General features: G+C 38.9%; 4 protein-coding genes across 5 annotated transcripts; 2 read left to right on the top strand and 2 right to left on the bottom strand.

Moving 5' to 3' along the window:
* Positions 1–15,618: 15,618 nt before the first annotated feature.
* Positions 15,619–16,092, bottom strand: LOC138875559 (uncharacterized). The gene has a single exon (XM_070154396.1). The coding sequence runs from the start codon at positions 16,090–16,092 to the stop codon at positions 15,619–15,621; it is 474 nt and encodes a 157-aa protein (XP_070010497.1).
* A 578-nt stretch (positions 16,093–16,670) lies between these two features.
* Positions 16,671–20,379, top strand: LOC104221554 (F-box/FBD/LRR-repeat protein At1g13570-like). The gene is made up of 4 exons (XM_009772618.2): positions 16,671–16,844; positions 18,671–19,502; positions 19,612–19,773; positions 19,862–20,379. Exons 2-4 carry the CDS (start codon positions 19,299–19,301, stop codon positions 20,153–20,155), a joined length of 660 nt encoding a protein of 219 aa, XP_009770920.2. The 5' UTR covers positions 16,671–16,844; positions 18,671–19,298; the 3' UTR covers positions 20,156–20,379.
* A 1,579-nt stretch (positions 20,380–21,958) lies between these two features.
* On the bottom strand, positions 21,959–28,132 carry LOC104221556 (ABC transporter E family member 2). 2 transcript variants are annotated; one of them, XM_009772621.2, is made up of 13 exons: positions 27,998–28,132; positions 27,779–27,919; positions 26,168–26,253; positions 25,976–26,073; positions 25,769–25,886; positions 25,596–25,685; positions 24,784–25,088; positions 24,500–24,695; positions 24,245–24,430; positions 23,877–24,146; positions 22,796–23,041; positions 22,427–22,555; positions 21,959–22,352 (listed from the first exon to the last, which is right to left on the bottom strand). In XM_009772621.2, exons 2-12 carry the CDS (start codon positions 27,882–27,884, stop codon positions 22,436–22,438), a joined length of 1,821 nt encoding a protein of 606 aa, XP_009770923.1. In that variant the 5' UTR covers positions 27,885–27,919; positions 27,998–28,132; the 3' UTR covers positions 21,959–22,352; positions 22,427–22,435. The 2 variants fall into 2 exon arrangements, with proteins under 2 accessions (XP_009770923.1, XP_009770922.1); XM_009772620.2 differs by having other exon boundaries at positions 21,959–22,555.
* Positions 28,133–47,356: 19,224 nt separating this feature from the next.
* Positions 47,357–48,004, top strand: LOC138875558 (uncharacterized). The gene has a single exon (XM_070154395.1). The coding sequence runs from the start codon at positions 47,357–47,359 to the stop codon at positions 48,002–48,004; it is 648 nt and encodes a 215-aa protein (XP_070010496.1).
* Positions 48,005–72,089: the final 24,085 nt, after the last annotated feature.

Raw genomic sequence — 72,089 nt, 5'->3', positions numbered from 1 at the left:
TTCTAAACTAACAACAGGCTAAATTCGCAAGTAGAATAAAGTAGGAGAAAGGAACTCAATTGAAATACTTAAAGTAAAACTGGATTTTCAACAATTAGCTCAAGTACGCACTCGTCACCTCACGTACAAGGCATTTCAATTATCATATATATCATATCCAAAGGGGAAGGTCCCCCACACAAGGTTAGACAAGCCACTTACCTTGAACTAGCTCAAAATTAACCCGACACCACGTCTTTGCCATGAGTACTCGACTCCAAATGGCCCAAATCTATTCAATTCAACTGCATAATGTAAATAACACTTCAAGTAACTGATTCTACAATTAAATTCTAAGCTAATACACGAAATTATATAAAATGACCAAAACGCCCCTCGGGCCCACGTCTCGGAATCGGGTAAAATTTATATTTTCAGAAACCTCGCACTCTCACGAGTTCAGTCATATCAAAAGTACCACAATCGGACCTCAATTTGTCCCTTAAATTAACGCTCAAAGGTCTCCAACTACACAAGCCCTAAACCCCCAATTACCACTGATATTTCTTAATTTTTCATGCCTAAATTGATAAAAATCACTCCAATAATGATTTTAGGGACCAAAGATCTTACCCCAATGAACTCCTCTAAAAATCCCTCTTGAAAAGTGCTCCCCAAGCTTCTTCCCATTTTGAAAAATATGAAAAAGGGCTAAAATTCGCGAAGGAAAGAATTTATATGTTCTGCCCAGCGATTTCCGCATTTATGACCCTGGGACCGCATCTGCAGTCCGACTTCTGCGGAGACTTCATCACATCTGTGACTTCCACTTAAATTTTAGCTTCTGCATCTGCGACACCCCGTACTTAGATGTGGTACCGCTTCTGCGGTATGATTACCGCTTTTGCGGTTTCCTGAAGAATTCCCAAATTCCGGTTTTGCGGTCTCTACGCCGCTTCTGCGACTCCGTACCTGCGGAACACAAACCGCAGGTGCAGTTATGACAGAAGACCAGCTGATGCAGCAAACTTCAAACTCCAAATCCTTCTGTCAACCATCCGAATTCATCCCGAGGCCCCCAGGACCTCAACCAAATGCATCAACATATCCTAAAACCTTATTCAAACTTGTACCAATCTTCAAAACACTTCAAACAACATCAAAACAACCAAACAAATCGGATTCAAGCCTAAGTTTCTAAAATCTTCCGAATTCTACTTTTGATCAAAAACCCAATCAAACCACGTCTGAATGTCCTAAAATTTTGCACACACATCCCAAATGACACTACGGAACTATTGTAACTCTCGGAATTCCATTCCGACCCTCGGATCAAAATCTCACTATCGGACCGGAAACTTCAAAAATTTAACTTTCGGCATTTTAACCCTAAATTAGCTACGGACCTCCAAAACACAATCCGAACACGCTCCTAACCCCGAAGTCACCCAATGGAGCTAATGGAACCATCGGATTTCCATTCTGGGGCCGTCTTCACGCTGTTCTAACTATGGTCAACTTTCCAATACTTAAGCTCTCATTTAGGGACTAAGTGTCCCAAAACTCTCCGAAACTCAAAACCAAACATCCTGGCAAATCAAAATTACAGAAATAAACTCGAGGAAAGTAGTTAGTAGGGGATCGGGGCATTAATTATTAAGACGACCGACCGGTTTGTCACATCCTCCTACACTTAAACATTTGTTCGTCCTCGAACAAGCATAGAGACATACCTGAAGTAGTGAAAAGATGAGGGTAATGGCTGCGCATATCCTGCTCGGTCTCCTAGGTCACATCCTCGACCGGCTGACCCCACCACTGAACCTTTACGGATGCAATGTTCTTTGACCTCAGCTTCCTAACCTGCCTGTCCAATATCGCCACTGGCTCCTCAACATAGGATAGATCCTTGTCCAACTAGACTAAACTGAAATCCAACACGTGTGATGGATCACTGTGATACCTCCGGAGCATCGAAACATGAAATACCAGATGAACTCCTACCAAGCTGGGAGGTAAGGCAAGCTCATAAGAAACCTCCCCAACACGCCTCAATATCTCAAAAGGAACAATAAACCTCGGACTCAACTTTCCTTTCTTCCCAAATCCCATGACGCCCTTCATAGGCGAAACCCGAAGCAGAACCCGCTCTCCAACCATATAGGAAACATCACAAACCTTCCAGTCCGCGTAACTCTTCTGTATGGATTGGGCTGTACGGAGTCTATCTTGAATCACCTTAACCTTCTCTGAAGTATCCTGAACTAAGTCTGTGCCCAATAACCTAGCCTCACCAGGCTCAAACCAACCCACCAGAGATCTACACCGCCTACCATATAAAGCCTCATACGGTGCCATCTGAATGCTGGACTGATAGTTGTTGTTGTAAGCAAACTCCGCCAATGGCAAGAACTGATCCCAAGACCTTCCAAACTCAATCACGCGCGCACGGAGCATATCCTCAAGTATCTGAATAGTGCGCTCGGACTGTTCGTCCGTCTGAGGGTGAAATGTTGTACTCAACTCTACCCGAGTGCCTAACTCATGCTGAACGGCCCTCCAAAACCGTGATGTGAACTGAGTACCTCTATCTGAAATAATGGAAACTGGGATACAATGCAAACGAACAATCTCCCGGATATAAATCTCTGCCAACCGCTCCGAAGAATAAGTAGTACACATAGGAATGAAATTAGCGGACTTGGTCAGCCGATCCACAATCACCCAAATAGCATCAAACTTCTTCAAAGTCCGTGGGAGTCCAACTACAAAGTCCATGGTGATCCGCTCCCACTTCCACTCTGGAATCTCTATCTGTTGAAGCAAACCACCCGGTCTCTGGTGCTCATACTTTACCTGCTGACAGTTGAGACACCGAGCTACAAATCCAACTATATCTTTCTTTATCCGCCTCCACCAATAGTGCTTCCTCAAATCCTGATACATCTTTACGGCACCTGGATGGATGGAATACCGCGAACTATGGGCCTCCTCTAGAATTGACTCTCGCAGCCCATCAACATTGGGTACACAAATCCGACCCTGCATCCTCAATACCCCATCATTACTAATAGTCACATCTCTGGCATCACCGTGCTGAACCTTGTCCTTGAGGACAAGAGAATGAGGGTCATCATACTGTCGCTCCCTGATACGATCAAATAAGGAAGACCGAGAAACCACACAAGCTAGAACCCGATTGGGGTCCGACAGATCCAATCTCACAAACTGGCTGGCTAAGGTCTGAACATCCATCGCCATAGGCCTCTCCGATGCTGGTAAATAAGCCAAACTTCCCAAACTCTCCACCTGGTGACTCAAGGCATCAGCCACTACATTAGCCTTGCCCAAGTGATACAAAATAATGATATCATAGTCCTTCAGAAACTCTAACCACCTCCTCTGGCGCAAATTTAGATCCTTTTGCTTGAACAAGTACTGCAAGCTCCGATAGTTAGTATAAATCTCACAGGGAACCCCATATAAATAATGGTGCCAAATCTTTAGGGCGTGAACAATGGCAGCTAACTCAAGGTCGTGAACAGGGTAGTTCATCTCATGAATCTTCAACTGTCTGGACGTGTAGGCAATCACCCTACCGTCCTGCATCAACACCGCTTCGAGGCCAATCCTCGAGGCATCACAATAGACCGTATAAGACCCCGAACCTATAGGCAGTATATAAATTGGGGATGTGGTCAAAGCTGTCCTGAGCTTCTGAAAGCTCGCCTCACACTCCTTCGTCCACTGAAATGGAGCACCCTTCTAGGTCAACCTGGTCATAGGGACTGCAATCGATGAAAACCCCTCCACAAAACGACGGTAGTAACCCACCAAACCAAGGAAATTGCGGATCTCTATAGCTGAGGATGGTCTGGGCCAACTCTGCACGACCTTTATCTTCTTCGGATCCACCTGAATACCCTCACTCGATACCACGTGTCCTAAGAATGCCACTGAATCCAACCTAAACTAACATTTCGAGAACTTAGCATATAACTTCTTCTCTCTCAAAGTCTAAAGCACAGTCCTCAGGTGTTGCTCATGACCTTCCCAACTCCGGGAATACACCAGAATATCATCAATAAAGACAATGACGAACGAGTTAAGATACGGTCGGAACACACTATGCATCAAATGCATAAAGGCTGCTGGGGCATTGGTTAGCCCAAGACATAACAAGGAACTCATAATGACCATATCGAGTCCTGGAAGTAGTCTTCGGGATATCTGGCTCCCGAATCTTCAACTTATGGTAACCTGAGCGCAAATAAATCTTAGAAAACACTCGTGCACCCTGAAGTTGGTCAAACAGATCATTAATACGAGGCAGAGGATAATGGTTCTTTACTGTAACCTTGTTCAACTGGCGATAATCAATACACATACGCATAGAACCATCCTTTTTCTTCACAAACAAGATAGGAGCACCCCAAGGTGAAACACTAGGCCGGATAAAACACTTATCAAGCAATTCCTGTAACTGATCCTTCAACTCCTTCAACTTAGGAGGAGCCATACGATACGGAGGGATAGAAATGGACTGAGTGCCCGACAACAGATCAATGCCAAAATCAATATCTCTATTAGGTGGCATGCCCGGAAGATCAGTTGGGAACACATCGGGATAATCCCGTACTACTGGGACTGAATCAACTGACGGGGTATCAATACTGACATCTCTCACATAAGCTAAATACGCATCACACCCCTTCTCAACCATATGCTGAGCCTTAAGGAAATAAATAACTCTACTGGGAGTGTGATCTAAAGTACCCCTCCACTCAACACGCGGTACACCTGGCATAGCCAGCGTCACGGTTTTGGCATGACAGTCAAGAATAGCATAATGGGGCAATAACCAGTCCATGCCCAAGATAATATCAAAATCAACCATGCTGAGTAACAATAGATCAGCTCTGGTCTCAAAACCACTAAGAGCAACCAAACATGACCGATAAACATGGTCCACAACAAGAGAATCTCCCACAGGAGTAGAAACATAAACAGGGGAACTCAAAGAATCCCGAGGTACACCCAAATGCGGAGCAAAATAAGAAGACACATAAGAGTAAGTAGAGCCTGGATCGAATAGAACCGATGCATCTCTGTGGCAAACCAATATAATACCTGTGATGACAGAATCGGAGGAAACAACCTCGGTATGGGCAGGAAGGGCATAGTATCTGGCATGGCCTCCCCCTCTAAGGCAACCTCTACCTCCCCAACCTCTGCCTCTAGCTGGCTAAGCAGATGGGGTAGCAACTGGAGCTGTAATCATAGCTTGAGAACTCTACGGGGCACGTTGTGGCTGAGAAGTCTGTGAAGGTGCACTCCTCCCAAGTCTAGGGAAATCCCTCACTATATGGTGTGTGTCACCACACTCAAAACAAGCTCTGGGAGGACGTGGTGGTTGTGACTGGCTAGGGCCAGGTCTGCTGGACTGACCTCTAAAAGCACCCCGTGTAGGAGGCGCGCTAGAAATCGGAGGTGCATAATAAGGCTCCTGAGGCCTAGGAGGAGCTGGAGCACTACTGGCTGCTAGAAGAGCTGAATGAACAGGGCGACTCATATAACCCCTACCATGAAAACCTGCAACTGGGGCACGGGCACCAGAGAAATGGCCCGAAGCCTCCCTCTCTTAGCATGCATACCCTCAATCCTCCTAGCAATGCTCATCACCTGCTGATAAGAAATATCCATCTCCAACTTACGAGCCATGATAAATCTGATGCTGGGAATAAGGCCCTCAATAAACCGGCGAACCCTCTCGCGGACAGTAGAAACCAACGCTGGGGCATGTCTAGCTAAGCTAGTGTAACGGACAGCATACTCTGAAACAGTCATAGTACCCTGGTGCAAATGCTCAAACTCTGCACGCCATGCGTCTCTGAGTCTATGAGGGACAAACTCTCTCAAGAATAGATCTGAAAACTAGGTCCAAGTTAGTGAAGCAGCCTCGTCCGGACTGTCTAACTCATAGGTGCGCCACCACTCATAGGCAGCTCCTCGAAGCTGAAAAGTAGTGAAGGAAACCCTGCTCGATCCTGATATACCCATGGTGCGGAGAATACGGTAGCACTCCTCCAGAAATCCCAAGGCATCATCCGATGCTAATCCACTGAATACTAGAGGATCATACTTCTTGAACCTCTCAAGTCTCCGCTGCTCATCCTCTAAAGCAGCTGCCCTATCCTCGGTCTGAACTGGCACTACATGCGGTACAAGAATAATCTCTAGGACCTGGTCAACATGCACTCGTTGCTCGGGAGTGCGGGTGGCGGGAGTCTGTGCTCCTCACCCGGCCTGGGATGTGGCTGCAGCAAGGGGAAGCAACCCTGACTGAGCCAAAGTGGTGTACATGCTCATGAACTGTGCCAAAGTCTCTTGAAGTGCTGGAGTAGTAGTAGCCGTAGGCGTATCAAGCGCCTGGACTCCAGCTGGAACTGCTGGTGGTACCTCAGCGGCAGCTCGCACAGGTGATCTGGCTGTACCACGTGCACGCCCTCGGCCTCTACCCCATCATCAGCCTCTGATGGCTGTAGTAGGGGGCGCGGGTGCCTGATCATCTCGAGTAGCATGTGTCCTTACCATCTGTGAGAGAATAGAAAATAGAAATTTAGAATTTTGATGTCAAAATATCGCACGACAAGGAAATCAAATGAAGTGAAAATTTTCCTAACAGCTACGTAGCATCTCATAGATAAGTACAGACATCTCCGTACCGATCAGCGAGACTCTAATAAACCGTCTTGTGATCCATGACTCTTATAAACCTAGAGCTCTGATACCAACTTGTCACGACCCCGGTTCGCCCTCCGTGAACCATCGTGATGGCACCTAGTCTCTACGACTAGGTAAGCCTAAATTGCAGAAGAAAACCAAAACTTGCGAAAGTAAAACAATTTAAAAACAGAAATAAGGCAATAACAGTGTTAAATCTGCCGCTCGGCATACACCATATATATATATAAATCTCAAAATCAATATCTAAATCCAAGACCACGAAACCCACGAATTACAAGCTAAGATAAATACTACATAGCTCTAACTCCAGAATGTCTAATAAGAACAGAAAAATAGAGAAGGGCTAAATACTAAAGGCAGGAATGGAAAGGGACTCCTTGGTCTGTGAACGCGGTAGATGTGTACCTCGAAATCTCTAAAGCAGTCGCCTCACTCAAGGATGGTAGGCCTGAGCAGCGGTACCTGGATCTACATGCGTAGAAGGGGCATGAGTATACCACAACGGTACTCAGTAAGTCCCAAGCCTAACCTCGGTCGGGTACTGATGAGGAAGGTTAGCGCCCTACTGAGGTTAAATAAATAATATAATGACAGGATGAGATAAGCAGTAAAATTGAGAATCTATATTAAGAATCTATACAGTATAATAAGAGTACGATAACGAAAACAGAGATAAAGGAAAACCACATGGAAATACCATTCATAGCCGGGATGATAACCGGGGATCTCTTGGTATCTCGAGGATCTCTTGGTATCCTCAATACACATGCCAGGGATCACTTGATATCCCGCACCTCAGTTCAAATCATAAATACGTACAGGAAATCTCCCGGGATGTCGTCCTATAGTCCCAAATTAAAACACACAGAAGCAACACAAGAATACTCGATTAAATGCTAATTTCGTACCAAGTAAATAGTTAATTCTAGCCTAACATGCTTCACATAATGCAATTAAGGTAGTTTAAGCAAATAGGTAAATTAAGTCAACTAAACATGCTTTTTTAAACTAACAACAGGCTAAATTCGCAATTAGACAAGAGGGGTTGCTCTGATGGTAAGCAACCCCCACTTCCAACCGAGAGGTTGTGAGTTCGAGTCTCCCCAAGAGCAAGGTGGGAAGTTCTTGGAGGGAAGGATGGCGGGGGTCTATTTTGAAACAGTCTCTCTACCCTAGGGTAGGGGTAAGGTCTGCGTACACACTACCCTCCCCAGACCCCACTAAGTGGGATTATACTGGGTTGTTGTTATTTTTGTTGTAATAAAGTAGGAGAAAGGAACTCAAATTAAATACTTAAAGTAAAATCGCATTTTCAATAATTAGCTCAAGTACACACTCGTCACCTCATGTACAAGGCATTTCAATTATCATAAATATTATATTCTAAGGGAAAGGTCCCCAAAACAAGGTTAGACAAGTCACTTACCTTGAAACAACTCAAAATCAACCCGACACAACGTCTTTGCCACGAGTACTCGACTTCAAATGGCCCAAATCTATTCAATTCAATTGCATAATGTAAATAACATTTCAAGTAACTGATTCTACAATTAAATTCTAAGCTAATACGCGAAATTATGTAAAATGACCAAAACATCCCTCGGACCCACATCTCAGAATCGGGAAAAATTTATATTTCCAGAAACCTCACGCTCTCACGAGTTCAGCCATATCAAAAGTGCCAAAATTGGACCTCAATTTGTTCCTCAAATCAACACTCAAAGGTCTCCAACTACACAAGCCCTAAACCCCCAATTACCACTGATTTTCCTTAATTTTTCATGCTTAAATTGATAAAAATTACTCCAATAACGAGTTTAGGGACCAAAGATCTTACCCCCAATGAACTCCTCTGAAAATCCCTCTTGAAAAGTGCTCCCCAAGCTTCTTCCCGTTTTGAAAAATATGAAAAAGGGCTAAAATTCGCGAAGGCAAGAATTCATATGTTCTGCCCAACGATTTCCGCATTTGCGACCCTAGGACCGCATCTGCAGTCACGCTTCTACGGAGACTTCGTCGCATCTGCGACTTCCACTTAAATGCCAGCTTCCGCATCTATGACACCCCATCCGCAGATGTGGTACCACTTTTGCGGTATGATCACCGCTTCTGCGGTTTCCTGTAGAATTCCCAAATTCCGCTTCTACGGTCTCTACGCCGCTTCTGCGGCTTCGCCCCTGCAGAACCCAAATCGCAGGTGCGGTTATGACAGAAAATCAGCTGCTGCAGCAAACTTGAAACTCCAAATCCTTCTGTCAACTATCCGAATTCATCCCGAGGCCCCCAGGACCTCAACCAAAGGCATAAACATATCCTAAAACCTTATTCAAACTTGTACCAATCTTCAAAACACTTCAAACAACATCAAAATAACCAAACACATCAAATTCAAGCCTAAGTTTCTAAAATCTTCTAAATTCCACTTTTTATCAAAAACCCAACCAAACCACGTCCGAATGTCCTAAAATTTTGCACACACATCCCAAATGACACTACAGAACTACTGTAACTCTCGAAATTCCATTCCGAACCTCGGATCAAAATCTCACTATCGGACCGGAAATTCAAAAATTCAACTTTCGGCATTTCAACCCTAAATTAGCTATGGACCTCCAAAACACAATCCGAACACGCTCCTAACCCCGAAATCACCCAACTGAGCTAACGGAATTATCGTATTTCCATTCCGAGTCCGTCTTCACATTGTTCTGACCACGGTCAACTTTTCAACACTTAAGCTCTCATTTAGGGACTAAGTGTCCCAAAACTCTCCGAAACTCAAAATCGAACATTCCGGCAAATCAAAATTATAGAAATAAACTCGGAAAAAGTAGTTAATAGGGGATCGGGGCATTAATTCTTAAGATGACCGGCCGGGTCGTCACATAATTGGGTTTTGAATAGTTCTCAATGGTTTTTACCAAGGTTCGAAGGGTATATCTTCTACTGGCGTGAGGAGCATGTGGTGTATGGTTAATTTCTCTCGTATGTAATCAAATGGAAGGTCCGTGGCTAATTGAGTACGTAGTAGCTTGTGACTCTGAGTGGACTATAAAGTTCTCATTTTTTTCATATGATGGCATGGTATATGCGGTGTGTTGTGTTGGATTGAGATTTACGTGAGCAGGACCATAGTTCAGTTTTGAAGGGAAGGTCATGAAATCGTAGGCAGTATGGACAGTTTCAGATGACTAGGTAAATAATATCACTATTGGTATGGCTTGATGAGAGTATACATTTCAGAAGGGCAATGTGTTTTATTTATGGATATTTCATTGGTACTGCGTCACTCTCCTGGTTGATCGACTGTTGATATTCGAATATTTCTATGTGGCACGAAAGAATTCTAGAAGTATTCCTCGTGGGATGATCGTGTATGAGAGATATGTTAGACATTCTAGTGGTGGAGTTGGATCAGATATGGTGATTTGTTTGTTCTATGGATTTGGAGACTGAGAGTTCTGAGGAGCAGATTGTTTCATGGTTGTGGACTGTGAAGTCATGGCCGAAGCTAGCCAGATGATAGTTGTGTTATGATTCAGTCATTGTGAGATTTCAGAGGTTTATTTATCTATTTGTCGGTGTCCGGAATTTATTTGGGGGTTCATTGGTAGGCCCAATTAATATCTGTATTCTACACCGAGTCGAATTTGTTGGCTCCATAATGCTATTGTTGAGGGATGTACTATTCGGTTGTTGCTGAGCTTATTCAAGTTCTGGAATTTTCTGTGAGTTGCTCTTCTTTGATACGAGGAATTGTGATTCATTGATTTTAGGCACACATGGTGCAAATCTATTGTGGTCTTATAGCAAAATTTGAGCGAGATGAGTAGTTGGGCATTGCATGATTGAGGGCGTATCAGTTATATTCTTCAGATTTTGCATGGCATTGTATCGTCTAATTCTTTGTGGTTATGGTAATGCACTTTGGGTACGTGTTGTCAAATTTCGCGTGATTATTGATTTTGAGCAGGGCGGCTCGAGCTATATGATATGGACCAGCGTTTGGATAGAGTTGCGCATTGCAGCGGAGTTATGTTGAGATATGAACCTTTGTTTTAGAGTCGGATTGTTACACCCTATAAGTTTAACAACCTTGATACCGTTATATATATATATATATATATATATATATATATATATATATATATATATTTGATATGGCATTTTGATGCTGAATTTGCATGTGGCTTCAAAGGCAATGAACAAAAATCTTTAGATAAATGCAAGTGAAGTCTATCATAAGTCTTTTTTTTTTCATAAATAGCCACAACAATCTTCTTTTTCTAACACAGCATTCTTTTATGGTCAATTTGTTCAAACAAGCTGAAACAGCTAAACCAACAGGACCAGCTCCTACAATAACCACTTCCACTTCTTCCTTTGTAAAACTAACCATTAAAATTTTTCAGAGAAAGAGAGAATTTTTTTGAGAAATTATACAAAGGTGTATATACGTATGGACTGCACAAAGTAGAAACTTGAGAATTTTTTTTTTGCTGGTTTTATGTCACAAAACAACTGTTACATGCAAGAAGATAGCAGATTAGAAGTAAGACTTGGAATTTTGTCTTTAACTGTATGAAAACTTTGTATGGTCTCATCTAGTTTGTTTTACATGGAGACAACTAGCTTGGTTTCTTCCTCTTTGTTCCTCATCTCTAATTTAATTACTCCATCCGTTTCTTCCATACTCTTTATATATTTATTTAAAGAGATTTTAAGAAAGTTTATGTTTTAAATTATACACATAATATAAGAAAGTTTATGAGATTTTTTTATTGTAAAGATAAAATTTATTTTTGCACAAGAAAAGAAGGTTATCTTTTGTGTATGTATTTATTTTATATGGTATCACATGACTATGATAGTAGGGTGTATAAAGTGTATCAAAAATAAGTAGAATTTTAAGTAATTTGAGACAATTCTTAATTACGCGGATAATTGATTATTACCGGACAACGAGATATTACCTAATTAATTAATATATTTGGATAAGAACTTCAACGTGGCATCTTTTGACATAGAGAAAGTATGACTCATACATTATTAATATATGTGGCTTGATTTAATATGGAGTATGACTGGATGAGTAGGATCAAACTTCTTCTGCTAAAGGAATTTTTGCTTACATGTCATGGTTAATCGATAATTGTATGATGTATTAACTGTGTGTTTTCATTTCTGTATCTCTTCTCTATGTATATCCCCATATGCTCTTTATCAAAAACTATAACTGCATATGCTCTTCATTAAGTAACTTGGACCACATGATCGTAGCTTTGGTTAAATAATTCTTTTCTACGTTCTTTGATACTATTAAAAAGCAAGAAGAATTTGTGTCCTAAAATGTCCAAAATCACATTGACTTGAAAAAGTTACTAGACATCCTCGGTATATCCGCTTCCCAAACCTCAAAGATGAGTAAATGAAATTGTAGGAACTTTTGTTCCAGGGGTCCTTGGCTTCTATTCCCTGTTAAGCTCAGTTGTTATCAGAGCATGGTAATACAATCATGTAGACTGTTTAGCCCAATTACTTCTAGAGAACGCATGGAAGTGGCTTGTCATGTAAGGTTCACTGGATTGAGTTGTTACTGTAGTTGATTAAAGGGATTGTGAAGAGAATAGGCTCAGGTATGTTAAGGCTATTTCTTCTTTCTTTTTGGCATGATCTATACGATACGAACGAAACTAGCAAATGCACAACTTCCATAAATGACTCTATTCATAGAAATACTAGAGATGCTTATGTTCTTGGTTCCCCATGTGTCATATTATTCTATCATGTGTTCATGGGTCTCAAAAATACGTAAGTTGGTAAAGTTTAGTTCATGCTATTAATCAAAGGCATAATTGTCTTATGACGTACCGAGAGATTTTATTAACGTATTTCATATGCATTTCATGCATTTATACATGCACATTGACCCATGACCAGATGACGTTATATATGCGTATATATATGTATATATATGTATATCGGATATGGGAAAGGTTATGGCGTTATATACGCACCACCACCTGATCAGTTGGTATACCTTGATGATTTGCCCACAGTGGCCAAGATGATATGGTGGGATGCCCTCAGAGCCTTGATGATGTTATGTGCGTACAGACCTATGCATCACATGACATTTATATGCATATGCATGATATTATAAATATTTCATGATTTACAGAGCTATCCAAACTTTCAGGTTGAGTCTTTTACTCCGTGTTTCTTCCTTGTCCATAATTAGATTTTGACTTACTGTTATGTTCAGTTCCACCTTACATACTGGGTGCATTACTCATACTGATGTCCTTTTGTTGGGGACGGTACATTCATGCCTGCAGGTATAGACAATTAGTTTGACGAACCCTCATAGTAGACGAGGTTAGCATTCATCAAAGGATCGGTAAAACTCCACCTCATTCAGAGTGCATCCGTTTCTATAAGTCATCATGTCAGATTTTTGCTATAAACTTATGGGTAGGCCGATACCCTATCCCGTTTTATGTCAAATAATCTTATAGGCTTTGTAGACACAGGTTTATTATGTACAGTATGTCAGAGACCTTGATGGCCCATATGTATTCATGTTTTATGAACGAAGGTTCATTGATATAACATTTGCCCACTTACAATTTTACATTATGAGTTGTGGCCATGTTGGCCCATGATAGTTACAAAAGGAATGAATTAGTTACAGAGTGGTTCGCTTGGGCCAGTGCAGCACCAGGTGCCAGCCACGCCTCCCAAGGTTGGGGTATGACAAAGTGGTATCAGGGCGAGTCGTGTCCTAGGGAATTTACAAAGTCGTGCCTAGTAGAGTCTCACTTATGGGTGTGTTTGTGCGCCACACTTATAATTGAGAGGCTATAGGGCATTTAGGAAATGTTACCCTTCTTTTGTTTCCAAATCGTGCCATAGAGCTGAGTCGTACTAAGTCAGTATGAAGCATTCGCTAGATTATGTATGCATCAGAGATACACGTATCACAATAGAGCTTTAAACCGTAAGGTGGAAGGGAGGTTATGAAAGAAACAGAAGATACGATGCGAGATTGTAAAGTAAGGTAAATGTGAATAAGATACAAGATACTCAAGTACAAAAGGTTGTGAATAGTCAAGACATCCGATATAACTTTGGTTTTAGTTTAGTTAGAGAGGAGACCCTAGTGAAAATTTTGAAAATCTCTAAGAGTTAATATTCAAGAACGAATGTTCTAAAGCGGGGAAGGGTGTTACACCCCGTAAGTTTAACAACCTTGATACTCATATATATATATATATGGCATTTCAATGCTGAATTTGCATGTGACTTCAAAGGCAATGAACAAAAATCTTTAGATAAATGCAAGTGAAGTCTATCATAAGTCTTTTTTTTTCATAAATAGCCACAACAATCTTCTTTTTCTAACACAACCTTTTTTTATAGCCAATTTGTTCAAACAAGCTGAAACAGCTAAACCAGCAGGACCAGCTCCTACTATAACCACTTCCACTTCTTCCTTTGTAAAACTAGCCATTAAAATTTTTCAAAGAAATAGAGAATTTTTTTGAGAAACTTATACAATGGTGTATATATGTATGGACCGCACAAAGTAGAAACTTGAGAATTTTTGTTTCCTGGTTTTATGTCACAAAAAAATCGTTACATGCAAGAAGATAGTCGATTAGAAGTAAGACTTGGAATTTTGTCTTTAATTGTATGAAAACTTTGCATGGTTTCATCTAGTTTGTTTTACATGGAGACAACTAGCTTGGTTTCTTCCTCTTTGTTCCTTATCTCTAATTTAATTACTCCATCTGTTTCTTCCATACTTTTTATATATTTATTTAAAGAGCTTTTAAGAAAGTTTATGTTTAAATTCTACACATAATATAAGAAAATTTATGAGATTTTCTTTATTTTTGCACAAGAAAAGAAGGTTATCTTTTTTACTATTTTAAGAATTAAGCGTACGAGAGTTTTAACTCTTTATATGAGATTAGGAAAATTATAAGCTGAGAAAATATATGTATTTTTACATGGATGTTTTAATAAAATAATAGTGTATGTATTTATTTTATACGGTATCACATGACTATGATAGTAGGGTGTATAAAGTGTATTAAAAATAAGTAAAATTTTAAGTAATTTGAAACAATTCTTAATTATGCGGGTAATTGGTTATTACCGGATAGCGAGATATTACCTAATTAATTAATATATTTGGATAAGAACTTCAACGTGACAGCTTTTGGCATAGAGAAAGTATGACTCATACATTATTAATATATGTGGCATGATTTAATATGGAGTATGACTGGATGAGCAGGATCAAACTTCTTCTGCTAAAGGAATTTTTGCTTACATGTCATGGTTAATCGATAATTGTATGATGTATTAACTGTTTGTTTTCATTTCTGTATCTCTTCTCTATGTATATTCCATATAGTTTCATGGTATGATTCAGTAATTTAATACTTATATAGTTGTTACAATTCTGGATATCACCTTTGTTCTTATATAATGGAACTACCGTACTCCACCTCCACTCCTACGATATTCTCTTCGCCTTAAAAATAACATTGAATAACCCAGTCAACCACTCCAAACCTGTTCTCCCCACACTCTTCTAAAATTTCACCGGAATCTCGTCTGACCCGGTCGCTCTACCCCTACTCATCTTACGCATAGCTCTTACGATCTCCTCAACTTTGAAATACCCGCAGTACCCAAAGTCACAGTGACTCTCGAAATGTTCCAATTCGCCTAGCACAATATTCTGATCCCCTTCTTCATTCAGAAGTTTATGAAAGTAAGTCTTTCATCTTCTCTTAATCTGCGCATTTTCCATTAATACTCTACCATCTTCATCCTTGATGCATCTCACTTGGTCCAAATCCCGAGCCTTCTTCTCTCTCAACTTGGCCAGCCGGAATAACTTTTTCTCCCCGCGTTTTTCCCCAATTCCTCGTACATACGACCATAAGCCGCAGTCTTAGCCTCCGTGACCGGCAGCTTTGCTTCCTTCCTAGCTACCTTATTCCTCTCCACGCACGCTCGCTCCTCCTCCTCACCTATGCTCCCCACTAACTTCAGGTACGCCGTCTTCTTCGCTTCCACTTTACCTTGGACCACTTCATTCCACCACCAGTCTCCTTTGTGCCCACCAGAGACGCCCGTCGAGACCCCTAACACCTCTCTCGCAGCCTCCCTTATACATCCGGATGTCACTGACCACATAGTGCTCACGTCACCTCTCCTCCAAGCTCCCATAGCCGACAACCGCCCCTCCAACTCTTGGGCTTTATCCTTAGTTAAGGCTCCCCACCTGATTCTCGGTCTTTCTCGAGCAGACTTTTTCCTCCTCTTTAACATAATACCAATGTCCATCGCCAATAGCCTATGATGTGTCACGACTATCTCACCCGTAATCACCTTGCAATCCTTGCACAACCCTCTGTCACACCTCCTGAGGACGAGATAGTCAATCTGAGTCTTCGCCACTGCATTTTAAAAAGTAACCAAATGCGCCTCTCTCTTCGGAAAGCTAGAGTTCGCAATTACCAACCCAAAAGCCTTGAGGAATATAAATGATTTTCACCCTTATAGATATAGAAAAAGAGTAGGAGAAAAAACTTTCTTTCCTTTATTTATTGGATTACTGACATACCTCTGTATAACAGCATCGTTATATAATAGCAATTCACTATAAAAATTAAGTTTTTTATGAAACCAATTTTTATATTATGTTATAATATATATTCTCTATAACAACATCTAGCTATAACAATAAAAAAAAATTGAGAACGAGTGTGTTACAGAGATGTTTGAGTGTACTTGCAAATATCAGCTAATAACATGCTTGAAAGAATAATTGCAATTCATTTCCAGAAATCTCATCCTGTTAATTTTCTTTACAAAAGCAGGAAAATATAAATAAATTTCGACCGGTCTGTCCTACTTTCGATGGTAAGCATTTAACTAGAGTGAAACACAATTTCTTTCAATCCTTTTCTTCTCTCGCCAGCACAGCGTCGTAAAAACTGCTACACACTTGTTCCCTCGAGAGAAAACTGAAGAAAAAGAAAACGAAGAGACTCTGAAAAGGTTGAGGCGGTTTCAATCTCTCGACTCTGCTACAGGTAATTAAGAGTCATTTATGTTTTCTTTGTAATTCCCACTTCCATTCCCGACCCTTGAACCCCTCTACTTTTGGGGGAATTATGTAGCAATGTTAATGAAGTAACTCATGACGTCCGCCTAACCCATTGACAGAGAAATCCTGAAGGCCGGAGGCGCAAAGTTTTCTGGATAATGGTTCGTCCTGCTATGCGTCTCCACCTAAAAACTACGTAGTAGGTTTTTGTCTAGTTTGAACCCATGATGTGCGACCAAAGCCCTAGAGCGCCATACTCCCCAATTCTCTTGGACCCTAATTTCTGCTTACAAATTGATTTTTCTCTTGATGCATATGGAAATTGGGGGTGGATATTGGTAAAAATTCTGCAAGATGTTTAACAAAGTCAATCACAAAACATGAGACATTATTTTTTGTTATTGTTTTCTTTGCCCTATTCAGAAAGCAACCACAGAATCTAGTTTTTCTGCGTTCTTGCTCTAAAATAAGTCTTTCTGCTTGTATTTATGCATTCTTTGCTTATTTTAAATAAATATGACCGATATTTACTTTCTTGATGGTATGTTGGGGAAGCATTAGTTGTTCATTGCTTACCTTGCAGCAGGTCATCATCCACATTCTTCAATCTTTATTGCAATAGAAATATTATTAATGTGGTTCTTCTTTTAATATTTTCCCCTGCTGTGTTTTGTTTGACCTGTTTAGAAAGGAGAATAGATGTTATTTAGATGTTTCTCGCAATTGATTAGCTAAATGCACCTTTTCTGTCCCAGTTTATATTAACTACACTATATACTCCCTCTAGTCCACAATAAGTGACCAATTTGCCTTTTTATTTTGGTCCAAATTAAGTGTCCATTTATATAATCAAGAAAAATTCAAATTTTTTTTTCAGAATTACCCTTATGTATGTATCCCTAAAAAGTCTTTTACTCCTAACGTTAACTATGTTGCAACATTTAATTAAGGGTAATTTAGTCACACTAACTATTTTTGTCTAAAATTTTGTATTTCCTTAATGCGTGTGCCCAAGGCAAATTGGTCACTTATTGTGGACCGGAGGGAGTAACTTTTATATCATCTCAAATAGAGTGAATTATTTCCATAAATCGGCAAGTGCGCAATCTTCAAGAACTTAAAATACGTCAAGAATATTAGATTATGAACTTAATCTTGCGTAACATCTTTCCCGTGGATGCTCTCTCTTTGGCGTGCTCCGATCAACTTTTGTTTCTAATATGTTTCCACTCATTTGCTTGCTCTCCTGAGTCTGACTTTTATCTATTAAAAATACGTGATTAGATAGAGTGGCAGTTATGCGTTAATGACGAAAGCTCATGGTGAACTGTGAGCTTAATTGGAAAGAAAAATAGAGTAACAGCTTTTCTCCTCAAGTACTAAAACTGAGGAACCCTGGCTAATGCGAGGAAGAAAATCCTTATATAAAATTTCAACAGGTTAGACGGGCTGAATATCTGGAAGAATAATGAAACCTTAGTAGGAGACAGTTAATGGGCTTGCTTTGCAGATACTAACAGTGTTCTCTATGTGAAGTTTATGGTCCTCTTATCTTTCAATCTCTGTTTTATCCTGATACTCTCGCATGTATCATTATTTTGTCTCTCCAAGATACTAAAAATGGTAAAATCGTATGCAGTTGAAAATATTGAAGTACTAGTCATATACCGCTATGCATACATTGCTGAAACACGTATTCATAAGAATTTGAATTTCCTTCAAATAGCTGTTGGTTGAATATTGAATACTATGGAAGTTGACAAGTGCATTTCCTTGGTACTATTTGTTAACTTCCCTGATTTTAATTTTCAGAATTGCCTGCAAACTCGTCAGTATTGGACCATGAATAGTGCTGGGAGTTCTGGTGTTGATACAATTAGCAATTTGCAATGTAATGTCCTAGAGGAAATTCTAGGGTGCTTGCCTTTGAAAGATGCAGTGAAGACCAGTGTCTTGTCAAAAGGCTGGAGGTACAAATGGGTCACACGTCAAAAACTTGATTTTAGTGATGAGTTTTTCAGGTCATTTGCACATGATCAAGACGCTAAGACAATCATTTACCAAGTCCTATTACTCCATAAAGGACAAATACTGAAGTTTAAACTCGGAGGCCCTAATTTGAGGAATTGGCCTGATATTGATCACTGGATACTCTTTTTGTCAAAGAAAAATATCCAGGAATTCACCCTTCACATACGGTCAGGCAACATATATGTTTTACCTTCTCACCTTTTTACATTCCGACAACTAAGGCATCTGGAAATTCATAAATGCTTGTTTTCCCCTCCGCCTGGTTTCAAAGGGTTTGAGAAGCTTATTAATCTTGATTTTTATGGACTCACTTTTGTTCCATCAGTATTTTGGAATCTCATCTCTAAATGCCCATTGCTTGAACGATTGAGGTTGCTTTGGTGCGTTGACTTTGACACCCTTGAAATTGATGCCCCTAGTCTCAAATTCTTTGAGTTTAGAGGAAACTCAAAAGTCCATTTGCTTCAAGAACACCCCGATGCTTGAAAAAGTTGCTGTGTATCTCAGATCACGAGTTTTGCCTGATTCATCTCCTGGTTGTTCAAATCTTATGAAGTTCTTTCATTGCATCCCTTCCCTACAGGAACTGGAAATACGTGGTTCGTTATGGGAGGTAATGGAAATGTGTAATAATATTATTATAGTCTCGTGAAACTTGGTACATATCATAACCAAATGATGTACCTGATTCGTTTCTTTAACTAATTTTGACTTGCTTCTAGTACTTGACCGTGGGAGGTCTGCCACATAATCCCCCGACTGCTCTGAATAATGTCAAATCTCTCAAAATGGCGGACATGTCTTTCGGGGATCTTAAGGAGGTTTCGGTTGCTGTTTACTTGATTACAAGCTGCCCTAAATTACAACAGCTTACAATTAAATGTGTAAGCACTCTCCTATTTTCTCTTGAAAGTGACTGAATATGGTCTTTACACTGAACTCGCCTGACCATTTTTCCCGAAAATCCTTTAGGAATCAGTGAACAATGTTGTGGAAGCTGTTGTACAATTCTTACAAGACCAAACATGCTCTGGTGGTGTTGTGAAGCTGCTTCAAAGTGTGGAGATGAGTCATTTTACTGGCACTAAGATGGAAATGCAATTTGTGAGGTTTATACTAGCATCTGCACCATTACTTAAGGAAATTTTCATTTGGAATTTTTCATATATCCTTCAGTCGGGAAGACAAATGATAAATGAGATGAAACAATACCGTCGAGCATCGCCCTATGTTGAATTCAAGTTTGAAGCTGTTGAGGTAGAATAGTAGAAGATCATGTATTGATTGAAACCCAAGAAGCCATGGAAGTACCATGTACACTACTTGTCCTTTGACTTTGCTCGTTATGCAGTGTGTGTAGTAAACAGTGTAAAGGTGCTTGCGTAAGAGAGATTGTTCAACTATCATAGCTTATCATGTAATCTGTCTCTATGAGTTTAACTTGCTATGTTTCAAACGTACGTACCTACAATCAGAGCATGCTTAATTCACTAAGTGCATAACATGTCTTTTTTATATATAAGTTTTATTGCTTAATCATGATTAATGAATATGTATTTTACCTTTATTTATCACTTTCATTAAATTAACGTAAATATATTTTTTTTCCCTGAGGATCACTGTATGGTGTTGCCGTGGATGCCTAAAGTGTGTGAATCAATGTATCCTAATTTATCTTTCAAATAAGAGTTGAAGTAATTAAAACTAATGATTAGACAAACAATTTACCGAACACCTAGATTAAACGTATCCTAATTTATCTTTCAGATAAGAGTTGAAATGATTAAAACTAATGATAATTTATCGTCAGATAAGAGTTGAAATGATTAAAACTAATGATAATTTATCGAACACCTAGAATAAAGGAATGAAACTAAGATTGTACTTGTATGATTGTACACCCAGATTTACTGACTTCTCACTGGAGCTTTGTCGGAAAAACCATGGTCATCAGCCACTTTGTAATAGAAAAGGGATTTTGGGCTAATATTACTAGATCCTTTTCTCTAAAAATTACTAGAAACAATTAACTTCTTTAAAAAGATCACCAAAATCCTGGTCCATTATAAAATCATCAGACGAAACTGAGGAATCATATGAAGGATTTTGACAACTTTATAGCAAACTTCAGTTCTTTAAATGTCCAACTCTTTAGAAGTTGAGGGGTAAAAGATGGATTTTTAGAGATAAGAACCGCTTTATTAGTTATTTACCAGTCAATTACGGTGGAAAATAGTAATAATTTGGTTTTACTATTCTTTCTGATAAAAAGGAGAATTAGGAAGCCATCTATTCTTTTTTCTTTTCAAGTTACTCCTAGTTTTTCTTGTTTTTGTTGCTTTGGGGGGAACGAACAAAAGGGAAAAGACAAGAAAATGTGGAGTTTGACCCTGTGTAGATAAAGTTTCAACTATTAGACCAATTTCATGAAGATGGAAGAGGTCTATGCAAGGAACATTTAGTAAGAGTCATAAATCTATACTTTTTCAAATCTTCTTATGCTTTAATTAACTTAATTTAAGTCAAAATTGTCTACCAATATAAATTTATTGTAAGTGCGGGATGAAGGATAATTAAAATTATGAATGGAATGTGAACATTTTACATTGATGAAGTGAATCGTATAGATGGAATATGGAAATACTGTACCTTCAGAGAACAAACTCGCAACACTGCAGCGAGCTGTGTTGAAGAGGACCAGACATCTCAGAGAAATTTTTTCCGAAAAATGTACTTCTACAAAATATTTTCCGAGAAATGTTTTTCAATGTTTGATTTAAGAGTTAATGAATTTTTTCTATAAAAGCTTTTAGATACAAATATAGTACTAGTAATATTAGCAAACCAAATAGGTTGTCGATAAAAACTGACTTTCAAAGTTGATAATACCATCTAGCTGTCAAGTTAGTTATGGAAAACGGGAATTCTGTGCAAAAGCAGGGAAATACATTTTCCTTGAGAAAAATTTTGGAAACCAATTCTCGTAAAATAAAGACATTTTCCGAAAAATACTCAGTTAGGAAACCTTTTCAATTAGTTAATACACATTACAACCATGGAGTTGAGAGATGAAGAATCAACTATTACTCATATATGTATTACATAAGAGTCCCGTAATCACTTAAAGGCGAGAACATTAATCATCGGTGAAACTATTCAAAGACATCTCACAAAATTTCATCAACACAATCAAATACCTCATTCATATGCCAAAGATCAACATACAAAATAAAAATCCGAGGAGAAAACTACCCACTCTGCAGTCAAAATTGGTGAACAATACCAATAATGAGTACATAATACCAGAAATAATTACTAGATCATCATATAAAACCATCGACGAAACAGTAGGCATTCTGCTCATACCCTATCATCTGTTCACCGAGACATCAACCTCTAATAATCACGTCAGATGTTTATGAGATAAATGACCCAGAGGCTGTTTTTGCGATCATCATTTCACCTAGGAGGAATAGCGGAGCTTCTGTTAAATCAAGGTGCCAATAGAAAGAGGTAAGCAAGGATCATCGATGCAACCTGTTCTGGTTAATCATCCAAATAATAATAGGATCCAGCTGACTTCTGCTCCCTATCCTTGGTTGATTCCAGTTTGTTGATTCTTGGACGGAAATTAGTTGGGTCCCTTCTAAATGTAATGTTCAGGTGCTGCACATAATTTGGATAGCACATCAATAAGAAAAAAAGGAACACAAATCCCATCAACAACCAGAGCACCACAGCCATCTAAACAGCATTCATTTTAAAAGAGAAAACATGAGCTACAAGGAATATTAGTTTTGGCCAAGGACGAATCTCAAGAGTAATAAAAATGTTATACTAAGAAAACTTTCAAGTATGAAGGCAAGCTAAAAAAGATAACAAACAAGATATATGCAAAGATCTTACTGATAAAAATAGGTTCATCCCCGTCAACAACGATTGGGGTGCATTTGCAACACAATCTATGGAAGGCGTCCCCTCGTACACAATGACTCTATCTGCCAGGTAAGTTGCCATTATAAAGTCATGCTCTACAATAAATGCGGTTTTCTTCGCATGAAGAATGAATCTCTTGATGACTTTTGAAGCTACAATACGTTGCTCAGAATCAAGATAGGCACTTGGCTCATCGATCAGATATATATCAGCAGGCTGCATGGAATTAAGAAATAAGTTAGATTATATTTTATAAATACACCCCTAACGTAAAAGAGAAATGAGTGCAATAGTCTTCATATGCTGCCCTTCTAAGAAATTTTCCGCTGCAATCTACAGTTTACTATTAATGGTACCCTCTAAATGGCTTTAGAGTAATGTGATATTCGTATTTGGTGCAACATTAATATAACTGTGCAGTAAGAACAAAGATCACGCCTTCGATAATAATAGCACAAGGCTAGACTTATAAGAAATTAATGCAGAGGAGCAGCAAAATGCAATATGGATATTGACTATCGAATACAACCAAGATGCAGAAAGAAATTTCATTGCTAATTTGTCAATAAAGTTTGCAAAACCCTCATTCAAATACCCTAGAGCAGGGAAGAAAATAAAAATGATAAACCAAGAAAAATTGTTGCAACATTAAGCAAACAGATGGGTAGTCCTTTTGCAAAGTTGGATCAGAGCCTTTACAATGCAACAACACATAAAGTACATCAATCGCCATAAAGAGATTGACGTAACAGAAGATCTAATAATGGTTTGATCAAAATTAATAGTTTGATCATCCATTCTAAAACTTAATCTGTGATGATACTAATGAGATTATGCTCTGATAGCAAATATTAGCAAGACCATTCTGGAAAAGCAGGATACTGTTAAGTAAAATAAGGAGGGAGAAAAAAGATATCAGGAAAAAGTTCGAATATCTGTCTTAGAGATAGCAAAGAATCGACAGGCAGCCTCTGTTATGATTGGACCAAGACATCTACCAGATTGTACAAAACAACCAAAGCAGCATATCTACAGAGTTAGCAAAAATTACCTTTCCAAGGCACAGGGCTAAGGCAACTCTTTGCAACTCTCCACCAGAAAGATTCACAACTTCTTGATCCATCAATTGCTCAATTTGGAGAGGCTTCATCACATCTGAACAGAACTGGGGGTGCATATAAGAATCACGTATCTTTTGATGTAGCAAATGCCTCACGGTTGATTGAAATTTTGGACTGATTTTCTGGGGCTTGTATGAAACATTGAACTCTGGTATATCCGTATCAGATCCTTCCACCACATCAGGCTTTAATAGACCAGCCTGCAGTATTCAGATCCACAAGTGGAAGAGTATTTGTAACACAGAAGACAGGAAACAACAGGCATTTCAGACATGATATATTTGTATGCAAAGTGTACCAGCATGCGAATAAAGGTTGTCTTCCCGGTTCCATTCTCACCAAGCATCACAACAATCTGTGAATCAGTAAATTCACCCTCGGCAACCTTAAGCTTGAAATTACCCTGAGTCTTAGTCATGGTTGGATATCTGTAACGTGCATATGTTTCAATTTCCTCAGCCGCCTCTTGTGGGGTCTCAGCAACCTATGGAAAAATATAAATGTTAAGATAATATTGTCGTGACCTATGGATTACACAAGAATCTGAATGTACCTTAAAAGTAAGAGATTCATCACGGAAACGTAGATTTTCTGTAGGCACAAATCCAGCCAAAAATATATTAATTCCTTCCCTGACTGAGAAGGGTAGGGTGACAACTCCATATGCACCAGGCTTCCCATATAAGCAGCAAATGAAATCCGACAAATAATCAAGCACACTAAGATCATGCTCCACCACAATGACATAGCTGAAACATAGAAGAAAAATTTCAGAGTATGTGGAATGATAAATTGAAATCTTGAATGTTGAAAAGTCAGATGAGCATGAAAAAGAACCTATTTGGTCGAAGCAAGGATCTGATAACTTGGGCAGCTTTAAGCCTCTGCTTCACATCAAGGTAACTCGAGGGCTCATCAAACATGTATATCTCTGCATTTTGTATTGCAACAACAGCAATAGCAAACCTCTGAAGCTCTCCACCAGATAGATCACCTACATTACGATCCAAAACCTGATTCAGCTCTAGATCAACACAAAGTTGTGCCTTCACATCTCTCTCATCTTTTTGGTCAAGCACTTGTCCCACATTTCCTTGAACTGCCTTTGGAATATGGTCGACATACTGAGGCTTGATAATTGCCTGTTTGAAAGAAGGTTCAAATTACAAATGAATAGAATACTATATGATCAAGAGCAAAGGTAATTGGATGCAACAAATAACGAGCTAAGGAAAAAAACATCTTGATATACAAGTGGTGTGATGATTTTTAAAATTACGTTGTTCAACAATTTTTTGAGTGAGACACTTGGTCGTCATTGTAGAACGTCAAGCATTCTTTATCGTTCAAAATCAATGGCCTACTTGGATGTAGCAGATTCGCTAGTAAACATTTGACCAATCACAATTATACAGAGGAAGAACACCTACATTTGAGTTTTGAGAGCTACAATGCCCTCATAGTCAGACATGAGACAACTAAATCCCTCTTGCTTGAAATTTTTACTTATTTTTACAATAGCCGGGTATCCTTGATACAAAAGAGCAAGAGGCATTATGTATATCCAAAGGTGAGTGTCCCTCAGAAAGAAATCAACTAACAAAAAGCTAGGACAATTAGGATCACTGAAACACCGAATCAGAAGTCACCTTCAAGTTATCTTCCAGAATGCGAGTGAAGTAGTTCTGCAGTTCAGATCCTCGAAAGTGGGTCAAGATCTCTTGCCAATCAGGTGGGTTCTGTCACAGAAAATTTAAGAAAAAGGATAAGCAAGCTGTATGGCCATGAATTGACTAGTGAAGAAGATGCCAAAGAATAGTACACTGAAGCGTCCCAAGTTTGGTTTCAATTTTCCAGCCAAAACTTTAAGGGCGGTTGACTTTCCAATACCATTTGTTCCAACCAGACCAAGAACCTGCCCTGGCCTAGGGACGGGTAACCTGCAAATTTTTCAAGAATTCACGTTATAAAAATATCAAATATCTGATCAGCAAGAGACTTATCTAGAAGAGATGCAGCTTCAACACACCTGTGCAATTTAAAAGTGTTAGGACCGTAACGATGGGTTGTATCCTTGTCTAAATCTTTTGGCAGATTGATGATCTGAATTGCTTCAAATGGGCATTTCTGTATTGTCAATAAAATATCAGTAAGCAGGAACAATGACCAATCTGTAGCAAAATGTCTCCCATATTTCATTTTGTTTGTAATATATACAAACCTTAACACATATACCACATCCAATACACAGCTCCTCTGAGATGAAAGCAATCTTCGCAGCTGGAGTGACCTCTATACATAATTTACCTGCATAAACAAAGCTTAATTGATTGAAGAAGATTTATCTAAATGCTGTCAAATAATAAAAATGAGCAAGCACATTTCCCTGCTATATGAAGTACTCCCCCCATCCCATTTTATGTGATGCACTTGAGGCACGGAGCTTAAGAAAGAAAGAGTTTTGAAACTAGTGGGTCTAAAACAAGCCATAGATATTTGTGGACTGTAAATCATCTCATTAATGGTAAAATGGGAAGTTCAAAGTTAAATTGTTTCTAAATACAAAAAAGTATCACTCTTTTTGGACAGAGGAAAGTGCATTATATAAATTGGGATTGAGTGAGTAATGTTACACATATTCCCCACACTGATGATGTATTCTGACAGTGAATCAACTATACCTCAATCCCAATGACAAAAGAAACTTCCCTAACCAAAAGATAAACCCTACATATACTTCTTGAATATATGTTCCCAGTGAGAGAAGAACATCCATTCCTCCAAAGTTTTGGCAGCCGCATTCTACCTTTCTCCAATAACGACTCCGATGCAATTTCAAGGTGACAGAAGAAGCTTCCAAGACGTTTTTTGTTTTATCTTTTCATTTTTTACTTTTCTTTATTGGTATCAGGGACAACTGTAATGCATGTCTATCCACCGAAAACAAAGTAGCTGGACATCTTTTCATTTATCGATTTAATAGTTTTAGGAAAAATTCCAGAACAAATGTAAAAAACAATCCCAACATCCCTCAAAACTCACCTAGTGCATTCACAGAACTGTCCACACCACTAGGCTGAATTCAACTTCCACTACTATAAAACATAAAGTTAAAACCTTTATTCTAGACGACATTATTAACTTAACAAAATTAGAACCACAATAACGTCATCAACTTCCAAGGCAAAAACAATTTTTAACCTAATAACTCATATTATGATGTACTTCACAATAAATTATGCAAGGTGTAGCAAATAAATCCCCCTTTTTCAGTAAGCAACACTGTGTAGTAAATAATCTCATACAAAATCATGCAAAGCTCAATACTTTATTTTAATGATGGTGATGTCCAGTCCAGCTTGGGCAAGCCTCAACCATTCCATCCATCAAGGAGGACAACTCTGCCAACAAAGCTTAGGCGGGTTGGAAGAAATCGCCTAGTTTATTTTTGCGCCGCTTAAATTTGAATCTAAACCCTCATGGTTCTCCTCCCACTCCATTGACCTTTAGGTCAATGTACATCCTTGGGTGTTGCAAAGCTCAAAACTTTGACAGCAAAAATATATACACCTAATCAAAGTAAATGATCGCCTCATTGTTTTACCTAAAAAAAAAAAAGCCCAATCCCCATACATGATACAACTTTACCAATCAATTCATAAAAAACAGTCTTGTTATATATGCATAGCACAAAATACACAAAAAAAAAAACATAAAAACTCTAAGTACTTAAAATTGAAAATTATCACCAACAAAACCTAAGATAAACAATTAAGCAAAATACACAATTACAGCAATAAAATTACGTATAAGAAATCGAATTAGTATATACCAGTTTTAACGACAGGACAGCTTTTCTTGCATTCTTGGCGGCACTTTTTGGGCTTGCACTTGTCGGCGCTAACGATAGCGATACGGGTCAATCTCTGATCCGACATGTCTGTCTCTCTTCACCGATCTGATTCTCTAAACCCTAAGTTTCATACAAAAAAATCAAAATTAAATGAAGAAATTGCAGATTTATTAGAGAGGGAAAGGGGAAGAGCTATACCCTAAGATAGAGAGAGATGAGAGCGTAAGAGGGAGAGGAGTGTGGGTGGCACGGAATGTGGCTATGTTATGTGTTTTTGACACTTCAGCCCTAGTGGAGACGGTCGAGTTTCGTTATGTTACCTTCTGTTTTTCAGTTTCTCCTAATTTGGGAGGTTCAAGAAAACCTTAAAATCAAATTAAATAGACTTCGAATATGTAATTGGTTTAGTAAAATATCTTCCACAACCGGATTGCTTATATATGTGGTATTGTACCACTTCAAGTAAGAATTGGAGCTGAACGATCATATTTGAATTGATTTTTTGAACAAATTTAAGAGATAACTTAAGTATCACTTAAAAGTATATGTGAATATAAATTAGATTAGTGAGAGAAAATAATTATCATGTATTACCAAAATAATTTACTCCATGTAATAATATTTTAACATATCATAAACTTTTTTATTTGTTTAATTCTTGATAAATATACATCAAGTTCACCTTATTTATATAAAATCCAAAGGCAAAAATAAATATCTCATATTCTTAATTTGGTTCTATAGACATTAACATTTTATTGAATTGTACTCATACAAAATTTGGGTCAAATCATAAATTCGAAACCCATTGACCAAAGATAAATATTTTGGGTCAATAAATATTGATTTATTAAAGTAAAAACTAAATTACTTAATTTAAATCCAATTACAATGTGGGCTAGATACTAAAGTTGGGCCTCTACAAGACAAAACCCGATCCATGGTCTTCAAGCCCAAAAGTTTTTTCATGATTTCTTGGATGTTACTCCACCCTAAACTCTAGTTCACACCTATATAAAGGGGCTGCATACTCCCTTTTGAAGGTATCTTGACCGGTGGAGGGAGAGAACAAAATGCGTTCCATATGTTTTTCTAGAAGTCTATAGCAAGAAGGAGAGTTCGCGAGAAGTCTTTCCCTCGAGAATGATCTGAAGTGCTGCTCAAAGTTCCTGGTGATTCAACATATCACTAGAAATCCCTCCTTCATTCAAGAACACACTTACTTAGCTCTCGAATCAAACGATTCAATCGGAATTAAAATCAGGGGATTCAAACAGAATTGTACTCATAAAAAAATCAAGAAAATAATTATTTCTCATATTTATTTTGTTATTGCAGTATTTTGTTTTTTATATAAAATTTGTGATAAAGAAATTTTTGGCACGCCAAGTGGGATCAACTCTGTCCCTCATATCTTTATCTCACAGATCAAATTTGCATACTATGAAGCCGACTATTGTGATGGTCTCGAATAGGAGTTATGGTGCTCCACCAAGAACAAACATTACAACTACAATCTCTGGGGGACACTATGATTGTCCAACGAAGTTACTCAAACAGGCACCAACTTTAGCAGATCTGAGGATTTGGTGAATTCGTTAACTCCAAACATGGTGAACATCATGGTGACCACTGCGGATAATATGGATGAGCAACTTGCTATGATGATGTAGACTGTTCAAGCTTTAAAAAGGAGAAAGATCACCTGATTGCCAAACTCATGAGCAAGTTAGAACTCTACAATCATGGCGAGTCAAGTTATGTTCCAACACCGCAAACAGAGGTTGCTGCCAAATCTCCTGCCAAGTCCATCAATGTCCAAAGTATATGTCTGTTTTAGTTGTAATGTTATATGTCTAACAACTACAAGACATGATAACAAACATTATCAAAGCTAAATATGGCAGACTATCACAGAACTTATTGTACTACTCCAAATCGAATAAAAAGCGGATAGGTTGTCTACATATGCAATTGGCTATATTTTGATAGGAAGGAAAATCAAAGATAACACATTTTCCATTTCATTGAAACTTGTAGTAGTGCTTGTACACAAGGTGACCTCCTTGTCAAGTAGTTTGTTTGTTTATTAAAAGAAAACACATTTGATTAGCACACAAATTTGGAGGTTGGGTCAATTGATTATAAGGAGCAGCTTAAAATGAGTTCCTCAATTATTTCTATAGCAGTCGTCGTATAGTAAGTATGATGAAATTGACCAATACCAGACAAGGTAAAGATGAACGCATAATGGATTACATCAACCACATATGAGCCTTGAGCTTAGACTGCAAATATCGACTCTAAAAAATTTCTATTGTCGAGATTTGTATGCAATGAATGAATTGGGCCTTGCTTACATTATCCATGGGGTTAAGCCACAAATTTTTGAAGAATTGATGATGCTTGCACATGATATGGAGTTAAGAATTGCAAGCCATGGAGAGACTTTGCAAGTCTTCGATCCAAAGAAGATAGAGAAAGAATACAAGCGACTACCAAAACCTCAAACTAAAGAAGACATAACAGTGGAAACAACTTCTGCAAAAGTCTCCATAAAATAAGAGTTGAAACAAAAAGTTGCAAGTCAATGTCCTCAAGAAGAAAAGAATCACCCAACCTTGAAGGAATTGGCAGCAAAGGTTTATCTTTCCCTAACTCTAACATCTATGAACTTCTTGACGAGTTGCTAGCCAAAAAGGTTATTGAGCTTTCTACGTCAAAACACCTTCTAGAAGCTAACAAAGTCGATGATCCCAAGTAAGACAAATTACATCGCATCGTCAGTACCTAACAGAGAACTACTTCACCCTAAAAGAGAAGATCATGACTTTTGGTGAGAGATATGAATAAATCATCATTGATTCCACTGACACGGTCGATGTGAACCATGTTAGCATAAAACTTGACCATAAAAAGAAATCAACATCGAAAACTGTACAAAATTGACCTTTTATTGTGCCTCCAAAGACTAATGAAACCATCATGCAAAGTTTAGGAGCTTCGAGCAAGTTGAAGTTCATGCCTTAAAAGAGACTTCTGGAGGTAGATTTAAGGGAAATGACCATTACAGAGTAGAGGTTGATGACTCTTTGATAGCTTATATGAGTCCTCCAAACTATAGAGTACTTGGTCCTCTGTGAGACTGATACGTAGAATGCAGTAAAGACTAAATGTAAAGAAGGCAAGAGATTTTCTACGTGGAAAAGTCTCACATAAGGAGATCAAAAAATCACGACCTACCCTTGTAGGCTTTTAACTCTACTAACTTGTAATCTACCTATTACAAGCCACTTTGCAAATACCCTATTACAAAGACTTCAAACTAACTTGTGATGTAACCGCTAAAAGTCACTCTCTAACTCTCCTAGTTACAAAGGATTTAACTTATGACTATTCCTAGTCATAACATAAACTCTAAAGTTTACGAATTTTGTTTGTTCCTAAGACAACGCATCTAAGAAAGCAAACTTGGAATTACAATGTGGAACAATTAACAAGATTACAACTCAACTATGGATGTACATAAAGTTCGTTTAGAAACTGATCCTTAGTGGAGTTGTCTTCTTGTTCTTGACACACTAGTGACTTCAATGCCAGATGAATGCTTCTTCTTTTTGAGAGAATATCATTGAATGCACAAGTGATGGTGTGTCTTGCACCAGGTTATTTTATCACAAAATATATCACAATTGATATTTATGTCATCTCTTGGTGTACTTCTTCCTAGTGAGAAGTGACTGCTGCACTATCTGCACAGCCACTTCTAGGCAGTTGCATTCCAGCTGAATAGTGGACTTTGCACTTTTTTCAGGACACACCAACGGACCAGGTCCTAGGTGTGTTCCTCTTCTGTAATAATTGTCAGATGGTCACTTTCTTCTGCTACATTCCAACTATGCGCTTGACTTGTACTTCTGTCAAAGAACCATAAGGGAGCAAGTCCCTGTTGTATTCCTCTTTATATTAATTGCGTACAGTCATTGTCTTATTTGTGTCGGAGAACTCTAAGGGACCAGGTCACCAGGTCCTTGTTGTGTTCCTCCCTGCGGTCGTTCGTCCATTTGCTGACAAGTTTATATGAAATGTATCCTGTGGAATAAATTCTTTGTCTGGTTCTTCACAACAAGTTTATTAGATCATCAAAACATAAGAAGCATAAGGCTAAGATATTGAAAACCCATCACTCTTGAATTTCAGTCGCTTGCAAAAGCATCAAAAAGCCTGAAAACATCAACTTGCAAAGGCTAATATAAAGACCAAGTAAAAATCATATTCAACCATAGAGAAGAATAAAATTCAATGCCAACACTAAGTGCAATGATGCTTTATTAAAAATGGTTAGAATGTCAATTACGTCACCAGATTTCTTTCGAAAATTTCTCCATGATGCACGAGCTTAAAGTATAAGTTGTTATGCTCCTTGAAGCACGAGCTTAAACTGTAAGTTATTACACTCCTTGATGCACGAGCTTAAACTGCACATTTCTCCTTATAATACAAGTATAAACTGCATAAAAATATAGTTTTAATAAACTACATAATGATTTGATCCTCTTCACTGGGGTACATAGGCAACTTAGAATTTCATTCTGAGTTCAATCACATAAGAAAAGAAGTTTGCTTTATCATGATGGCAAAGAGAAGTTGATGATGCCGTCCTCCAAAGCTCGGAAGATGGAACATTATGTGTATCATCTCATCAAGTCATTAGAAGGACGTTCTATGTGCTTCTTCTCAAAATTACAAGAAGGAGTTGTTCTACTCCAATGCTTGAAGGATGGCGCGCTTTATGAACTTCTTCGTCAAGTTGCTTGAAAAGGCCATCCAAGCCAAGGCTTAATGGATAGGATATTTTATGTACAACTTTACCTCCAAAAAGAGAGTCGTGATAATATACTTCTTCAGCTTCTATGATGGAGCACTTGCCATGAATGTCTCCGCCAAAGCTGCAAAAAAAAATACAAGTATGATTCCCCAACAATCATCCTTATTTTAGTGCTTGATTCAGCGATGTGATGCAACTGGATCAAGAAGGGTGCAACTTCGAGTTTTATATATGTTGTATATCTGAGAGTCTTTGTTCTAACTCTCTAAACAGCTCATAATTTGGACACTTCTATCGTGAGATATGAATTCTTCGGTGAAAAGCGCGCCAAGCTAAACAATTAGCTAGCCAGACATCTAGATCAACTTTGAGAAATTGCACCAGTCTATCTAGAGAGAGTTAAGCCCCAAAATTTGGATATGTTGAAACTTTAGATGTTTCAACAGAGCAAACTATTGGTGATTCTACTCTCTTAGCTCAAACTTTGATTTATTTTGGCAAGAGTGTACAAAGCTAAAAAGTGAGTGTAGTAAACATCATGATCAATTTCAAAATAGTACTGGTAATAATTTGAGGCAGAGTTCTACCACAATATTTTCAGGTGTCATTGGTCTTAGAGTTTTCTTTCCAATGGCATAGACGACTCATAGTTTTCCTACCCTGAGATATGTTATTTTTGGTAAGAATACGCATTTTTCGGAGAATCGGCAACCAACTTTTAGTTCATTGAAAGAAAATTTAGTCTATCTGATCTAGCTGGAGTTAGACCATAAGATTTGTACCTGCTAAAGATATTTGAAGTCCGATTTTTGTAACATCAAGCGCTTTGCAATTCTATAGCTCCTATATCAAGAAATAAATATTCTCGCGAAGCTGCATAGAGTGGGAAGTCAACATGGATGGAAGGTTGAAACTCTTTGTGCATTTTTTTCGCCAAGGTACAATAGAGGTTGTTATGCTGAATCTTGAAGGTTGAGACACTCAATATAATTTTGCTACCACAAGCGTAAAGGATGAGATGTTCCACATAGTTTTTTGCAAATGATGCACCATCTGCTCGCTCGCCAAGGATGAAATATGGTCGCACCAAGCCTCTTCCTTGTTAAGTTGCAAAGATGAAATGCAACACATGCTCCCTTAAGGATGAAATATGGTTTCTCCTAGCCTTGTTCTCGCAAACCCGTAAGGATGAGATGAGCCATATGCTTCTACCCCTCTTCAAGCCATGAAAGTAGGGACACACCACGGGAGATCTCTCGCCTAGCTTGAAAGGGATATTTTATGTGTCTCTCTAGCCAAGACGCAACAAAGAGACAAGTGATTCGCTTCCAATCATGTGGATATCTTGTGTATCCTCTTAGGGATATCAAGATACTAGCACTCTCTCGAAAATCTGCAAAAGAGAAGATTTTGGAGCCCTTAGTGGCAACGACACGAAGCTTTTGGATTTGGTTAATTGATCAGAACCAATGGCATAGAGCATTGACTCAGCAGGAAGTACTAGTGTTAATGATACGACGCTTCAACTCACCACGATAGATAGAGGTATTAGCCAGTCGAAGTTTTCGATCGGCATGACAAGTAACAATGCCAACGTCACAAAGCTTGAAACTATGTCCAAGTTCAATGTCAAAATAACAATCTCTATTGCTCAAGGTTTGTAGATTTGAACTTCCTTTATTAGTGCTATCGAATCCTAAAAAAAAGGAAGAACAAAAAGAAAAAAAGGAAAAAAAGGACGACGTAGAAGTTATGATGATCAATAGTTGTAACGACCCGGCCGGTCATTTTAAGTGTTGTAACCCTGCTCCCCCATCTACTGCTCATTTTATGCTTAATTGTTATTATGTGACTTGCTAAGGTAGTTAATTCAGTTTTGGGGATGTTTCGGAATGCGATGAGACACTTAATCTTAAGATTGGAAGCTTAAGTTGAAAAGATTGACTGGATATTGACTTATGTGTAAATGACTCCGGAATGGAATTTTGATGGTTTTGATGGCTCCGTTGGGTGATTTTGGAATTAGGAGTGTGTCCGGATAGTGATTTAGAGGCACGTAGTTGATTTAGGCTTGAAATGGCAAAAGTTGAAAAATTAGATGCTTTGGAAATTTAGAAGTTTGACCGTGAGTTAACTTTGTGGTTTCCGGGGCTCAGATTTTAGTTCCGGGAGTTGGAGTAGGCCCGTTGTGTCATCTATGACTTGTGTGCGAAATTTGAGGTCAATCGGACTTGATTTGATAGGTTTCGACATCGATTGTAGAAGTTGAAATTTCCTAATTTCCATTAGGCTTGAATTGTGGTGCGATTCGTGTTTTTGATGTTGTTTGATGTAAGGCCTCGACTAAGTTCGTATCATATTTTAGGACTTGTTAGTATATTTTGTTGAGGTCCTGGGGGCCTCGGGTGAAGTTCAGATGGTTATCGGATCAAAAATTAGAAGTAAAGGATTGCTGAAGTGCACCAGGTCTGGTGCACTCGCACCTGCGAGGAATTGGCCGTAGATGTGAAACTGTAGAAGCGAAGAAGGCATCACAGGAGCGGATTTGGGTGAGCTAAGCAGTGACCGCAAGTGCGTTGATTTGGTCCGCACCTGCGAGTTCGGAGATATGGAGAAAAGGCCGCAGGTGCAAGGTCTGGGAGTAAGCCTAGGAAGCGCATGAGCGGAGGGTGTTCCGTAGAGGATGAACGTTTGTTTAAGAGATGGAGGATATAATGACCCGCCCGGTTGTTTCGAGAGTTATAGCCCGGTTTCCCCATTTCCTGCTTCTTTTGTGTTCTTCAGATATATTATGATATACCGAGTTTGTTGGTTCGGGTTCGGAGTGGTTTCGGAGTGAATTGAGACACATAATCTCTTATTTGAAAGCTTAAGTTGGAAAAGATGACCAGATGTTGACTTATGTGTAAACGGCAAGCGCATAGTAGCCGACTTGTTGAAAATCAAATTTGAATTTTGATGGTTCCGTTAGCTCTGTTAGGTGATTTTGGACTTAAGAGCGCGTTTGGAATGTGATTTGGAGGCCCGTGGTAGAATTAGGCTTGAATTGACGAAAGTTAGATTTTTTGTGATTTTGGCCGGCAGTGAAACTTTTAATATCCGGGTCGGATTGGATTTCCAAAAGTTGGAGTAGGTTCGTGGTGTCATTTCTGACTTGTGCGCAAAATTTGAGGTCATTCGGACGTGGATTGGTAGGTTTTAGCGTCATTTGTGGAATTCTGAAGTTTAGAAGTTCTTTAGGCTTGAATTCGGGTGTGATTTGGTGTTTTAATGTTGTTTTGAGTGATTGGAAGGTTCAATTAAGTTCGTATGATGTTATGGGATGCGTTGGTATGCTTGGTTGAGGTCTCGAGGGCCTTGGGTGAGTTTCGAGTGGTTAACTGATCATTTTTGGCTTTGGTGAGATTGCTGATATCAGCTGTTGCATTATTCTGGTTTCCTCTTTCACGTTCGCGAGAGGAGCCTCGCATTCGCGAAGAGTGTTTTCTAAGTGTTAAGCTTTTGTTCTTCGCATTTGCGAAGGAGAGGACGCGAACGTGAAGGTGTGATTTGCGCGTGCATCGCGAACGTGGGAGTAGGGTCGCGTTCGCGAATAGGAGTGAGGCAGTTGGGAATCCCAGGTCCTTATTCTACGTATTCGCGAGGTGGTGGTCGCATTCACGAAGGTTTGAGCTAGTAATGCATCACGTTCGCAAGGCATGTGTCGTGTTCGCGAAGAGTAAAGCGGTGAGGCAGTCAATTTGGTCTACGCGTACGCGAGAGGGCGGTCACGTTCTTGAAGAAGGAAATCTGGGCAGATAGTTTTAAATTCAAAATTGAGGGTTTGAGCTCATTTTTCATATTTTGAGCTAGAGATCACGGATTTGGGCGATTCTTGAAGGGATTTTCACGGAGTTGATTAGGGTAAGTGTTTCTTGCTTGGTTTTGGTTAAATCCCATGATTATATCTTGATTTTATCATCTAATTTGTGATTTGGGGTAAAACAAATTGGGAAAAAAGTGAAAGTATTCTTGAGATGGAATTTTGAGGTTTTGAATGGGGTTTTTTGTCAGATTTGAGTAAATTTGGTATGGTTAGACTCGTGAGTGAATGGACTTTCGGGTTTTGTGACTTTTGTCAGATTTTGAGACTTGGGCTCGGGGGCCAGGTTTGAGCCGATTGTGGATTTTTGGCTATAATTTGGTATTTTTCTTGTGGAATTGATTCCTTTAGTCTATATTGATCATATTGTACTTCTTGTGGCTAGATTCGGGACGTTTGGCAGCGATTTGAGAGGCAATGACATCGCGAAGTTGGATTTTGCTTGGTATAAGGTAAGTAACGCTTCCAAACTTGGTTCTGAGGGTTCGAAACCCCAAATTATGTGTTATGTGATTGGTATTGAGGTGACGCACATGCCAAGTGACAGGCGTGCGGGCATGCACCGCGAGAATTGTGACCTGGGTGATTCCATGGTATCGTTTAGTGACTCTATCATGTTGATATTCATGCTTTCATCATGTGATAAAGTAATTGAGCTGTAAATTAAGCTAGATATCATGTTTAGGCTTTATGTTGTTATTGTTGGGACCCTTAGTGGTCGTTTCTTGCTGTCATCTCATTATTTTCATTAATATTCCGTACTCAGTCATATTCATGCATTTTTATATCATATCTCAGTCTCAGTTAGTTATTGATTCATCATATCATTGTTCCCGGTTTTGGTTCCATGACATTGTGAGCCCGTGGGTGAGACTGGAGAGATTGATGACTGAGTGAGGCCGAGAGCTTGGTTATGAGTGACAGTTATGGGGTCAGACTGCACGCCGCAACAGTTATATTGATGATTATGATAGCGGTTGGGCTGTAGGAGCCCCTCTGGAGTCTGCAACACACCCCTAGTGAGCGCGGATGGTATTATTGAGGGATAGATTTCCCTGGACATGGATTTGTCCGATGTACTTGATACCTGGAGATGGATTTCTCCACAAGGTTGGATTGCCCTTTTCCTCGGTACTGGGTGACTTACAATCAGTGTTGTATATGTTCTAGGATGGATTTTCCCGGGCCGGATGGCCATATATAGTACCGAGTGGTTGAGACTTAAGAGTGGGAGAACATTATGCATTTCATACATTCTGTGCAGAAAGGGATTGTTCAGATCTCTATTTACTTTACTGCTTTGAGCTGTATATTTGACTTGAAAGCATGCCTACGTTACTGCACATTTACTTCTGTTATACTTGTTGAGGTTGAGTTCGTCACTATATTTCAGTCAAAAGTTTGGACTTGTTACTTACTGAGTTGGTGTACTCACGTTACTTCCTACACCTCGTGTGCAGATCTAGGCGATACCAGTCATAGCGGCGGTTGTTGATTGAGGATCCAGAGTTTGGAGACTATCAAGGTAGTTGCACTGTGTTCGCGAGCCTTGACTCTCCTTCTTTATCATTTGATGTATTTTCCGTTGTTTTCTTTAGACCTTGTAGTGGTTTGTATTCCGAGTAGACGCTCATTTAGTTAGTGACACCCTAGTTTTGGGCTGGATTGTATCACTTGGGATTTTCTTATGTTTTAAATAGTTTTTCTTTAATGTTAAATGCTTCCGTTAATGTTTTAAAACTTATTGTTGTTGGTGTTGGGTTGTTGAGTTGGGTCTGACCTAGTTCCATGATAGGCGCCATCACGATGGTTGATTTTGGGTCGTGACACCTCTGGACACAGATAATGATGATGGTGCTGAAGGAAAACGATCATGCATGCCATGGATTTGAAAACACGAAGGAAGAGACATGCAATTCTTCAGTAACACATTTTGGGTCTAGGGTTTGATTTAGGCTTTTTGAATTCTATCGGCGGATATGGAAAAAAAACAGCATGATTCACGATTTATATGGACATATAGGCATTTCAGGTTTCAATTGAGATGACCTTGCACAAATTTATGCAAGGTTTTGAGATTGATGGGTTAGGGCAGAGGAGAGAGCAGAGAGCAAAAGGAGAAATGGGGTGGCTGGTAACGGGGAAAATGAATTAGGGTTAGTGGTTATTGGAGTCGGTCTCTAGGGTTAAGGGTGAGAGATAAAGCGGGAGCCATTGGATCTTTTGATCAGCGACTCTGATTATTTGGAGAACTAAATTAGCAAAAAGGTTTAATCCAGCAGTTGAGATAAAATCTAATAGGGGTTCTAAAATAAGGAGAAAATGGAGATTAATTGTGGACCGTTGATGAATTATATCAACGGTCCAGATGTGTTGTGCTTGTTCTGTGAGTGTGGGAGATGGGATGCATGGCACAATTTGGTTGGCTTAGAGAAGAGTTCATGGATTGCCAATATGGATTGGGTCAGGTCGTTTGGACTGGGTCATGTGCAAGATTGGGCCAATTGTTTGGGCTGATTTTAATTTATTAAATAGCCAAATTGCATTTAATTGTGCAATTGTAATTATAACCATTTAGTTTTTAACCTCTTTAAAATTAATTTAAATTAAACTTAATTAATTCTAATAAATGTTGTCACACCTCCTTTTTCAGCTACAAATCACGTGCTCACAAATGTGATAGAAAATATAATCATCAAATACACCACTAATTATTATAATTAACTAATTATTTATTAAACACTTTGTTTCTATTTTATGAAAACAAATTTCGAATAAATCAAATAATAAACGAGTTAATTAAGAGCCAAAGGTTAATTTGTTAAATTAATTTATAAAACTCATGTTTCAAAATATAGAATTTACTTTAATTATTTCAAAAATAGTAAAGGTAATATTTTTAATAAATATTTAATATCGAATAATTAATTTAACACTATTAATTACCTATTTGTGTTATATTTGTATAAAAATAAGTATTATTGATTAGAAAATATTTTCAACACATTTATTGCAAATCATTAAGTAAAAATATTTAAATTTTAAAAGGGGAGTCAAAATTGATCTTCAACAATAATAAACTGTAATCATATGAAAAAGTCTAATAAAATACCGAATGACGAAATGTAAACACATCCCAGAATCTGGAGTCACGAATACATGAGCATCTAGAATACTACATATACAGCCTGAAATGAAGTACAACCATTTGATAATAAGTAACAATGAAATTGGATAAAGAAGGGGACACCGGGGCTGGGATGCTGTGCAGCTATACCCCAAGTCTCCAAAGCAGTTGAATCTGAGCAGTCTTGATACGTGCTGCTAGGACCAACACCGGTATCTGCACAAGACGTGTAAAAGTATAGCATGAGTATAATTGATCCCATATACTCTGTAAGTGTCGAGCCTAATCTCGCCGAAATAGTGACGAGGCTATGGCAAGTCACTTACAAATAACTTGATATCACCATTCTATATTGTCACACCCCGAACTTGGGCCTGGACATAACACGACACTCGGTGCCTGACTACATGTGATCGAGCAAACCAACTAGCTGGCTGAATCAACATGTGATATCATAACATACTAAATGCGGAAGATAAACTAACGCATGATGATATACTAAAAGTCTGAATGATAAAAAAATCAAAGTGTGGAAACACTATACAAGTTTGAAACATGTCTATAGCCAACATTGCTTAACATAAAAAGCTTGTGACTCTGTCTAACTGTTACTCTAGTCTATGAAGCCTCTATTGAAGTACTGAAAGCACTAACTATCTGTAAATACTAAAAGACTGTAAGGTAATGATAATGCCCCGAAAGAACTGGGGATCACCAAATAGCTGGTACAAGAATCCTAGCACTTTGAATCATCAACCTGTAAATCAATACCTGCATCGTGAGATGCAGGCCCCGGACAAAAAGGGACATCACTAAATTTGAATTGCACTGGTATGTAAATCAACTGAAAGAAAGAACTGTAAATGCTGAAACTAATACTGAGTTGATAACCGAGAATTGATAATTGATAACTAAAATTATAACGACTGAAATTGAAACTGAAATGATAACTGATAGCTGATGACTGATAACTGAGATAATAATTGATAATTAATAACTGATAACTGAAATGATAGCTGATAACTGAACTAAACAAAGGAAGTAAGGATATGAGTACTCCCACTTCTGAATGATGAACAACCTGTTTAACTGAATATTAAACTACGACCTCGGGCCCAAGTATACGTATACATAACTGCGGCCTCAGGCCCAAAGATGCATAAAGCATAAACTGCGGCCTCAAGCCCAAACATGCATAAAACATAAACTGCGGCCTCGAGCCCAAATACAAGTGTTCAACATTCAGGGATTTAAAATCAAGAAGGTTGCTGCGGAGTGAGCATCACGTTCACGCAAGTGTGCACGCGCTCACGTAGTAGATTAGACTGAGCGAGGAAGAGGCTGATTCTTCTTTGCATTCACATTGACTTTGTCGCGATCGCGTACTGCAGATTTATGTGTTCATTGCGTTCGTATGCTATGTTTCGCGAACAAGTAGGGTATTTGAGGAGGCTGCTGAGTTTGTTTTTGGCGTTAGCGGAGCCTCGTTCGCGATCGCATTGTGTATTTTCTAGGGCAGTGCTCTTCCTTCTTCGCAATCGCGAGGTTAATTCCACTATTGCGGTTCATTAATCTGCCCAGTGATTATAAAGTAATCCATTTCGGGGGTTTCAACCATTTTCACATTTTTGGAGCTATGGAGCTCGGATTGAGGCGATTCTTGAAGTAATTTTCACCATATGAATTAAGGTAAGTGTTCCCTACCCGGTTTTGGTTATATTTCATGAATTTATCTTCAATTTTAGCTTTGGTTGATGAATTTTTATAGAATGAAATTGAGAGTTTTGGCCTAAAGTTTCATAATATGAATCTTTGAGTTTTGAACATCGATACGGAGTCGGATTTGAGTGGAACTAGTATGGTTGGACTCATAATTGAATGGGTTGTCGGATTTTGTAAATTTTGTTGGGTTCCGAGGTGCGGGCCCAGTTTGGGCTTTTTGGTCGATTTTGGGCTTTTGATTAAAGATGCTACCTTTTTTGACTGGGATTGGTCCTTTATCATTGTTTGATGTATTTGAGTTATTTTTGGTTAGTTTCGAGCCGTTCGACAGTCGGAACGCGCGAGATGACATTTTTGGAGCATCGCTTGGCTTGTTCGTTATTGGAATTGGCTTTTTCGAGGTAAGTAACACTTCTAAACTTAGTGATGAGGGTATGAAACCTCGAATTATGTGATATGTGATTGGTATGGAGGTGACGCACATACTAGGTGGCGGGCGCGTGGGCGTGCACCGTGTGAATTGTGACTCCGCTATTTTTGTGATACTATGTAGTTACCTAACCTTATCTGTAACTATAAAATCTCTATGTACTAGAGCTATTGAGTTGTCATCCATGTTAGAATCCATATTTAGACTACATGCTTATCTTCTTGGGACCCACTGAGGACATTTTTGTTGTTGAGCTATCTGCTTTCATTGCTTTACATACTCAGTCATATGTATTCATATGCATATCATATCTCAGTCTCTATTATCATTTTCAATCTACAATAGCAACATTCAATGGAACCAATATTAGTAACAAATTTCATAACTTTAGCCATTTAGGCATATTATCAAACACCTTGTAGGCATAAATCTCTACATCACAATACCATATAATTAATTCATCCAACTACCACCATTCATCAACAATTTATCCCACCATTATGATTAACCAATTTATAACTTCCAACATCACATATATGACCATCCATCCACACCCAACCAATAAAGTTCCATTAAATAATCATCTTTCAATCTCTACAATAGTTATGTAATTATATTGGAAACTTATGGCTTCCAATCACCATACCAAGAGTTCCAATACTTATTCATACTCATATGGGTGTAGGATTACCTTTTGGAAGGAATCTTGCAAAACCCTCCTTTGAGTTCTTGAAGAAATTTCTTGAAGATCTAAGGATTTCATGGTGGAATGAGTTAGTTTAAAGTTGGAACTGATGGAATGAAACACCAAATTAGTAGGGATTACTCACCTTAAAGATGGGAGGAGTTGGAGGTCTTGAGAGAGTAGAGAAGAGTTCCAAAATACGCCAAATGAAGTAGGGCAAATAACCCCCGAAGGTCTTATATGAAAATAGGGTCAGGTTGACAAAAAAACCAAGATTTGCACAGCCACGGCACATGGGGCGATGCATAGGGCGGCGCGGTAATGAAAAATGTGTCTAGAAATGGAATTTTGGAAGTGTTCTGGAACTACACAACCGCGCCACATGGGGCGACGCATGGGGCGGCGTGGTAGTGAAAATATTTGCTAGCTTTTGATAATTTGGTTATAACTTCTGGTAGGAGTGTCCGAATGACAAACCATTTGAAGTGTTAGAAACTAGATTCCAAGATCTTTCATTTGATAGGTTGTGAATCACATAAAACCTTATATAAATATAGATATGCTCGTTCAAAGTATGGTCTTGTGCGTACTCATTTGGAATTTTAGTTTATCGTGTAATTTTCCAACTTGGCTTAGACTTAGGTCTCTCTTTGGACCCCAAATCACTTATGATATACCTTGTACACTTATTATCATAACCAATTGATAACCATCATACTAATACTCATTTAAGGCATCCATAACTGATTCAAATTTACAGGGTGTTACATTATCTCCCCCTTGGGATCATTCGTCCCCGAATGATTGTCCTGGCTGTATCTTCAGCTAACTCCGGACCTTAAATGGGTCTGGTGGGAACATGAACTTTCATTAAGACTTGCATGCTAAACTGAATGAATACACGATTATTGAATTGATGAGATACCGAACTTAATAGGTACTAGACTGAAGGGCTACTAAACTGATTAAACACAGAAAGACATGGAGATTGTAATATAAGGCTTGAATGAGAAGGTTAGATACCTTCAACATTTCTCCAAAATACCTACCAGCTAATAAAGCATAACAATAGCTCCACAGGGCATAATAATACGCATAACATGATACATATACATGAATACTTGTCTGTTATAGATATGTGAATTCTGAACTAACGTGGATATATGAATACTGAACTGGCACGAATAATCGAGTGTTGAACTGACGTGAATATCTATCACTGAACTCACATCAATATCTAAGTATTAAGCTGGCATGAATATCTGAGTACTGGACTGACATGAGTATCTGAGTACTAAACTAACTTGAATGTTCTAACATGAGATCTGAATATTAGAAACACAAATGTCGTGACATGAGATTTGAATACTGGAAACTTGAATGTTATAACATGACACGTGAAATACTAGTGTACAACTCTAATTATGGTGGAAATTCTAACTCATAAGCTACTTACCTGATTGATGATAGGCTATAATTGCATATTTTAGTCACTTATTACACTCTAATGTACTGCACTTTAATTGAGTTTGAGCTTTAATCGCTAGTGTTTTGCACTAATTGTATATTTTATGCCTTGTAGGAGTGATTTCGAGCTATGTATTTATTATAGAATTAATTCAAGTGATTTGGAGCTTTGAAGTCTGAGTAAAATCCCAAGGAATTATGCTGGGATCGTGTTCGGGGATCAATGGATGATAGTTAAGAACAAAACGGAGAATCGAGCGGGCATACGGCGCATGTCTAGTAAAATGCACATAACTCTTCGCTCAGAACTCCGTTTGGGCTCCACAATATATCGTTGGAAAGCTATTTGAAAGGGATACAATTTCATGTTTTGCATTTTCGCGAATTCCCAATACCATAGTGCATAGAGCGGCGCATGGTGCACCATGCCTATAGATATTTCCTGCAGCATGTCAGAATCAGCAATCTGAACTTTTCCACTGCCGCCCTGCATGGCACGTCGCCCCATGAGGCGTGGTAGTGCAAAATTTTTAGAGTGATTGTCCTATTTCGCGTGAGAGAAGGTATTTTTGTCCGGTACCGATCCTACTTGGTATAAATACATGTAAAAATGTTATTTTGTGAAGTGGGACTCACTTTTGACATAATTTAGACCTAAGGAGGCTAAAAAGACCCGAGATTCGACCTAAGGAGGCAAGAACACACTAGGATCAAGGCGAAGAATTCTTCGACGAGTTTTTCACTTCCTTCTTCCTATTTTCATTATTGGTTATGAATTCTAGTATTGTAGTTTTGCATACTATTATGAATAGCTAATTTGTTATCTAGGGTTTTGATGAAACCTATAGGAGGATGATTTTCTTGTTATGTTAATATAGATTTGCTGTAGTATTTTCTCTATTTGTTCAACTACGTCATTATTGCTGTTGATTGAAGGGCCCTTAATTGACTGTGCCTATTTAGTATGTATTACTCAGGAGAGAGTGCATATTTAGGTAGCTGTCGAACAATATCACTCGTAACGTGTATGAGGGATCTATATGAAGGGTTTAAAGGTTGGATTAGGGATAACAAAACCTTGGGTGCGATCCGAGTGAGCTGTACTTAACACCAGCTAGCATAATTCGAGAGAATATGTCTAGTAAATTGTGGTAATTACTCGGGAGAGAGTTACGACAGTCAGAGCGCTCATGATCGGTAAAGAATACTTAGGCGAATTATAGAAAATGTAGCGGGAAAGATTCCGATAATAAGGGAAATCATAACTCTAGACCTCCTTAATCTTGTCTCTAATTCTTAGTATCTTTAGCTGTTAATTTACTATTTTAATTTGTTATTTAATTAGTTAAACACAAGAATCTTAATATCTATAAGTTAGGAATTGTTCAAGCTTGTCTTCTTGGTAATATTGAACAGCTGTAGCTAAGCCTTAGTTCTCTGTGGGATTCCAATTTGGACTTGTAAACCAGATTATATTTGCAATGACCGCTTAGTCCTTTTTATAAGTCATAGTTGGGCGTGATTAAATTTTAGCGCTGTTGCTGGGGAATTAACGGTGTTATTAATTGCAATTAAAAAGAAGCGCAAAAATTCTTACTGTAGTCAATTTTCTTAAATTTAAATTGATCATTGAAATTCTAACATTTGTAGTCGTGGGTGTTATAGGTGCATGCCTAGAAATTCCTCAAGAATTGGTGAATTGTTTGAAGCATTATCAGATCCTGAGAAGGTATGCAAGGCATTGAACCGTGCAAACAGAAAAGGCAAACAACGACAGAACTGAACCAAAAAAATTGAACCAGACATGATGACGATAATCTAAACAACAGAGACAACGTGAATGGCCCAAACAATCAGGGTGTGGTACCTCTTGTGCCAGAAGCAGCACTATATGATTGGGCGCAACCCACTGCTAACAATTTAGCAACTGCCATTGTAGTCCCTCAAATACAAGGATTCATTCCAGATCAAAAATAACATGCTACATTTATTGCAAAACAAGGGACTGTTCTCTGGGTCATACGTTGAAGATCCTCAACAACATCTGAAGAATTTCTTGTCAATCTATGCCACGCAGAGGCAACACAATGTGACACCGGAAGCAATATGTCTGTTATTGTTTCCATTCTAAGTGACAGGAGCAGCTCAGACTTGGCTTAATTCACTCCCCATAAACTCCATCACTACTTGGGAGGAATTAGTCAAGCAATTTGTGAACAAATTTCACCCACCCAACAAGACTGCTCAGCAAATTGATGAGATATTGAGCTTCATACAGAAACCAACAAAGATGTTGATTTTACATGGGTTTGGTAGATAGTTTGAAAGCCAATATTTATGCTTCAGCAGGTGGAGCAATTTTGAGCAAAACGTTCAGAGAAAGAAAGATCCTACTTGACAAGATGGCACAAAACTCAGGATAGACGACAAGAAACACTCCAATCACTCCTATGGTTCACTTAGTGGAGTTAGACCCGACTAACTCCATAGCTGATAATATGGACACTCTACTGACACAAATGAGCATCCTCACCAAAAAGGTTGATGAATTAGGCCATAAGCAGCAGGTACACATAGTTGATGCAACTAATGGGGGTTTATGTACATCATGCATTAATCAACCATATGTCTGCTCGTGGAGTGCTGAAGGTGATAACCAACAATATCAGGAGAACATGAATTATGTGGCCAACTATGGGGGATCGAGACTAGGTGGTTAGAATTGGGGTCAGCAGAATCAACAATATAGACCAGCTCAGCAACAGTACAACAACAACAATAACCATGGGGCTATGCGCCCACAGGGCCTAATGGTGACTTACCAAAGGCAAAAGGGTTACAACCAGCAAAATCAGCAGTAGGCTTATCAACAACCTCCCAACAACAGACTATGAGACATGAAGATGGTTTTTTTTAAACTTGAGGAAATGATGCAACAAGTAATTGGGTCCACTGGAAAACTAACTGACAGAGTAGACTCACATGAGTTAGCGATAAAGAATATTGAGATTCAATTAGGACAAATTTCCATGGCCCTAAATAATCGTCCTCATAGGACGTTACCTGCAGACACCAAATCAATCCAAAAGAGAAGGGCTTGAAGCAGCTGATGGTAGTGAGTCTCCGAAATAGCAGAGACTTAGATCGGGAGCAAGAAATTGCTCGTGAATGCAGACCGACGGAGACACTGGTACCAGTACCCGTTGAGCTAAATGATTTAGTAGGGTTAACTGAGGTGACGGTACAACATGCGTAAGAGAACACCATCAAAGAAGAAGAAGTTGTGAAAGAGACTGAGGTTGCACTGGAACCGATAGTAGAAGTAGTGCCTGAACAAGAAAAAAATCAAATCATAGGTAAGAAGCGACTTCTAGCACCATTCCCACATAGATTGGCCAAGTATTAGAAAGATGAGCCGTACAAGAAATTCTTGGAGATGTTGAAGCAAATTCAAGTAAACATTCCATTGGTTGATGCTTTAAAGGAGATGCCTGGTTATGCGAAGATGATGAAGGACTTGATGTCCCACAAGTTCAACTTTCAAGACTTGGCTACGGTTACACTTACTCAGACCTACAGTGTTGTTGTGACGAGACCCATAGCTGAGAAGCTGTCTGACTCAGGGAGCTTCACAATCCCTTGCACAATAGGCAACTTTGCATTTGCTAAGGCACTGTGTGATCTGGGAGCAAGCATTAACCTTATGCCCCTGGCTATCTATAAAAGGCTAGGTATTGGAAGAGCTAGACCCACGTCTATGTTACTACAGCTGGCTGACCGAACAGTGAAGAGGCCCTCTAAGATTCTAGATGATGTATTGGTACAGGTTGGGCAGTTTGTGTTCCCAACAGATTTTTTCATCCTTGACTGTCGGGTTGACGAGGAAATTCCCATAATTTTGGGAAGACCATTCTTGACCACTGGGAGAGCCTTGATTGATTGTGAAACTGGAGAGCTCAAAATGAGATTAAACGATGAAGAGATAACATTCAACGTGCAGAAATCTATGAGGAGACCTAGTGAATTTGCTAATTGCTATCTAATAGATACGGTGGATGTAGTTTTGGAGGAGGAAAGGCATTGAACATTAAATACCCTCTAGCAGTCTGTCTCATGAACTTAGATGAAGCTAATGGTGAAGATTGGCAGAGTGGGTACTTGCTCTTGAAGGCCAAGGTTTTTGGAAAAGGAAGCTCGAATTTGAGCCTTTGCACTTAGAGGAAAGAAAAACTCCCTCGGCTAAGCCATCGATTGAAGAGCCACCAAAGTTGGAGTTGAAGCCACTGCCATCTTATCTCAGGTATTCTTAGGACCTAACTCAACTTTACCTGTTATTATCTTAGCTAGTTTGTTAGATGTGCAGGAACAACAACTTTTGCAGGTACTGACTGAGTACAAGACTGCAATTGGGTGGACCATTGCAGACATTAAGGGGATCGGCCTTCAGCATGCATAATATTTTACTGGAACATGGACACAAACCTTCTAGAGAACATAAAAGAAGGCTGAACCCCAACATGAAAAAAGTTGTGAAAAAGGAAGTGATTAAGTGGTTAGATGCGGGAATCATATTCCCCATCTCTGACAACAACTGGGTTAGCCCAGTTCAGTGTTTACCAAAAAAGGGAGGTATGACGATAGTGAAAAATGAGAAGAACGAATTGATCTCTACAAGAACAGTCACAGGTTGGAGAATCTGTATGGATTACATGAAGTTGAACTTGGCTACCAGGAAGGACCATTTCCCACTACCATTCATTGATCAAATGCTAGATAGATTGGCAGTGAGGTCTCACTTTTGCTTTTTGGATAGGTACTCGGGGTATAATCAGATTTCTATTGCCCCGGAGGATAGAGAGAAAATACTGTTCACCTACTCTTGTGGAATATATGCTTTTCGGTGAATGCCGTTTGGCCTATGCAACACACCCGCCACATTCCAAAGGTTCATGATGGCCATCTTCGTAGATATGGTAGATGATATAATGAAGGTTTTCATGGATGACTTCTTAGTGGTGGGGAACTCATTCGATGATTGCCTTGTGAACTTGAGAAGAATTTTGAAAAGGTGTATCGAGACTAATCTGGTACTCAACTGGGAAAAGTGCCATTTCATGGTACAGGAAGGTATAGTCTTGGGGCACCTAGTATCAAGTAAAGGTATTGAGGTGGATCGTGCAAAGGTTGATGTGATGGAAAAGCTTCCATACCCACTTCCGTCAAAGCAATCAGAAATTTCCTTGGGCACACCGGTTTTTATAGGAGATTTATAAAAGATTTTTCCAAAATTGCTAACCCCTTGTGTAAATTGCTTGAAAAAGATCACCCTTTTGTGTTTTCTGATGACTGCAGGGTAGCTGTTGAGGAATTAATGAAGAGACTGGTAACAACACCTATCATAGTTGCGCCCGACTGGGAGCAACCATTTAAGCTGATGTGTGATGCGAGTGACTATGCTATGGGAGCGTTTTTTGGGCAGCGAAAAGATAAACTCATGCATCCGATATAGTATGCAAGTAGAACGCTGAGTGGAGCCCAGCTAAATTACACTGTGATCGAGAAGGAGATGCTGGTAGTGGTGTTCGCATTTGACAAATTTAGGTCATACCTAATCGGGTTGAAGGTAATTGTTTACACTAACCATGCTGCTCTCAGGTACTTAATCGAGAAGAAGGAGTCAAAACCGCGCATGATTCGATGGGTGCTACTACTGAAAGAATTTGTTTTGGAGATCCGTGACCAAAAGGGAACGGAGAACCAAGTAGCTGATCATTTATCTAGGCTGGAAGGAGCTGAAAAGAAGGTTGAGGTAGAAGAGATTCTGGAAACCTTTCCAGATGAACAAACTAGCCACGAGTCTCGAGGAAGTGCCATGGTATGCAAACATTGCAAACTACCTTGCGAGCAGTATTGTTCCTTATGATCTTTCCTCCGTTTAAAAGAAAAAGTTCTTTCGTGATTGTCGCATGTATTATTGGGATAAGCCTTATCTGTTCAGGATTTGAGGATTTGTATTGATAACATGATCCATAGATGTATCCCCGAGATAGACCAGTCTTCTATTTTGTAGGCATGTCACGCATCACCATATAGTGGGCACTTCGGGGGAGTAAGGATAGCTGCGAAAGTCTTGGAGTCGGGCTTCTACTGGCCAACATTGTTCAAAGATGCACAATTATGGATAAAGGGTTATGATGAATGCCAACGAACTGGGAATATTTCCCGCTGACATGAGATGCCTATGAACCCAATTTAGGAGGTAGAAGTATTTGATGTATGGAGAATCGATTTCACAGGGCCCTTCATCAACTCATATGGTAACAAGTACATACTCGTCGCTGTGGACTACATGTCCAAATGGGTGAAGGCTGTGGCACTCCCTACAAATGATGCAAAGGGGTAATTGGTTTTTTGAGAAAGAACATATTCACCCGGTTGGCACTCCAAGGGAAATAATCAGTAACGGAGGCACTCACTTTTGTAATCGAGACTTCGCGAAGTTGTTGGAGAAGTATGATGTACGCCATAAGGTGGCCACCCCATATCATCCACAAACGAGTGGGCAAGTGGAAGTTTCGAACAAAGAGATAAATAGTGTGTTAACTAAGATTGTGAATGCTAATAGGATGGATTGGGCGAGAAAGTTAGATGATGCACTTTGGGCTTATCGAACCGCTTTCAAAACTCCAATCGGCATATCGCCATACAAGTTGGTGTTTGGGAAGGCATGTCACTTACGGTGGAGTTGGAGCATAGAGCTTGGTGGGCATTGAGACAGTTGAATCTCGATATGGAAGCAATAGGAACTAGTAGAGTCACGGAGTTGCACGAGCTTGATGAGTTTCGCTATCACGCTTTTGAGAGCACAAGGTTACACAAGGAGAGAATGAAGATGATACACGATAAAAATATTATTGAGCAAAATTTTAAAATCGGAGATACGGTATTGCTATACAACACAAGACTAAGGTTATTTCCGGGCAAATTAAAGTCACGATGGTCAAGGCCATTTCGTGTGGTTGAAATTCACCCCACTGGTGCCGTAGAGATTGCTGCGGAAAATGACTCTTGCATGTTCAGAGTCAATGCCCACAGATTAACACATTATTTGGGCATGGATGAGGTAAAGGGAGTGTTAGTGATCCATTTGATCGAGCCTCTGATGTTGAGCTTACCTTAAATGCGCTTACCTGCGTCGTGCCGCGATGTTAAATCAGGCGCTTGTTGGGAGGCAGCCTATTTTTAACCTTACTAACCCATAATTGTAGCTTAGGATTATTAGAATTTAGGAGTTGTGAAAATTTATTGGGCAGGTACAAGCATGAATTGGACATAAAATAAGTACATAATAGAGTCGGGGTGCAACCCGTAAGCTAAATGTTGAAAACAAAGCGAACTTTGTGAAAAATGGCCCAACGCGCCGCATGGGGTGCCGTGCCATGCTACGCCAGGCCAAGTGGGGTTGAGATATAAAAAAGCATGGTCTCTGATATTTTACACTACCGCGCCGCATGGGGCTCCGCACCTTGCAACGCGGCAGTGCATAACATAAACAAAAAAATAATTTTTCTTTAGTTTGCACCCGTTCAAGACAACCCCCCTCTTTTCTCTTTTCTCTTTCATTACAAACACACGCTCCAGCCCTTCCCCCAATTCCCCCACTTTGTTTTCTTCTCCAATCCCTTTCACACACATACTTCCCACCCCTTCTAGTCATCTTCAAGGTAAGTGTTCCTCTACTCTCATCTCTTTTCTTTAAGTAATTTATTGTAGTTGAGTAGTATTAGTTTATGTTGAACTAAACCCTAGGTAGTGTAGTTGTGCTAATTTGTTTTTCAATTTCTTTGCTTATTTTGGCCATGATTGGTGCTTAACTTTTGGGGTTTCCATTGTGCTTATAATTGTGGAAGATTTTTAATATGTCTTGGTGCTTATAGAATAGTTTGATGGTAAAGTTGGGTGGAAGTGCCTTAATGGCCAAAAATAGGTGGAATATTTGTGATAATTTGGAGCACTTTGTGCCCTTGTTACATTGTGGTGGTTGTAGGATGGTAGATTGATATGGTTGTGTAGTAATCTTGGAAGAATTAAAGTTGAAATTAAGAGGTAACTTTGGTGAATACCATGTGCTTGATTAAATGCCTCAATGACATAGAAGGTGACATTGTAGCTTAGTAGAGGATAATTGTTATGAGATAATGTGGTGCTAGATGCTAATTAGAATGTTCGATTCATGCTATGTGCTTATGTAGTGTTGTATTGTACTTTCTAAAGTTTGTTAGTAGTGCATTAGTATAACTTCTTTTCTTTCTCTTCTTAGTTACTAGATTAGCTTCTTAATTTTGTATCCTAAGCTAGTATAGTCTGTGGTTTTGTGGTTTTACTATTATGTTTGTGGTTGGGTGGGTTGTTGATAGCTTGTGGCGCACTTCCAATGGGGTAGTCTGAGTCCCTGATATACATTTTACTTGTGAACATGCTAATAACATAGGTGTGGGTTGGTTACCCCGTTTGGTCTTGTTTTGGTTTTCGTGTTGTGGTTAATATTGTTCGTCTTATGTAGGTATGATGTCCCGCCGCCTGAGCAAACACTCTAACACTGGTTCTTCTGAGGTTGCTTCTATTAGCCATCGTGGTGGGAGACATGCACCTCCCCCCGCCACAGTGAAGGAGGAAGAGAAGTGCATTGACCCTGATGCAGATGAGGTGCTCGCATGAAAATATGGTATACAGGCTGTCCCCGCCCATGCTTGAGACTAGTTCCAGACATTTATCCCGGTAGTAAACCCGGACCCTGAGGTTGCTATTGACGATAGGAAGTTGGCCCGCAAATATAGTGAAATATACAACAACATTTGGGCGTTGGGTTTCGACAGTCTATTCCGTCTAGGTGATGCGGTGAATGTGAATCTAGTCAAAGAGTTTTATGCTAACTGGCAACCTGAAGCCAGCCTGGATGCAGTGTAAGAAGTGTAGGTACGGGGTAAAGTGATTCCATTCTCTTCCCAGGTGATTAATCAGATTATGGGATTCACAGAGCATCCCCACAAGCTATTTTAGAGGTTTCTCTGTCGGCCAGACTATCCGCCTATCCGCCGCCTGCTATGTGGCACTGACTCTTCTGCCGCATGGACACGAGATGTGAATGAATTCCATAAGGACATGAAGAAGACAACATTTTAGCGGCCAGCCAGGGTTGTTTTGCAGTTGATTAATGCCAAAATCACGCCCACTCAAAGTGACACTGATGTCCCCCGACTGAAAGTGTGTTTGATCTATGCCTTGTTGACACGGATGCAGTTTGATCTTGGGAAAATCATTCTAGAGCATATGGCTAAAGTGCAACCACTCGGGGCTCGCTATCTACATTACCCGAGTATGATCGCTCGATTGTTGCAAGCACACCATATCGAGGAGGAGTTTCACTATGACAGGACTATTTCAATGTCTCATCCTATCAGGGCCTATGATGTTACGTCAGTGATAGACCCCCCTGCTACTACTGCTAATTCGGACCAGAGGTTGGTCCACGTTGAGGAGACGCTACAGCTACTGTTTGCTTACTTGCGCCTTCGTGCTGCTCGAGGGGAGACCGACTTGGAAGAGTTGCAGCAAGATCACCCCCTTTTTGCTATCACTCAGTAGTGGTTGGGGTTGGCGAGAGGAGGACAGCTGCCACTAGATGAGGATGTGAACTCCATTCCCTCCGATGATGAGGAATATTTGCGCACCTTCGAGGGTGCTGATGATTAGGCCGTGGGCCTTAGGGAGTCACCTTTTCACTCTTGATTTTACTGTTTTGCATTGGGGAAAATGCAATCTCTTAAGTGTGGGGTGGAGTGTTCCTATTTGATTGTATTTGTATTTTTTTTCATTTGCTAGTTAGTTTTGTTTGATTTATTTCTTTCTTTCTTAGACAATATGGTCTGTAAACTATAATTATGAATTCTATCGGGCCTGTAATAGTTAGTAGTAGTTCGACTCTTCCCGACGATGGATTTCGTCGACTAGTTTCTTGAGGGAGATGAGTCGAAAGAAACGAAAAAAACAATTTTTTTATATATGTGAAAATCCAAAAACATGTCTTTTCTAGGTAGTGTAACAACTCCCCCTTGGTTTTTCTGTGTGCCGCGGTTCTTTTCCATGGGTTTTGCTTGAACCAGATGTAGTAAATTTTTTATTTTTTAGGAATTAAGAACCTTTAGTCAGGAAGCTAATTTAAAGGATCAATTTCCCTTGACTGCATATGCCTTGAGAGTGGTAAGTGCCTTAGTTGTGACACATAGGCTCAATTCTTGACTCTTAAATAAGTACCTTAAATTGTATGACCTTAACTTTGCTTAACTGCTTTGACTAGAGTGTCTTGATGTTCCAATCCTGAGTGAGTCATGTGCCATGTGTGTGTAAGGTTTGTGTTATTCTGTGCATTGCATTTGATGTCTAGAACTTGCCCCGTGTGTTTGCAAAGCGAAATAGTAGTTTTGTTCAGTCTTGGAAGTGATATAGGCATTTCTTTATTGAACCATATATATATATATATATATATATATATATATATATATATATATATATATATATATATATATATATATATATATATATATATATATATATATATATTTTACCCGCCTAATTGTTATGTATCGTAGTTAACCCCTTTGAGCATGTAATCTTGTTTCTTTGGCAACCACATTGCAGGCCTTACTCATTTGTTTGAATTAACCATCTATTTGAACCTTTTAACTTCTCATGAGCACTTGAATTGTTATGAACTTGGTAAAAGTTAAAGTGTGGGGTGGTTGGTTCGGTTTTTGAGTGGAACTAATGAAATAAGGAGAAAGGTGCACTGTTTTGAAAAAGTAAGAGCCACTTGAGTTGGAAAAGAAAAAAGAAAAGAAAGAAAAAAATAGTCGTAGTGCGGTGAAAAAAAAAATTCTTTGATAGTGGTGACTCTTGACGTAATTGTGCTTAAAGAAGTAGGGAATTAATACACATTGATGTGAAGGTGGAGTTATGGTTTGACATAAGTATGGGCTTGAGTGTTAAAGTATATGTATTAAAGTGCTTAGGGAGGTGTAATCACTCTTATATCCAAATGTATCCTACCCGACCCTCAACCTACATTACAACCAAATAAAGTCCTACTTGATCCTAGACTGAATGAGCTCGATTAGTAAAGTAGTACATTACAGGCAAACATATGGTGCATCTTTTGTGGCATATGAATATCGTTTCTGAGAGTGAGTGAACTCTTTCTATCTTGAGTTCCTAATTGTTCTTAACTTTTATATTATGTGGAACTACTCTATTTTGTTGTGTGAGAGCACTTGATTCATGAAGGAAAGGTAATGTCGGTGACCTCTATATTAGAGTAAGTTGGTGAGTTATGAATAATGCGTGGTACTTGTGAGTCAAATCTTGAGGTGAAAATTTTACGCTTTAGTGCTTAGAGCCCGTTTGGCCAAGCTGCTAAAATCTACTTATTTTGAAAAGTACTTTTTTCAGAAGTACTTTTTTTAAAAGTACTTCTGAAAAAAATAGTTTGTGTTTGGCCAATTCATTTAAGAAATACTTTTTGCAACATTTGGTAAACAAATTGTGTTTGGTCAATCCTTCTAAAAAGTGCTTTTGAGTGTCAAATTACCAAAAAAGATAGTACCAAGGTCTTACAATCTTTTTAAAGAGAAACATAAACATAAATATTTATCATAAGATACTTTTATTATTTTTATTTTATTTAATTAAAATATAAAACATAAAAGTATAAACATATTAAAGATTTAAATCAATTTTACATATATAGTTATACCAAAGAATATAATATTATCTTGTATAATTACTTATTGTTACATGATGATTCGAATAATCAAAATACATCATTCAGTATAAATTAGAAGTCTATTCCATAAATTACGATATATTGATAATCCACCATGAAATAATAATTAAAGTTACTCACATATGATAATATTTCTCAATAATTTCATCTCTACTTCTATTGCACAATGCCTCCATATTAGAATAAGACTTCCCTTGCATTTGTAAAAGAATAATAGAAGGGACACCTCCTTCCCCAATCTCTGCAGTAATATCTTCATTAGCATAATAGTTGAATTCCTTATCGATAGAAGAATGGCGTAGGATGAAATTATGTATAGCCATGGTTGTTGTAACTAGATGATTCTGAGTGTCAAACTTGAAAGATGGCATTGAGCATAAAATAATAATAATTTTAAATATATATAAAGATTCATAAAAAATAGTTAAGTATGTTTAAATTCAAATTCAAAAAGTGTAACTAATTATTAACAACACATACTATATAATTTTTTTTTTAAAATTTAAATTCAAAAAGAAACTAATTATTATATAACCTTACTAACTTTGTCCTAAATTGCGAAGTGGCCTATTGTGAGGCCGCCACTTGGCTTAATGTGGATATTTTTTCTTCTTCTTTTAATATTATATAGATAGATTATGCTATGCAATTGTAAATTTATTACCTATTTATACGTAATTTTCACAAATTAGATTTGATGACTGTTTTGAAGATTCAGGAACTAATAGAAGAAATTATAAATGATTATTTGCAGGAAGAGAATTGATATCCAAAGAAGGATGTAGATAATTTGCTTTAGTGTGAAAATAGAAGAAGATAATTTGTAAAGTTACAAGACATTACACAAAGAAAAATCGAAGACAAGAAAAGTTAATGAAGAACTTGGAAAGTTACAATATGATTCATGTATATAATGTCTTTAAATTTAAAAGAATGGTAAAAACTAGAAACAAAAATAAAAATAATAAACTTAAATTAGTAAGGGATAATTTGAAAAAAATAAATTTACGGTGAGGATAGTTTTGTCTTGAATAAATTAATTTTTTACTTCTACTTCTTGGAAGAAGCTAGAATTTTCTGCTTCTTCCCAAAAGCAGAAAAACTGCTTCTGCTGCTGGCCAAAAGTACTTTCCTGTATTAGCCAAACAGCTTAAATTTTTTAAAAAGTACTTTTTTTGAGAAAAAAGTACTTTTTGCCTCCCAAAAGCTTGGCCAAATAGGCTCTTAGTTTATATTAAATATTCTTGGTGTGATGAGTTAGGAGAATTGTTTAAAAAAAGGTCGTATCTATATAAAGTGTAGTTTGATTGCTCGAGGACGAGCAATGGTTTAAGTGTAGGGTGTTGATGATAGGCTATAATTGCGTATTTTAGTCGCTTATTATACTCTAATGTACTGCACTTTAATTGAGTTTGAGCTTTAATCGCTAGTGTTTTGCACTAATTGTGTATTTTATGCCTCATAGGAGGATTGCGAGCTATGCAGTTATTATGAAATGAATTCAAGTGATTTGAAGCTTTGAAGTATGAGTAAAATCCCAAAAATTTAATCCGGGACCGTGTTCGGGGATCAACGGATGATAGTTAAGAAAAAATAGAGAATCGAGCGGGCATACGATGCATTGTCTAGTAAAATATACATAACCCTTCGCTCAGAACTCTGTTTGGGCTCCACAATATATCGTTGGAAATCTATTTGAAAGGGCACAGCTTTCATGTTTTGCATTTTCCTAAATTCCCACTACCGCGGCGCATAGAGTGGCGCGCGGTGCGCCGCGCCTATGGAAATTTCCTGCAGCCTGTCAGAATAAGCAATCTGAACTTTCCCACTACCGCCCCGCATGGCGCGTCGCCCCATGCGGCGCGGTAGTGCAAAATTTTCAAAGTGATTGTCGTATTTCGCATGGGAGAAGGTATTTTCGTCTGGGCCCGACCGTACTTGGTATAAATATTTGTAAAAACGCCATTTTGAGAAAAGGGATGTACTTTTGACATAATTTAGACCTAAGGAGGCTAAGAAGACCCGAGATTCGACTTAAGGAGGCAAGAACACATTAGGAGTAAGGCGGAAAATTCTTCTATGAGTTTTTCACTTCATTCTTTCTATTTTCATTATTGGTTATGAATTCTAGTATTGTAGTTTTGCATACTATTATGAATAGCTAATTTGTTATCTAGGGTTTTGATGGAACCTATTGGAGGATGATTTTCCTATTATGTTAATATAGATTTGCTGTAGTATTTTCTCTATTTGTTCAACTAAGTCATTATTGTTGTTGATTGAAGGGCCCTCACTCGACTGTGCCTATTTAGTATGTATTACTCGAGAGAGAGTGCATATTTAGGTAGTTGTTGAACAACATCACTCCTAACATATATGAGGGATCAATACGAAGGATTTAAAGGTGGGATTAGGGATAACGAAACCTTGGGTGCGATCCGAGTGAACCGTACTTAATGCCAACTAGCGTAATTCAGGAGAATATGTCTAGTAAATTGTGGTAATTACTCGGAAGAGAGATACGACAATCAGAGCGCTCATGATCGGTAGAGAATACTTAGGCGAATTTGTAGAAAACGTAGTGGGAAGGATTCCGACAATAGGGGAAATCATAACTCTAGACCTCCTTAATCTTGTCTCTAACCCTTAGTATCTTTACTTGTTAATTTACTATTTTAATTTGTTAGTTAATTAGTTAAACACAAGAATCTTAATATCTATAAGTTAGGAATTGTTCAAGCTTGTCTTCTTGGTGATATTGAACAGTTGTAGCTAAGCTTTAGTTCTCTGTGAGATTCGACTCTGGACTTGTAAACCGGATTATATTTGCAACGAGCGCTTAGTCCTTTTTATAAGGCATAGTTGGGCGTGATCATCGATCCTTCATGGATCCTATATGGGCCGATGTATCTGGGATTGAGCTTTCCTTTCTCCCCAAATTTTATAACACCTTTCATAAGCGAAACTTTTAGAAACACACAATCATCAACTTGAAACTCTAGGTCACTATATTGCATGTTCGAATAGGACTTTAGGAGACTCTGAGCTGTCTTCAAATGCTCTTGAATCAATATAGACTGATTGACCAAATCTGGTCCCAGCAACTCCGCTTCGCCAACTTCAAACCAACTTATTGGCAATCCACACCTTCGCCCATAAAAATCGTGCTTTCAAAATGTTCGAGATAATCCTATTATAAGGTCTATACTTACCATCTCCACTAAAGAATGTGTGTGTTCTGAGATAAACACTTGGTTTTCTGGTGCTCGACTTTCACTTGCTGACAATTCAGACACTTGGCCACAAAGTGTGCAACTTTCTTTTTCATGTCGTTCCACCAAGAAATCTCCTTAATATCATGATACATCTTTGGGAAACCTAGGTGATTAGAATACCTGGAATTATGGGCTTCTAACATCTTCCTCCCTCGCTAAGTCCATCTATGGATGGAACACACAATCTATCCTGATACCTCAAAGTACCATCATCTCTCCCTTGTTCAAAAGCCATCGTCTTATGCATATGAATCCCTTTTTTTAGCTACAACAAATAGGGATCATAAAATCATTTCTCCTTCACTTCGGCTACTAAGGAGGAATAGGTCCTGTTCTAAACAACAACTTTACTATCTTTGGTGTCCGAAAGTTGAACTCTTACCTTGGCTAAGCAGTGAACTTCTTTCAACATAGTTCACTTGTCTACCTCTTTCATGAGCTATACTTCCCACACTTGATAATATTTTTAAGCACTTCATGAAAACACTTATAGTATTGTTATGAGCTAAGTCTCTGACCACTACTCGGAATATTAGAGTCTCGTGTAATGGCACTACCCTCGTAATACATAACTAGGCATGATTTTATAGTTTTTCTGCCCCATGCTAACTATGTGGGTTTCAAATCTCTAACTGGACTTACTGATGATTTTCACATTTCTCCCTTAGAACAGAGGTTAAGGTCTTGTACCTGCGGATCATTCTCTTTTGTTGGGATCTAAAAAACTTTTCTTATCTTCTGCAAAAATATTTTTTTACTAACCACCTGCTAGCATTGTGTTTTCTTGCTCTACACTAAAGTGAAGCATAAGGTTTATCCTAACTTCCCTCATCATCTGACCATATTCTTTTGCCGTACACTATCATTCTTCTTAAACTATGCACATGGATCACACTTAGGGAAATTTCATCTGTCTTAAACAAAATTGGAATATCTAACCCCAAATTTTCTATACACTTCAAAATCACTTCAGACTATAAACCTCCAGCCTAAACACATACTCATATCATGTAAAGGTGAACTGTTAATCTTTAATATCACAATAATAGCCACTTCGTATACAAATTTACTAACATGGTACTTTCTAGTTCTGATTTGAATAAATCTAAATAACTTAAAATCATTCCCTAAAATTCAATGTCTTATTCTTGGTTCTCATTTCGTACATCATATTATTCTTAGCTATATTTCCCTTAGGATCTTTTCTGTCCAAAACTATAGTGATCAATTCTATGCCCACTACGGTTGAATTCTTAACTTGTTACAGTGTGGGGTCTGACATACGGATACACTGCCATACACATATGATAAATCACTTCATTCACCATCCGGTGAGTCTTAGGTCTTAATCCCTAAAACATGCGAAGATTTCACTATAATAACTGTTACTTACATTTTCTTTGAGCATCCATATGTATCAATTTATACTCACAAGTTTCCAGAAATTTTGATACTCTGAAAATTGGATATTTGGTAAACATATAACTGAATGCTGGTGTACTGAATAACCATAAACTCGCTATTTGAAAGGCTGCTAACTGGTAACTAAGATAAACTGATAACCATAAAATATGATAACTGCTTTTGTCCTTTCTGATTAGGTTATGCTCTAATATGTACCACTATCTATTGCATCCCACTTTCAATATACCCTCAAATCTCATTTGTTACCAACCTGCACTCCATAAATATACCCCAATGGGCAATCGTCCTCTCTAGAACCTTAGGTTTCTCCTGCGCGTCGCTTGGACATCCAATACATTTGGAATTCAATATGAAGAGAAGGTTAACTATTGCTCTAAGCTTCATGGCACGATTTAGAGTAGAAAGAAGTGAGACAATCCTGAATGTCTTAGTAGTTAACCGTTTATATGAGTGGCTGGCACACACACATAAAAGAAACTCCACTGGACACGGCTTCATAGAATCCCTAGGACTCTTGAACCTAGTGCTCTGATACTAAGCTTTGTCACGCCCTGAACCTGGGCTTGGACGTAACAGGGCACTCGTTGCCTGATTACATGTGACCGAGCGAACCAACTAGTTGACTGAATCAACATGTGATGACATACTAAATGCGAAAGATAAACTAACACATGCTGATATACTGAAAGTCTGAAAGATAAAAAAATCAAAGTGTGGAAACACTATACAAGTCTGAAACATATTTGTCTCCAACATTGCTTAACATAAAAAGCTTGTGACTCTGTCTGACTGTTAATCTAGTCTATGAAGTGTCACGACCCAAGTTCGCCCTCCGTGAACTATCATGACGGCACCTAGTCTCTATGACTAGGTAAGCCTAACAAATGCGGAACAAGAACAATTGCGGAAAGAAAATAATTAAAAATTGAGATAACAAAATAAAATAGTGTTTAAGATGCCACATGGCATATAATAGTACAAGAATCTTAACCTAACACTTCCAAAATCCGGAACCCCATGAATCACAAGCTAAGAGATACATAGAAAGCTCTAACTCCAGAAATGTCTATCATAAGGAAAAATACAGAAGGGCTATACTAGTACAGAAAGATAGAAATGGACTCCTCGGTCTGCAGACGTGGCAGATATACCTCGAAGTCTCTACAAAAGCGCCTCGCCTCAAGGATGATAAGACTGAGTGGAAGTACCTAGATCCGCACATGAAAAACATGCACAGAAAGGGCATGAGTGCACCACAACAATACTAAGTAAGTGCCAAGCCTAATCTCGGTCGGGTAGTGATGAGGAAGGTCAGGGACTGACTGAGATTAAATGAAATATAAGGTATAACAGTACAGAATGAGACAATACAACTAAGTGCAACAGTAAGAAATAACACAAAATAGGAAGAACAACAACAACTATAACAAAGACAAAATAATCACGGAAAGGAGTACAGTTCAACATAGAGATAACAACCGGGGATCTCCCAGGATACCGTCCTGTAGTCCCCAAATATAAATATCCAGTGGATCTCTCGGGTGCAGTCCCATAGTCCAACTCATAATGCGCGGGGATCTATTGGAAACCCGATCCGTAGTCCCAAATGTAAATATCTGGTACAGGGGGAATCTACCGGGTGCAGTCCCGTAGTTCCAATGTAAATGTGCAAGGGGATCTACCGAAATACCAATCCGTGGTCCGAAAGTAAACACGCAGGGGGATCTCTCGGGATACCGTCCTGTAGTCCCAAAGTAAACACACAGCAACAACACGAAGAATAGACAATTCAATTCAAATTCCATACCAAGGTAAAACAGGTATTTCTAGCCTAGCATGATGCACACAATCCAAATAAGGCAGTTTAAGCAAGTAAAGCAATTAAGTCAATTAGACATGCTTTCCTAAGCTAACAACGGGCTTAAATTACCAGTAATATAAACAGGAAAAGAAGCACAATTATAATTACTTATTGAAAACCGGATTTTCCAACAATTAGCACAAGTACACACTCGTCATCTCATATACAAGGCAATTTAAATATCAATAATACCAAATCCTAAGGGGAGTTTCCCCCACACAAGTTTAGGCAAGCCACTTACCTTGAACCGGCTCAAAATCAACCCGAGACCACGTTCTTGCCACAAGTACTCGACTCCAAATGAACCAAATCTATTCAATTCAATTGCATAATGTAAATATAACTTCAAGTAACTGATTCCACAAATAAATTCTAAGCTAATACGCGAAATTAGGTAAAATGACCAAAATGCCCCGGACCCACATCTCGGAATCGGGTAAAATTTACATTTTCAAAATCCTCATACTCTCACGAGTTCAACCATACCAAAATTATCCAAATCTAATGTCAAATCCCCAATCAAAACTCGAAAATTAGGTCTATGAACTTTTTCCAAATTTTCCCCAATTTATCACCCCAAATCCGAAATTAGATGATGATTTCATGTTTAGATTAATGGGTTATAAGCAAAAGTGAGTTAAGAATCATTACCCGCAAACTCCCTCCAAAAATATCTCTAAAATTCATCTCCTACCGAGCTCCCAATTCAATTTTATGATATGAACTCAAAACCCTCGATTTTGAAATTTAAGTTCTACCTAGACGCGTTCTTCTTCGCGAACGCGAGACTACTATCGTGAATGCGATGCACAAAAATCCTACTAGATAACTTCCTCTTTCGCGAACTCGATGCCCAAGTCGCGAACGCGATGACAAACTTCCCTCCTCCTACACGAATGTGGGACTATCTTCGCGAACGCGTATGTATAAGCATTAAACCTTCACCAGCCTCAGCTTTTCTTTGTGAACACGAGACCCCCTCGCGAATGCGAAGAAGGAAACCATAACTGACTGCTGTAACTTTTTCTGCAATTCTCCAAGTTCCAAAAATGATCCGTTGAGCATCTGAAACACACCCGAGGCCCCCAGGACCTCAACCAAATATTTCAACTAATCCTAAAACATCATTCAAACTTGACCCAATCTTCGGAACGCTCAAAACAACATCAAAACACCAATCTAGCATCTGATTCAAGTCTAAGATTTTCAAAAACTCACAAATTACGCTTTCGATCAATAAGTCTATACAACCTCGTTCGAATGACCTAAAATTTTGCAAGCATGTCACATTCAACACTACAGAACTACTCCAACTTTCGGAATTCCATTCCGATCCCGATATCAAAATCTCACTATCGAACCGGAAACTTCAAAAATTTAACTTTTGGCATTTCAAGCCTAAATAAGCTACGGATCTCCAAAACACAATCCGAATACGCCTCTAAGCCCAAAATCACCCAGAGGAGCTAAAAGAACCGATGAAATTCCATTCCAAAGTCGTCTTCACACTGCTCTAACTATGGTTCAAATTCTAAATCTTAAGCTCTTATTTAGGGACTAAGTGTCCCAGTGTGACGACCCGACCAGTTGTCTTAAGAATTAACACCCCGATCCCCTATTAACTACTTTCCCCAAGCTTAATTCTGCTAATTTGATTTGCCGGGATGTTCAATTTTAAGTTTCGGAGAGTTTTGGGACAAAGTCCTTAAATGAGTGCTTAAGTGTTAGAAAATTGACCATAGTCAGAATAGTATGAAGACGGCCTCGGAATGGAAATTCGATGGTTTCGTTAGCTTTATTAGGTGATTTTGGGGTTAGGAGCATGTCCAGATTGTATCTTGGAAGTCCGTAGCTAATTTAAGCTTGAAATGCAGAAGGTTGAAATTTTGAAGTTTCCGGTTCGATAGTGAAATTCTATCTGAGGGTCGGAATGGAATTCCGAGAGTTTCAATAGTTCCATCATGTCATTTAGGATGTGCGTGCTAAATTTCAGGTTATTCGGAGATGGTTTGGTTGGTTTTTTGATCGAAAGCGTATTTTGAGAAAATTTGGAGTTCTTAGGCTTAAATCCTTGATTAATCCGAGGTTTCAATGTTGTTTTAGGTGTTTTAAGGATTGGTACACGTTTAAATAAGGTATTAGGTGATATTTGTGCTTTTGTTTGAGGTCCCGGGGGCCTCGGGGTGATTTCGGATGTTTGATGGGAAGGTTGAAGAAGTGTTGCAGCAGCTGTAGGATTGCTGCTTCTAGTATTTTCGCATCTGCGACTTGGGAACCGCAGATACGGTGCCACAGAAACGGCTTGGGGTCGATTCTTCAGAAATCGCAGATGCGGTGTAAGGCTTGCAGAAGCGGAACCGATCCTGCGGTTAGAGGTTCGCAGATGTGGAAGCTGGAGTTTTAGTGAGAGTCGCAGATGTGATGTTTTGTCCGTAGAAGTGGGATCGCAGATGCGGTAATCGCTGGGCAGAACATATAAATAGTTTCCTTTGCGAAATTGAGCCATTCTTCCAACATTTTCAACCGGGTTTGAAGCTTCTAAGAGAGATTTTTGAGGAAAACAGAGGGGAATCACTTGGAGGTAATGTCATATACTTCATAACTCGTTTCTATGTGATTAAAGACCTAATTAATGGTGAGAAATTTGGGAATAATGGGTAATTAGGGCTTGAGTTTAAGAGACCTTTAATTAAGGGATTGAGGGTCATTTGGACTCCGATTTCAGTGTTCTTGTTATGTATAGACTCGTGAGAGTACGAGGTTTTTGAAAATGTAACTTTCACCTGATTCCGAGACGTGGTCCTAAGGGGCATTTTGATTATTTTACCTAATTTCGCGTATTAGCTTTGAACTAAATCGTAGAATCAGTTGCTTGAGATGTTATTTACAATATGCAATTGAATTGAATAAATTTGGGCCATTTGGAGTCGGATACTCGTGGCAAAAGCATGGTTTTGAGTTGATTTTAGCCGGTTCGAGGTAAGTGGCGTGTCTAACCTTGTGTGGGGCGACCTTCCCCTTAGGATATGATATTTGATAATTAAAATGCCTTGCACGTGAGGTGGCAAGCGCGTACTTGAGCTAATTGTTGAAAAATCCGGTTTTACTTTAAGTATTCGCACTGAGTTCCTTTCTTACGTGTTTTATTCTATTTGCAAACTTAACCTGTGTTAGTTTAGAAAAACATGTTTAGTTGACTTAATTGTCTATTTGCTTAAACTGCCTTAATTGCACTACGTGAAGCATATTAGGTTAGAATTAACTATTTACTTGTTACGGACTTAGCATTTATTTTAATATTCTTCAGCTGCTGCTGTGTGTTTTAATTTGGGACTACGTGACGTCATCCCGGGAGATCCCCTATACGTATTTATGATCTGGACTGAGGTGCGGGATACCAAGAGATCCCTGGCACGTGTGTTCAGGATACCGAGAGATTCTCGGGATACCAAGAGATCCCTGACTTATATTGAGGATACCAAGAGATCCCTAGTGTATATATGGAGGATACCAAGAGATCCCTAGTGTATGTATTGAGGATACCAAGAGATCCTCGGGATACCAAGAAATCCCCGGCTATCATCCATGTTGTAAGCGGTGTTTCCTTGTGTTTGCCTTTATTTCTGTTTATGTTATTTTATCCTTATCATCCTATATATACTCTTATGGTAGATTCCTAATTATATAGTTTATCTTAACCTATCATTTTTATTATTATTATTTATCTTAGTAGGGCCCTGACCTTCCTCATCACTACCCGACCGAGGTTAGGCTTGGTACTTACTGAGTACCGCTGAGGTGTACTCATGCCCTCTCTGCACATGTTTTTCATGTGTAGATCCAAGTACCTCTACCCAGGCTTATCACCCTTGGGGCAGGGAGATCTTTGGAGACTTCGAGGTACATCTACCGCGTCCGCAGACCAAAGAGTCTCTATCTTTACTCTATCCAGTAGCGTTAGCTTTTCTATCTTACTGTTGATGTAGACATTCTGGAGATTAGAGCACTTTACTGTATTTCTTCTAGCTTGTGTTCCCGTGAGTTTCCGGATTTTGGGATATTGTTGTAGGATTTTGAGATGTTGTGCTGTATATGCCGAGCGACATTTTATATTTCGTTTTCTATTGGTTATTCTTGGTTTTAAATTTATATTTTTGCAAGTTTTGATTGTTTTCCGCACTTGTTAGGCTTACCTAGTCGTAGAGACTAGGTTCCGTCACGATAGTTCACGGAGGGCGAACTGGGGTCGTGACACCCAGAGCACTCCGAAACTCAAAACAAAACATCCCGGCTAATCAAAATAGCAGAAACAAACACGGGGAAAACAGTTAATAGTGGATCAGGACGTTAGTTCATAAAACGACCGGCCGAGTCATTACATGAAGCCTCTATTGAAATACTGAAAACACTAACTATCTATAAATACTGAAAGACTCTAAGGTAATGATAATGCCCCAAAAGAACTAGGGATCACCAAATAGCTAGTACGAGAATCCTAACGCTATGAATCATCAACAAGTAAATCAGTGCCTGCATCGTGAGATACAGGCCCCGGGCAAAAAGGGACATCACCACATTTGAATTGCACAGGTATATAAAGCATCTGAAAGAAAGAAATGTAAATGCTGAAACTAATACTGAGCTGATAACTGAGAATTGATAATTGAAATTATAATGGTTGAAATTGAAACTGAAATGATAACTAATAGCTGATGATTGATAATTGAGATAATAACTGATAACTGAAATGATAGCTAATAACTGAACTGAACAAGGGAAGAAAGGATATGAATACTCCCTCTTCTGAATGATGAACAACCTGTTTATCTGAATATTAAATTGCGACCTCAAGCCCAATATATATGTGCACAAGTTGCGGCCTCGGGCCCAAGTATACGTATACATAACAACGGCCCCAGGCCCAAAGATGCATAAAGCATAAAATGCAGCCTCAGGCCCAAAGATGCATAAAACATAAACTGCAGCCTCAGGCCCAAAGATTCATAAAGCATAAACTGCGACCTCAAGCCCAAAAATGCATAAAGCATAAAATGTGGCCTCGGGCCTAAATACAAGTGTTCAACATTTAAGGATTTAAAATCAGTAATGGAGAATCATATTGCAATACATGATACTGAAATAATGAACCATATTGAGTTACATGATACTGGAATAATGAATAGGACTAGACTGAGATGTGTATTCATGAACTGATTATGAAGAACGGAAACTTCAACTGTTTATGACATGCTGAGTAATTTAGACTGAGACTCATGGGTATCAAACCCAAGTCTATATTGATTATGCACTGATTTCACAACATTTAGAATGAAAGTCATGAATGAGTTACGAAGCTAGAGAATAGAAGTTCTACGACTATTCATGGAACTAAGGCATTATCACTTTCCGAGGGAACTAGTAATAGTCATAATGAATGGGACGTAGGGAGAATCATAGACATTCCCAAACATAAAGAGAGTTAGCCTCACATACCTCAATTTTGCCCCTTAGTGATACTGTAATGATCCACAATGCTAAGAACCTTCAATCTACAATAGCAACATCCAATGGAAATAATATTAGTAACAAACTCCATAACTTAAGCCATTTAGGCATATTATCAAATACCTTGTAGGCATAAAATCTCTACATCTCATCACCATATAATTAGTTCATCCAACTACCACCATTCATCAACAATTTATCCCACCATCATGATTAACCAATTTAGGACTTCCACCATCACATATATGACCATCCATCCACACCCAACCAACAAAGTTCCATTAAATAATCAACTTTCAATCTCTACGATAATTATGTAATTAAATTGGAAACTTATTGCTTCCAATCACCATACCAAGAGTTACAATACTTATTCATACTCATATTCCCTTAATAAATCCATACATGTAAGTCTAAGGGTGTAGGATTACCTTTTGGAAGGAATCTTGCAAAACCCTCATTTGAGTTCTTGAAGAAATTTCTTCAAGATCTGAGGATTTCATGGTAGAATGAGTTAGTTTAAAGGTGGAACTGATGGAATGAAACAAAAAATTAGTAGGTATTACTTACCTTGAAGATGGTAGGACTTGGAGGTCTTGAGAGAGTGGCGAAGAGCTCCAAAATCCGCCAAATGAAGTGGGGAAAATAACCCCCGAAGGTCTTATATCAAAATAGGGTCGGGTTGACAAAAATCCAGGATTTGCACAGCCACCAGAATATGGGGCGACGTATGGGGCAGCGCGGTAATGAAAAATGTGTCTAGAAATGAAATTTGGAAGTGTTCTGGAAATCTACACAGCCGCGTCGCATAGGGCGACGCATAAGGCGGTGCGGTAGTGAAAAATTCTGCCAACTTTTGGTTATTTGGTCATACCTTTTGGTAGGAGTGTCCAAATAAGAAACGGGTTGAAGTATTAGAAACTAGACTCCAAGATCTTTCATTTTATAGGTTGTGCATTACATAACACCTTATATAAATGTAGATATGCTCATCCAAAGTGTGGTCTTGTGCGTACTCATTTGGAATTTTAGTCTATCATGTAATTTTCTAACTTGGCTTAGACTTAGGTCTCTCCTTTGACCCAAATAACTTATGATATGCCTCGTACACTTATTATCATAACCAATTCATAACCATCACATTAATACTCATTTAATGCATCCACAACTGATTTCAATTTATGGGGTGTCACATATATCATTCCGGGAAGGCCAATATAGTGGCCGATGCCTTGAGTCAGGGGGGAGGGGAGGAGAGTTTGGGCAGTCTAGACTTTCTACTGGTAGTAGAGAGGCCATTATAATTGGATGTTCAGGCCTTGGCCAACCAGTTGTTAGATTGGATGTTTCTGAGCTGAGCCGAGTTTTGGCTTGTGTGGTTTCTCAGTCTTCTCTTTATGATCGTATCAGAGAGTGCCATATGATGACCCCTATCTACTTGTCCTTAAGGACACAGTTCAACACAGTGATTCCAAGGAGGTCACTATTGGAGATGATGGTGCATTGCGGATGTAGGGCAAGTTATATGTTCCCAATGTAGATGTTTTGCATGAGTTGATTCTCCAGGAGACTCACAGTTCATAGTACTCCATTCATCCAGGTGTCCCGAAGATGTATCAGGACCTGAGACAGCATTATTGGCGGAGGAGAATGAAGAAGGACATAGTAGAGTATGTAACCGGATTCCTAAATTGTCAGCAGGTGAAGTATGAACATCAGCGGCCAGGTGGATTGCTTCAAAAATTAGAGATTTCGGAGTAGAATTGGGAGCAGATCACTATGGATTTTGTTGTTGGGCTTCCATGAACTCAGAGAAAGTTTGATGTAGTTTGGGTGATTGTGGATAGGGTGACCAAGTTGGCTTATTTCATTCCAGTGGTAACTACTTATTCTTTTGAGTAGCTAGCTCGAGTTTATATCTGCGAGATTGTCAGGCTTCATGGCGTGCAAGTATCCATCATCTATGATTGGGGGTACACAAATTACATCGCGGTTCTGGAGAGCCGTACATCATGAGTTAGGTACTCGGGTTAAGTTGAGCACATCATTTTGCCTTCAAATGGACAGACAGTCCGAGCGCACAATTCAGATATTGGAAGATATGCTCTGTGCATGTGTGATAGGCTTTGGAGGTTCTTGGGATCAGTTCTTGCCACTTGCATAGTTTGCCTATAACAACAGCTACCAGTTGATCATTTAGGTGGCACCGTACGAGGCTTTGTATGGTAGACTGTGTCGGTCTTCAGTGGGTGGGTTTGAGCCGGGCGAGGCTAGGATATTCGGTATAGACTTAGTTTAGGATGCTTTGAAAAGGTTAAATTGATTCATGATCAACTTCTTACAGACCAATCTAGACAAAAGAGTTATGCGGATCGGAAGGTTCGCTATGTTGCATTCATGATTGGGGAGCAGGTATTGCTTCGGGTTTCTCCCATGAAGGGTGTTATGAGGTTTCGGAAGAAAGGCAAGTTGAGCCCAAGGTTTATAGGCTCATTCGAGGTGTTGCAGCGAGTTGGGGAGGATGCTTATGAGCTTGCCTTGCCTCCCAATCTATCGGGAGTTCATACAGTATTCCATATTTCTATGCTCCAGAAGTATCACATCAATCTGTTTCATGTGTTAGATTTCATCTTAGTCCAATTGGACAAGGATTTGCCTCATGTTGAGGAGCCGGTGGCCATTATAGATAGGCAGGTTCGCAAGTTTAGGTTGAAGTTTATGCTTCAGTGAAGGTTCAGTGGAGGGGCCAGCCAATCTAGGAGGCGACTTGGGACACCGAGCATGATATGCATAGCCGTTATCCTAATCTCTTCACCACTTCAAGTATGTCTCTTACTCATTCGAGGACGAACGTTTGTTTTAAGAGGGGAAAATGTAATTACCCGGCCGGTCGTTTTGAGAGTATTAGCCCTGATCCCCTATTTATTACTCCCTCTACTTTATTTTGTGGTTATGTGACTTGCCGGGGTGCTTAGTGTCGGGTTCAGGTGAGTTTCAGAGTGAAATAGGACACATAATCCCTAAAAATAGAAGTTTAACTGGTAGAAGTTGATCGTAGTTTGACTTGTGTGAAGACGACTTCGGAATGGCATTTCGTCGGTTCCAATCGCTCCGTATGGTTATTTTGGTCGTAGGAGCATGTCCAGATGTTGATTTGGAGGTCCGTTGGTCATTTCAGCTTTAATTGGCAAAAGTTGGAAGATTTTTTGAAATTTTGACCGGGAATGGACTTTTTTATAGCTGGATTTAGATTTTGGAAGTTGGAATAAATCCTTATTGTCATTTAGGGCTTGGGTGAAAATTTGAGATCAATCGGACGTGATTTGATAGGTTTCGGCATCGAATGTGGAAATTAGAAGTTCAAAAGTTCATTAGGCTTGAATTGGAGTGTGATTCGTGTTTTTGATGTTGTTCGATGTGATTTGAAGGCTCGACTAAGTTTGTATGATGTTTTAGGACTTGTTGGTATAATTGGTCGAGGTCCTGGGGGCCTCGGGTATGATTCAGACCATGTTCTGCGCATTTTGGATCATTGGGGAGTTGCTGAAATTTGGTGTTTTGCTGTTCTCCTATGCGATCACGATTGGGCTTACGCGATCACGAAGGTAGTTTGGCATTGGGGAGAAAATGTTCTATGCAGTTGCTTGAAGTGGGCTGCGACCGTGGAAGGCTGGGCTCTAGTAAATTGCGAACGTGTGCAGGTGGTCGCGTTCGCATAGACGAATTTAAGGTCTGTAGTTCATGCGTTTTCTTCATCGTGGTCACGTGGGGTTTTACGCAATCGTGTAGCTTGGCGAGGCAGTGGTACGCATTCGCATTAGCGATTCTTCATTCATGTAGTAGGCTTTTGAACTTATGGTAATTTTGTTCTACGCGATCGCGTGGGAATTTCCACTATTGCATAGTGTAAACACCTCGGCAGCAGATTAAAATTCCAAAATCGAGGTTTTATGTCCTTTTTCACCATTTGGACTTGAGAGATTGGATTTAGGCGATATTTTGGGAGACTTTTAGAGGGACTGTTGGGGTAATATTTCCTAACTTGTTTTTGATTAATTTCCACTAATCTATCTTCGATTTCTTCATCTAATTAAGGATTTGGGTTGAACAATTTGGGAAAAAGTGTAAAAGTTCTTAGACCAAAATTTTTTGGGATTTGAAGGCTAAATGAGGTCGGATTTGGATAATTTTTGTATGGTTGTCTTGATATCGAATGGGTGTACAGTTTTGTAATTTTGGTCGGGTTTCGAGACGTGGGCTCGGG

Source organism: Nicotiana sylvestris, chromosome 8 (genome assembly GCF_000393655.2).
Source record: "Nicotiana sylvestris chromosome 8, ASM39365v2, whole genome shotgun sequence".
NCBI classification, from domain to species: Eukaryota; Viridiplantae; Streptophyta; class Magnoliopsida; order Solanales; family Solanaceae; genus Nicotiana; species Nicotiana sylvestris.
This window is presented reverse-complemented; position numbering and strand designations above follow the sequence as displayed.

Bases quoted from the DNA above. Each gene is read 5' to 3' on its own strand.
- LOC138875559 (XM_070154396.1), bottom strand. From the start codon at position 16,092: ATGGACATTGGTATTATGTTAAAGAGGAGGAAAAAGTCTGCTCGAGAA.
- LOC104221554 (XM_009772618.2), top strand. From the start codon at position 19,299: ATGCCCCTAGTCTCAAATTCTTTGAGTTTAGAGGAAACTCAAAAGTCC. The intron at 19,503-19,611 runs GTAATGGAAATG...ACTTGCTTCTAG, and splicing joins TACGTGGTTCGTTATGGGAG to TACTTGACCGTGGGAGGTCT. The intron at 19,774-19,861 runs GTAAGCACTCTC...AAAATCCTTTAG, and splicing joins AACAGCTTACAATTAAATGT to GAATCAGTGAACAATGTTGT.
- LOC104221556 (XM_009772620.2), bottom strand. From the start codon at position 27,884: ATGTCGGATCAGAGATTGACCCGTATCGCTATCGTTAGCGCCGACAAG. The intron at 26,254-27,778 runs GTATATACTAAT...TTGTTTATGCAG, and splicing joins CTGTCCTGTCGTTAAAACTG to GTAAATTATGTATAGAGGTC. The intron at 23,042-23,876 runs GTAATTTTTGCT...AATTCCATGCAG, and splicing joins TAGCCCTGTGCCTTGGAAAG to CCTGCTGATATATATCTGAT.
- LOC138875558 (XM_070154395.1), top strand. From the start codon at position 47,357: ATGTTGAAGCAAATTCAAGTAAACATTCCATTGGTTGATGCTTTAAAG.